General features: G+C 42.6%; 7 protein-coding genes across 14 annotated transcripts; 5 read left to right on the top strand and 2 right to left on the bottom strand.

Annotated features, from left to right (window-relative positions):
- Nucleotides 1-17,432: 17,432 nt before the first annotated feature.
- On the top strand, nt 17,433-23,210 carry gtf2e2 (general transcription factor IIE, polypeptide 2, beta). 2 transcript variants are annotated; one of them, XM_076031110.1, is made up of 8 exons: nt 17,433-17,673; nt 18,054-18,208; nt 20,310-20,392; nt 20,881-20,988; nt 21,129-21,311; nt 21,419-21,512; nt 22,274-22,389; nt 22,523-23,210. In XM_076031110.1, the coding sequence occupies exons 2-8, from the start codon at nt 18,055-18,057 to the stop codon at nt 22,640-22,642; spliced, it is 858 nt and encodes a 285-aa protein (XP_075887225.1). In that variant the 5' UTR covers nt 17,433-17,673; nt 18,054; the 3' UTR covers nt 22,643-23,210. The 2 variants fall into 2 exon arrangements, with proteins under 2 accessions (XP_075887225.1, XP_075887217.1); XM_076031102.1 differs by having other exon boundaries at nt 18,050-18,208.
- Nucleotides 23,211-24,460: 1,250 nt separating this feature from the next.
- LOC142891498 (general transcription factor IIE subunit 2-like) lies at nt 24,461-34,257 on the top strand. The gene is made up of 8 exons (XM_076031089.1): nt 24,461-24,498; nt 25,110-25,270; nt 31,613-31,695; nt 32,268-32,375; nt 32,793-32,975; nt 33,101-33,194; nt 33,337-33,452; nt 33,578-34,257. Coding segments are annotated over exons 1-8 (867 nt in total). The 5' UTR covers nt 24,461-24,496; the 3' UTR covers nt 33,698-34,257.
- smim18 (small integral membrane protein 18) lies at nt 25,814-30,852 on the bottom strand. 2 transcript variants are annotated; one of them, XM_076031139.1, is made up of 3 exons: nt 30,713-30,828; nt 30,433-30,460; nt 25,814-27,782 (listed from the first exon to the last, which is right to left on the bottom strand). In XM_076031139.1, the coding sequence occupies exons 2-3, from the start codon at nt 30,457-30,459 to the stop codon at nt 27,453-27,455; spliced, it is 357 nt and encodes a 118-aa protein (XP_075887254.1). In that variant the 5' UTR covers nt 30,460; nt 30,713-30,828; the 3' UTR covers nt 25,814-27,452. The 2 variants fall into 2 exon arrangements, with proteins under 2 accessions (XP_075887254.1, XP_075887264.1); XM_076031149.1 differs by lacking the exon at nt 30,433-30,460 and having other exon boundaries at nt 30,713-30,852.
- Nucleotides 33,922-36,528, bottom strand: LOC142891516 (dynactin subunit 6-like). The gene is made up of 7 exons (XM_076031124.1): nt 36,366-36,528; nt 36,104-36,168; nt 35,903-36,008; nt 35,735-35,820; nt 35,132-35,179; nt 34,881-35,023; nt 33,922-34,644 (listed from the first exon to the last, which is right to left on the bottom strand). The coding sequence occupies exons 1-7, from the start codon at nt 36,470-36,472 to the stop codon at nt 34,552-34,554; spliced, it is 648 nt and encodes a 215-aa protein (XP_075887239.1). The 5' UTR covers nt 36,473-36,528; the 3' UTR covers nt 33,922-34,551.
- Nucleotides 36,529-37,572: 1,044 nt separating this feature from the next.
- hgsnat (heparan-alpha-glucosaminide N-acetyltransferase) lies at nt 37,573-47,544 on the top strand. Of its 4 annotated transcripts, XM_076031076.1 has the most exons (19): nt 37,574-37,783; nt 38,297-38,325; nt 38,683-38,798; nt 38,875-39,008; nt 40,680-40,798; nt 40,897-40,966; nt 41,079-41,148; nt 41,526-41,629; nt 42,110-42,186; nt 42,268-42,298; nt 42,588-42,748; nt 42,865-42,980; nt 43,068-43,189; nt 44,148-44,274; nt 44,427-44,513; nt 44,614-44,691; nt 44,858-44,928; nt 45,319-45,431; nt 46,188-47,544. In XM_076031076.1, the coding sequence occupies exons 3-19, from the start codon at nt 38,718-38,720 to the stop codon at nt 46,367-46,369; spliced, it is 1,743 nt and encodes a 580-aa protein (XP_075887191.1). In that variant the 5' UTR covers nt 37,574-37,783; nt 38,297-38,325; nt 38,683-38,717; the 3' UTR covers nt 46,370-47,544. The 4 variants fall into 4 exon arrangements, with proteins under 4 accessions (XP_075887171.1, XP_075887191.1, XP_075887163.1 ...); XM_076031056.1 differs by lacking the exons at nt 38,297-38,325; nt 46,188-47,544 and adding an exon at nt 45,912-46,113 and having other exon boundaries at nt 37,573-37,783; XM_076031048.1 differs by lacking the exon at nt 38,297-38,325.
- Nucleotides 47,545-48,325: 781 nt separating this feature from the next.
- rbpja (recombination signal binding protein for immunoglobulin kappa J region a) lies at nt 48,326-55,227 on the top strand. Of its 3 annotated transcripts, none has more exons than XM_076031029.1 (12): nt 48,326-48,421; nt 48,534-48,588; nt 49,234-49,272; nt 49,448-49,543; nt 49,650-49,815; nt 50,227-50,401; nt 50,491-50,628; nt 50,782-50,894; nt 51,042-51,182; nt 52,556-52,711; nt 52,810-52,913; nt 53,936-55,227. In XM_076031029.1, exons 2-12 carry the CDS (start codon nt 48,569-48,571, stop codon nt 54,255-54,257), a joined length of 1,470 nt encoding a protein of 489 aa, XP_075887144.1. In that variant the 5' UTR covers nt 48,326-48,421; nt 48,534-48,568; the 3' UTR covers nt 54,258-55,227. The 3 variants fall into 3 exon arrangements, with proteins under 3 accessions (XP_075887144.1, XP_075887135.1, XP_075887151.1); XM_076031020.1 differs by having other exon boundaries at nt 48,404-48,421; nt 48,538-48,588; XM_076031036.1 differs by lacking the exons at nt 48,326-48,421; nt 48,534-48,588 and adding an exon at nt 48,893-48,948.
- Nucleotides 55,228-56,832: 1,605 nt separating this feature from the next.
- Nucleotides 56,833-68,110, top strand: stim2a (tromal interaction molecule 2a). The gene is made up of 12 exons (XM_076031009.1): nt 56,833-57,415; nt 59,525-59,655; nt 61,471-61,582; nt 61,700-61,811; nt 61,924-62,039; nt 62,731-62,908; nt 63,010-63,187; nt 63,340-63,501; nt 63,709-63,809; nt 64,192-64,445; nt 65,158-65,344; nt 65,491-68,110. The coding sequence occupies exons 1-12, from the start codon at nt 57,298-57,300 to the stop codon at nt 66,932-66,934; spliced, it is 3,093 nt and encodes a 1,030-aa protein (XP_075887124.1). The 5' UTR covers nt 56,833-57,297; the 3' UTR covers nt 66,935-68,110.
- The last annotated feature ends 837 nt before the right edge of the window (nt 68,111-68,947 follow it).

The following is a 68,947-nucleotide window of genomic DNA, read 5'->3' as shown; positions in this document are numbered from 1 at the left end:
GAGGAAATGAGACCGCGCAAGGTGTGTGCGTGCGCGCGCGCGAGGGTGCAAGATGGAGATGGCTGCGTTAAGAGATCTGCGAAGATAGCGAAAGTGAGAGTCATATTAAAAAGCCGGAGTTAAAAGGAGGGAGCGGGTGGAGGCAGGATGGCAGGAGTTGTGAAATTTGACATGTCTGAGACACAGATGCAGCGTTCGGCTCAGCTGGGTGCAGAAATTGCTTTCGGAGCGCATGCGGGTGAAGAAAAATGAAAGTCCCGGCTACATTTAGAACTGTGGCGTGTTCCTGTTTTTCCGTGTGCCTTGCTGACAAATGCAAATTGCTATTTAAACTGATATTAATGGCCTGGATCAGTTACAACTTGGCAGAAATTATTAGAGAAACAAACAAACAAAAAAAACATTGACAGTTTGATGAGCAATAAAATTGGCAAACAAACAAATGATTAACATTTATTTTTAAAAACCATTTAAAGTTCATTGGTTGTTAATGATGAGAATTAAATACAGAGTGAATTCAGTTATGTTTTGTTTGTTTTTGTATTTTTTTTTTGTTGTTGTTATTGTTGCCAAGGACGCCTTAAACAAGACAGAGAAATTAATAAATCCGGAGAGACAGTTTTTTACTCATCATCATTCTTTGACTGCCTCTGTCAACCCTCAGGCACATAACACAAAGCCGTTTCATTATCTTGCTAGGTCTCTTATGTAGGAGCCTTATATCACAATATGCTGTACAGGTATAAACAGGTCAAAATTTCTCATGAAGGGAGCAGTGTTGTGGCTGGTGCCTCTCACCTCACTCCCTCTCACCCTGACTTCCTTATAGTCAAAATAAAGGCTTTTAGAGCCAGTTCACAACAGTAAGCCTGTGATAGAAATTAATTAATTAATTAATAAATCAAATCAAATCAAACAAAGCGTCGTGTTTATCTTGTCCTCATCAAAACAGGAACACCTACACGCTTTTTGATTTAGCTGCATTCGTTCTGCCTGAGATCACTGCAGATGTTGACTAATGTCATTTCTAGTATCTTAGAGGAAATGCATTACTGGATTTCAGTATTGAATTATTCTTTAATTATCATAACACATATGTCTTATGCAATCTACAAATTGTTATTGGTCAGTCAAAGCAGGTGGAGCTTGAGCAGCGTTGCAGGATTCTTTTAGCCTCCAGCAGTGATGAGAGTTCAATGCGAAGTTGGGAAGGCAAATTTCAGTCGTGAAATACTGATGAATAACGCAACTAATTGACACTATTGTGTCAAAATTGCAATAATCACCTTTCATAGCCAATGTTGACAGACTTGCAGAGTGAGTAGTTGCACCAAAACGTTTCCTGAGAGAAGCCGGTCCTGTGAAACCTTTGCCAGGCCTCCTCTCCTCTCTCTTTGCTATTGTTTTCATTCTGTTTTATTATTCATGGGGTAAACACAATGATGAATTAAATATTTATCAAATTGTAAACTAATTAATTTAGCATTTAACCTGATCAACCAAGAGAAAAACACCTACAGGGATTAACTAACATGAGTTCACCTCAAGCCAACTCAAGTCAGTTGTATTTACACAAGCCATAGTTGCACTATATTTCACTTGGGCTTTCTCTTCATCTGAATTATTATTATTATTACTGTCCTTTGGGATAAATTAGATGGCACATTTAGTTCAGTTTGAAAAAGAGAATTCTAAAACTTTGATAACATTTATACATTTAGATTTTCTTGGAGTTAGTTTCCTTGGAGTTGCGATGACACTCTCATCAAAATACAAAGATTTCAAGAATGACAGTGGAATAGAGAAATAAATCCCCAAACTGGAATTTATAGTTCCAACACCTGAAGATATTTATGTAACACTCTGACTTTTACAAGGCTTGTATAGCAATACTAACAAACAAAATGTGTTCTGGAGTGTGCTGCAAAAACATTGACCTTACCTGAGACTCCACCTTGAAAAGGTTGCCTCCAATTATTTTATCCTCTATTGATATCACACATTTGGCCTGAAAGGATAGTACCACATTTTGGCAATGTTGTCTATTGCCATAATCCCTTTAGTCATTTGAGTGGGTAATTATCAGGTCTCTCTCCCTCAGAACTCATTAAATTCACAAACCGACAACTGCAAAGTGCTCTTGTGGACAAGTTGTGACTTGCACATTCACCACTCCATGCAATAATAGTGTATAGTAGTGTAATGTTATGACAAATGAAACAAATACTCAAAACTCCTTGTGTGAGTAAACCAGCGGATGGAGGGACACAGTGACGTCGTTATTTACTTTTTCACTCAAACAAATACGTTTCTGGGTCTTGGTTGGTAAATCATCATCATCATTGCTGTCCTCCACAAACTCAAAGACATCATGAACAGATGTGAGTTTTTTCTCAATAAATGTACTGCACTTTTGAAATCGCTCCGACGTGTATGCATTTGCCTTAAAAACAACAATGTTACATTGTCATTTCATAGTGTGGTGAAAGTGCAGAATACAACTCATTCACATGATGAGAGTGTTTTGGATTTGCTAAACAGTGTATTTGATGAGCTTTGAGTGCGGAGTCTTGTTCCGTTCACCTCCATTTCGTTCACTGAGCAGTTCACAAATATTCCAACCAGCACTGATGATTAAAGGGAATGTGCCTACTCATATGACTTGTGAAGAATTTGCCAAAAAGTTGGAAGTATCCCTTTAAAACTGTTAACAGGCATACTGAATTTCCACTTTCAATTGGCAACTTAAAAAAAAAATCAACTTCCTCCCAGCTGATTTTAAACCGAACGCCTTAAACACAAACCATTAAGTGCACACCCATATGTCTTGTGCCCTTTGGGTGCCATTTGTTGGCCCGAGAGTACTATTTCCACTGGTTAATTATAATTGATTAATGAATTGATATGTTAAAGCACGTTATCGGGGTGATTCATTAAAGTTTCATTTAAACTGTGCAATTAAAAAGCACTTAGTTTAGGGGGAAAGGTACCTTTCCAAGTATTATTTCATTCATTATTCTGTCTATTATCCATGAATAAATAAAGTTTCTGTCCAATTTTTAAAGGTGATCACGGAATATTCGTATTATGAGTCTACAAGTAATGATCAAATGTTGTGTTTTTGTAAAAAAAAAAATATATATATATATATACATTTCATATTTACTATACTAATACTAGCCTTTTAATTTGGCTGTCCATCCGTACCACCTGTTACTGCCCTGCTCACAATAAACACAATCCACAAGGATAGGTGTTAGCTCCACCTCCTACTCACATATGCTGTTGACAGTAATTGGATTGAAGGTAGGTCAGCTCGTGTCCTGCAAATTATTACACTGCAGTTTATTAAATCATTGAACTGCAATTATTATTGAAGTGGAATGTTTGAGACATAAAAGACAGACTGGTCAAAATTCTACTTAACTTGTTTCCTCTATGTAGCTAGAGAATGTGTTTATAACAGTATATGCCTCTAAATGCTCTTAAATGCACATTTTAGCATGTTATAAATCTTCTTTTGTTGTTTGAGGATATAATCAGCTCCATGTAACATGCTTTGGACTTTATTTCCTGGACGAGAGGTGTCCTCTAAATGAAGTTATTTAATGAACCTGTGGTAGGCCAACATGCAGAGCAGAGGAGGAGCTGCCTCCGAAGCGTCCTTTTAAAGGATTTGCGGCTGCATGTGCTTAACTTGCTGGTTAGGCTCCAGTACAGAGGGTTGATGAGAAGTGTGGGAGGCCGGAGGAACTCTGAACAGAGGCAATCATCTCCTCATAAAGGCTATTAAATCTCACCCAAAATGAAAGAGAGCCTGAGCCTCCACATCTGGCCTCCAAGGCTGGAACACCAACTTGAGATAATTGCCCTGGTTATACAACAACATATCATTCTCCAGGTGGCATAAATGTTTGCCGGCCTTAATTTTTTCGCAGCATGAAGATGCTGGTACACACACACACACACACACACACACACACACACACACACACACACACACACACACTGATATGGTACCTTTACCTTTTTTACAAAAGCTCAACATCTTCAAAGGTTTTCCTGGTTTGAATCATGGCAAAAGATGGACCCTGAAACAAAAACTGTAGTTTCTGAACTACATCCACACATTGATTCAGAAAAAATGAATCTCTAGAAAGATAAAATTGGAAGAGAAGTTAATTTACATTTTTTTTTTTCACACATGCCTATTGTAAGCAAAAGCAACAAAAGGTTGTACACATCTTGCACAGAGAAACCCAGATCTTTTTAAAAGCCTCACACCCATGTGCTATATTGATAAAATGTGGAGTTTTTTGGAACAGGTGTGTACACTATTATCTAATTTCCAACTGACAGTGAAGTTTGCATTTTTGTTTAACTAATTAAGCCAAGTCCCCAATAGTCAATTTGTTAGCCCCAGCCATACATGATTAGAATAATAAGTCTAAAGTTCTCTTTTTAAACTTAAAGTAATACCTTTAAGGTGCTAATACATCACCAGCTGTAAAAATGCTTCGTGTTGGCACCACCATTCATTTCCTATGGAAGTGCCTGAGAAATTGGCAACTCATCCCCTGAACTAGCACACTGCTTGAAGCAACAAAATCTTTTTTAAAGGGTACTTTGAGTCTTCCTGCCCATAAACTCCCTCATTTTATTGTCTCAGGAGCAAAAAAGAATGGACTGCCACTACTACTACTGTAATGCACCTGGCTGCTGTGAAATTACATCTAAACAAAGTTGGCAATTAGAGAGAAGGATCTCTCTTTTTTTTAGAAGGTAATGGAAACAGCTGAAAGTAGACTGACAAAGACTCGGCCATTACAAGCATCAGAGGGTCACCATAACATTGCAAAAGTTTTCCATTCCTTTTAAGAGAAAGGTCACAATTGGAAACCCTGCAGCCATTTTAACTTTGTCCTCTCTCGATTTACCTTGAAAGGCTCTGATGCGAATTATTTCAAAGTGGACAAGAGTATGACGCGATAAGCCAGGCAGACCGGGTCAGTAGCTATTATAACCAAGGCAACAGACTGCATGCTTGTAAAGGATGGTAGCCAGTGTCAGCGCTCCTCCAGTAGCAGTTCAGCTTAAAAGAGGAGCAGAGAATAGCACCTTTTCTCTTTTCTTGACTTACTTTGGCAAGAGTTCAGTTCAACACCACAGAGCAACAGGGAGGTGACAGTCAGCGTCTTGCACTAATGGGAACTTTCTTGCTTGTACCAGTCAATTCAACAGAGAAAAATATGGTCGGCCTGCTTAGGACAGACAGTTTGTCCAATTTAAATGCAACTTTTTTTGTGAAAGGGCCTATGCCTTCCCAGACATTTTATATAGTTTCTTTGCTCAGTGTAACGCTTGTGAATTCAATTTTCCACTGAGAGATTAGAAAAAGAGAATGTCAGGTTGGAGAGTGAGAGCAGAACATGCGCTGAGACGAAAATAAGTTCCAACATTTTTAATGCTCCTTTGCCACTTAAATTGTGTTGTTGTGCTCTTCCTGGGGAGGGTAAGTGTAATTTAATGAACTTTACAGGTACAGCGGGTCTTATTTTAATCTGTACATTGTGCACAACAGCTGCATTCGTAGTTGTCTGCAGCATGTAACTTTCTCACAATGCTACTGATCGCTCCATTCCGCCGCAAAGCTACCAAACAAATATCATCATTGACTCTTAGGTGTAGCCTATCTACAAATAAAAGCTAGTATATTGTACAGCATTAAAAATTCCTAGCTGATAATGTTTGTAATTTCACTGATAATCAACATTGCCAATGTCGATATTTAGATTTTATTAATCCCAAAATAAAACTGTTTAAGTCAGCACTTGAAATGGATGAAAAGCAAAGCCCAGACTACATCAGACTACTGGTATTATGTAACAGGGTAAACTAAACCCTCCTACTGTACTTGGTGCATTTCCATGTTTTGTTAAGAACATGATTTATCAAAGTAGTAGCCCTTACTGATGTTGGTTTTTGCAGCTTCTGGAAGCTAGTCTGTAATGGTCGGTCTCTGCGTTCTGCGCACACACCCAACTGTTTGTTTTTAAATTGGATATTAAATTGGTTGTGCTAAACAATTTGAAATGGCATCTTCCTCTAATAACTTTGTTTTTGCAAGTACTGCATATTGCAATTCATGCATCTCCCCTGGACAAAGTGACGCACTCCTAGACTGCAGGCATGACTTCCCATTTACATTTAGCCTATCCTCCCAGAATACTTTGCAGTGTGACTTGACCACTCAGGCAAACTTAAACAGGTAGAGGAAAGATGTGCTGATGTTAAAGAAAAATCATCATTTTTTCACATCAGCTGATTTTGATTACCAGACCAATGCCGATATATACAGGGGGGCGAAAGCAGTAATATCAGCTGATATCATGAACCGAATAAAAACTAAACATTGTTCATGATCTGACACCTAAAATCTAACTGTAGCACGATTTATGATCATTCACAAAAACACGCAACACACAAGAAACAAAAACTTGCTGATTTTTTATTATCTATGTCATTAGGTACATACACGGGAAATAGATAATGACTGCAAAGGGTGAACCATTGTTTCAAATTTCCATTCACTTGGTGGAAAATTGAACAGATAATCCCAAGGTTCTTCTAGCACAAAGTGTCAATCTCATTTTGTGCTACACATCCTTAAATAACCATAGTAAGAGCAATAAGAAAAGCATAAGAATCCAACTTCTTCCACTTTCTAAACGAGATATCAAGCTGATAAAAATGTTAAACCGAAATTGCCTATTAGGCTCCTCTGTTTGCCTCATTACTGGAAATGATAAGGGGGGAAACTATGTGAAGCATTGTATCAGATTGTGCTTTTATTATTCAATTGGCTTTCCATTTTAGTCTGGGAACCACTTTTGAAAGGGGAGGGGATTATGAGAGAGGCTGGGAAAGTAGGCCTAATGTGCCAGCAGTTACCAGGGGAATTCCTGGATAAATGAAGCACACAAACACAGCGGCACAGATATACACAGGCATGCGTGCTTCCCAAAACACAAGGATGCACCCAAGAACGCACACACAAAGACATTCATGTCACATAAATGCATGAGGGGATATGACCGGCTCGAGTCAATATGTTGTCTTATGGACCAACACTCCGAATAGAACTGTATGAATAATCCAGGCATAAATTACCACACATGGTATTTCATTGGCAAGCATTTAAAATCAAGAGGGAGTGTTTCAATATATTTTTCTCTCTGTATCTCTCATTTACATCCACTCTTCTCCAACATGTTTGTGGCTTTCTCAGACCCAGGACAATTCATTTGCACTTGAATCCCTGTCCCCAAGAAGTTATGTTTATAGATTTCCTAATTAAGTTGGTCTGGCAGGCTTTAATCACTTCCTGGACCAGATTCAGAGGCATGGGCACACTTTTTAGTTCTGAAGTGCCACATAGGAGGTTGTTTTGGTCAATGGGCGTACAAACCATCTGCTCCCAGGTTTTGGCAAGACTTGAGTAAAAGATAAAGGCGGAATGAGTTGGATTTGCTAGTTGTTGTTTTTTGAAAACCACATTCAAAATGGTAGCTTAAGTCACTGTGGGCTTGTACTAAAACATGAGAAACATAATCTTTCCCTGACCTTTGGTATTTTCAACTTAATCTTAGCACAGCTGACCGCAATTTCTTGTTTTAAATCAGTAATTGATCTCTTGAAGGGTTTCTTTCTTCTCTAGACACAAATAACCCCTCTTGTACGCCCAATAGTATACTGCAATTGCGATTTTGAAATCCTTGGGTCATTGGGTTACCTTTTCAAGGTTTATACATTTTTAAAGATTCTATATTATGCAAAATTCACTTTATCAATGTTTTCTCACAAAAAAATCTCTTACGCCTGCATTATGAAAGTTTCAGTCTTTTGCTTCGTCCACTTTTCCGCAAGCACTAATAAACAGCACTTTGTGATGTCACGGAGGTCACAGATACTTCCTCCAGGTTAGTGACAACAGCTCCAGCTCCGGCTATGTGACACAACCGTGTTCGTTCCTCTTCCAATCATGTGTCACGTACAACAAAGCATCAGTTTTAGCAGGAGGCTGAAACCAAACATTTTTACTGAAGGTTATTAAAATCCGCCCTGTTCCTGTCACCGCTGCTCCTGCACTCAGGGTCGCGGGGGTGCTGGATTCGGTCCCAGAAGTCTTTGGATGAAGAGGGGGTTCAACATGGACACGTTGCCAGTTCATCGCAGGACAGAGAGTCAAACAACCACCCACACTCACACCTACGGCCAATTTAGAGTTGGCAATGTACATATATGTTTTTGGACTGTAGAAATCCCACACAGTCACAGGGAAAACGTGGAAACTCCACACAGAAAGGCAAAGTGCGGGAATCACTCCCACAATCCTCTTACCGTGAGGTGACAGTGTTAACCACTGCACCACGATGCGATTCAGGCTGTGAATAAAGGGCTACGTGCAGAAGATCCATGTGTCTTTATCGAATTGATCATTCCAGTCTTGTCTACTGGAGTCTGTGACAAAAAAATGGATGCACAATGTAACTGTAGAACTATAGTGTGTGCATTACATAGAAAATTTAAAATAAATGTGAAATCATTTTAAAATCATATAATATCTTCAGTGTAAAACAAGACCAAAACCTTGAAAATGGTTAGTACTCCTGAGATGGTGTTTTGTGCAAACTTACAAACATCCAAAATTGGTCTGATACTGATTACTTGTTCAGATTTAAGACGTGTCTTGGACTCTCGGTTAAACATAGTTTATTATGCACATTACAAGACATCAAAAGGCACTCCAGGAGAAAAAAAGTTCTAAGATGTTTGCTGGATTTTCAAATCTGGTTTGAACTATCCACAAATTGACAGAAGTGTTCTGATCAACAACTTTCTGACTTTAAAGTGTTTTCTGAGGCCTGGTTCTCTTTTTGATGTCCGTCTGTTGACGCACTGCAAATCACGTCCATCAAAGAGCAACACTATCTTCCTTGCTTAAGATGATCGTTTTGGAAATGTTTTGCATTTGTATTGATTTCTGATGGCCCTCCGATGAACTGGCGACTTGTCCAGGGTGTGCACTGCCTTCGCCCCAAGACAGTTGGGATAGGCTCCAACAGGTATAAAAGATGGATGGAAGGATGGTTTCCGATGAGGAGAATGTCACCCCTGCCATTGACACAGCGCCCTCAGATGGCCTGGTGTTGGAGTTGTACAACAGGTTGCCTGCCCAGCCCCCTCACACTAATACATGCATGTCCAGTCCCTCGCTCAGCTAATAGCTCAGCCACTTTGTCTCCTTCTCACCTCCTCTGACGCCGTTGGTCTCTTTGGCAACTCTTTTCACCGCAAACTTTGAGACTAGTTAGCTTGTCCACTCCTTACAGAAATCTTTGAAATCTTGGAGTTGGGAGGGTTTGAAAAAAAAAACAAACTCATCTTTGGAGCTTCAGCCAACTCTGCTTTATCTAGGCACTTGCAGAATTGTAGTCATATTTTATACAAAGATCATGGATCTCAAATAGCACGTCTTTATAGCTGCTTGCTTCACACAGATTTGAAACAACTTGTGCAACTCGTCGCTGTCATATAAATGTGGTAACCCAAAAAAAGGTGGGCTGCCCTCAAAAGTAAAGCTGTCATGGTGGAGTTGCCGTAGTTTACAATTTGTAAGAATTCCAAACCCCATCATTATGGGTTTTTGTCTGTATGAAAAGCAACTTGGTGTATTCATGATTGTCACAGGCTGTTACATAAAGTGCACTTTATCTTTGTTTGTGTAACCCCCTGCCATTAGTACCACCAGAGTCACCCGCAGAGTCTTGACTCTAAAAGCTGTAAATATGCACATTTTTTATTAGGCTCCACTCATGAAATACAGAAGGATTTGATGCATTTAAAATTGTCTTTCATAATGTCTTTGCCACAAATGAAAGCTTGTGAACGCACCTCAGAAACTTCTCATCATGAAACATACAGTTTGATTTGTATTGTGGCTCAGATAGCTCCGGTGTTTTGCAGACAGCGTTCTGAACATTCCGCTTTAGTCTGGGGAAAATGAATCTTGCGCTTTACCTGTCATTTTGGACAGCTAAATTGGTGTTTGTAACACAAACAACTCTCTCTCTCTCTCTTCCGGCTGTAGAGAACGACCAAAATAAAAGAAAGCAGGAGAAAGAGTAAATGAGGCACAAGCAGTGAAAAGAGCAGAAAAGCAATATATCAAAAGCTGCCTGATTGCAGCATAGTTCATTGTGTAGTGTTGTGCACAGTCCCGGCTGGCAAAAAAGGGACACGCCGCTGAAAAAAAAAAGTGCACATGATAAAACAAACATTTGCATCACAAAGCAACGGTTGACACATACGTTTTCTGATTCTCGACGCCAGCGACGGTCAACGCTTCTCCTCCAAACACTGCGCCTCTGCTAATTGTTTGTTTCATACCGAAAGGAATAGATTGGGACCAACTGGTGACAGACTGGAGGCGGACAAAGCTCGGCTGTATCCAGCACCATGAAGCGTTTGTTTTTGTTTTCACCCACATTAGTCACATGGGTAGGGAACAAAACAGAGTGAAAAGATTTGTGAAGGAACGCCTGGTCCGCGATTGTTTATCTCGAGTTTCTCAACAAGATCATTTGTACTGGGGTCGGTAGGCAGCACTAAATAAGCCGCGGCCAACTCTAAACATCACTTTAATATACTTTACAAAATCATCTTTGTAATGTGTTCACTCCTATTGACGAATGAAGGACTATTTAACAAAGTGATTGACTAATATAAGGCTCAGCACCATTGAAAGAATTCTCTCTGTGATTTGCTGATGTTTCGATGTTGATCGTGAACGCATGTGAAAGGATGCAATGAGAGAATAAAGAATGGGATTCTGGGGAGAGCTACACGCTGAGGGCGTGAACGGGCGCCAGCGTGCTTTGATGTGCACACCCGCGGCCATACATCAGTGGAAACGATGTGTTTGGAAGTCTTAATAGCGGATGTTATCTTGATATGCACACACCCACGTAGACACACGCGCCAGGGCCGACATTACGGGCCCGCTCCTCAGGAGTCGGCCCTTCTGTGACATTTGGAAAGGGCAAGTGCAGCATCACTCAAACGGACGGGCGCGCGCGCACGCACACACAGGCGCGTACGCGCGCACACTTTGACCTCCGCACCATCAGGTGTCAGCGTGGGCCTGCACTCCACACAGAAGCCCAATCCGCAGATTAACATCAGAAACCAGGATTAGCTTGCTCCCGCGGGGTTTGGACAGCAAACACTCATTTCAGCTGGCTGTCTCACCGAGCTTTGGTGCAGCCGCACAAACCGCAGAGGCACGGTGTCTCACACACACACACACACACAGACAGACGCACACAGACATACACACACCAACACACATGTGTGCAGTCATGACACAGTCATGAGCTATCGTTTGGCATTTGATGATGAAAGCTGATATCTAAGCAGTGGTTCAGGGGGCCCTTTTCTGTGGATAAACTGAGTTTCAAATAGAGCCGTCCAAACCCCAATGCACACCTGTGCATCTCTGACTTCCAAATTCCACTGCAGTTTTAATTTACTCTGACTACATTTAATAGTAATACAACAGGTTTTAAAAAACAAAACAATAAAATACTCCTCTTCCAGTTTCTCAGGTGCACCTTGCGACTTCTGGTTGCCTCATAAAGTTGCCGCTGAGTATATATATATATATAAAAATATCTGCTTCAAGGTTAGAGTTCATGAGCATTCAGACATGCTGTTCTGCAGACTCTGGTTTTAACCAGTGGTCCTTTCACTTACTGTTGTCTTTCCATCATCTCCAACCAGACTGCCCATTCTGACCTCTAACCCCTGACTTCAACGAGGCATTTCCTTCCACATAGCTGCCGCTCACTGGATTTTTTTTTCTTTCCCTTTTTGCGACCATTCTCTGTATACTCTAGAGATGGCTGTGATTGCCATGCCACATTCAAACCCATTTCAGTCCCCTTTCTTCTCCATTCTAATGAGCGTGAACTTCAGCAAGTCTTCTTCACCACATCTACGATGCCTAAACACATTGAGTTGCTGACATGCAGTTGGTTGATTTGCTGTTTGTATTCACGAGCAATTGAACACTGTGCCTAATGAAGTGACCGGTGAACGGAGCGAATAAAGTAACAAACTAGCTACAGCGGAATTATTAAGAGTTTTTTGTGTGACTTCCTAAAGCCACAGCCACTGTGCAGCGGCGTTTATCGTCGTGTTTCACATGGATCTTAGGCCTCCAGTGGCCTTTTGCTCACATCAAAATATTATTCAGCTGACAGTATTTTTACAGTTTGACAGTATTTGCAAACCAGCATGTCATGTGATGCACATCGATCATTCAGAATTTTCTCAGTTTGCTATTCCAGTGACAACTTCTGTATTTTCTCCAACTTCCCTGGAAGCCACTTTGACATGCTGAAATGCTCGGGGGATGGTGAGAGTGTTTATGGAGCGACTTAGAGGTGATCCCACGCATTAGCGACCCTGAGAGAATGTTCTCCCCTGATAAACGTTCCTCTTTTTTCCCCAAAAATTTATGTCAACACAGAATGTGAGTCAAAGAATGTCCCATTCCCCTGTATTCCACGTCTAACAACACAGTCTGAAGCCTTCGGCCATTTGACTGCGCATCAGATGGAAAACAAAGGCACTGGGTTGGGTTGAAGAGTTTCATTCCCTCCTATAAATATGCCATATTCATGAAAATGTTCCCATTTTTTCAGTGGCATTAAAAGCGCACAGTTCATCATCCAACTTTGGCAAAAGGCATCCGTGGCGCTCAATCTGGGAATTTATTTCCGCAACAAAGTACAGAGGATGTTCAAAAAGCTGCCTCTGCAACAAAACTTTGCCCCATCCTTGAGTGTTTGCGATGCCTTACGTAACGATGGCTCACCAGCCTGCACCTGGCTGCCTGCGGGACTTGTTCAAAATCCTTCAGAGGCCGTCTCTTCCCTCTCTAAATGGACTGATTTAGCCGAGGATTGCCTGCCTTGACCAGAGCACTCCTCACCAGTCAGTCAAATTCAGATCATTGATTTCTCTGACGCAAGGTTTGAGGAGAGGGCACGAAAAGAGAAAAGAAAAGGTGGAGGGGGGGGGGGAACCTTGTCTGAACAGAGCCGCAGACTGCCGACCTGGTCGGAGCGTAACAGCGTGTCAGATCTCCACATCTCCTCTGTTAGACACGCTCTCAGCCGCGATCTCCTCCATTTATCTTTAACTAGGAAATGTGTATGCATCCCTAACGGTTGGCGGAGGGGATGAGCCACAGCTCGCTCTGATAGCGAGGGGTCAATACGGCAGGTTTGGCTGTTTTTATCTTCTCTGTCTGTCTGAGGGGCTGCAGCTCCTGTGGTTCGATGAGTCACCCAGCAGTCTGCGGTGGGCAGCAAGTGTTGCTCTACTGCCATCCTGTGGTTAGTGGAGCTGGAAAAAGTTTTTTGTTTTTTTTGTTTTTTCAGGAAGTTATCTCAGTACAGCAGCAATCACGTATTCCTCTTATGTGCGTCTGTGTGCACTTTACACATGCACTTGATCCTCAGGCTCCCTATCCGGGACCTCAGGGACTCTAACTACACACGCACACATGCACATGCGCACACGTACATACACATACTGCAGTGCCCATATAGTACGTATGTAAACCTAACTGTACAACTAGCTGTATGCTAATTTTTGATTTGTTAAACGAACAAAGCTCACACAAAGTCACCATGGTGAATGCATTTTGTCTCTTTCTATCTGTCTATCTACCCCCCCATGTATCTCTATCCTAATATATAAAATATATCCCCACACAGAATGAACAGTCTGACATTAAATTGTCACACAGACCTGATGTTGCATTGTTTCAGTTTCACACAGGATAAGACCAAGATTGGCCAGCTAACATCTACAGCACTGAGAGTTATAATCAGTCAATCAAAACGCTTTGTTTGTACCAGAAGGGATCAATCATTAGGCACATGGAGTCACATAAACATCCATATACAACACGACGCAACCAAATGTATAGTCAAGTTTGTCTTTTCTTACAGACCCGACAATATATTCTGACCAAGATGTGACAGCCATGTGACCATGACTTTCATGTGATGTGTGTGTGTGTGTGTGTGTGTGTGTGTGTGTGTGTGTGTGTGTGTGTGTGTGTGTGTGCGTGTGTGTGTGTGTGTTTAACCAGACACATTTTCTACACTGAGCATCATGAGGTCCTTCAGAATCTGTAAGCGAAGACTGTAAGTGCTGAGCTGAGAGGCAAGTGCAAAATACACACACACACACACACACACACACACACACACACTCACACACTCACACACACACACTTGCTTATGCTCTTGTAATTGAAAGCTGTCAGTCTGAGATTTTCTCCTGCACGGGGATTTGCTCTGGTTGGTTGCAGCTCCCCTTTGATATTACTCCTCACCTTCAGATTATAGGGGTGGCTCTCTCTCTGTGCGTGTGTGTGTGTGTGTGTGTGTGTGTGTGTGTGTGTGTGTGTGTGTGTGTGTGTGTGACTGCACTAGGGAACACAAACCTTCTCTCATCCCTCTCCTGCACTGAACTCTGCTCGCGGGCTTCCAGTGACAGTGGACGAGACTATCTCACATGACTTTTTTACCAAACACCCCAATGGCAAACTAAAGCTGAAAATGCACAGCCTGGAGTTGACTCTGAATGCATGGGCTGTAGGTTGACCAAATAGCTGGAATGTGTCTGTAGGCTGGTAGGCTGAACAATGATGCGTTCCTTTTTAAGTCTGGCTATCTCCTGATGCCAAACTCCTCTCTGTTTCTCCTCCACTGCCTGTCTGCTATTTCTAAACAGTAAAATTCATTCATTATGGATTATACTCTCAATTAGATTTGCACATATTTAATCATTTATGTGGGCTGACTTCTTTGAATGGCCTGCTGAATCATTAGTTATGAGTTTTGAATATGGTAATTTGTTCTCTGATGCACACGTGCATGGGAGGGTTGAATAAAGTGATGGCTGTTTTCATGTTTTCCCCTGTACCTGCCCATAATAAGGGTGAGATATGTCCCAATCTAGGGCCATGTTGATTTTCTTTTTAATGATTTAAATCTGGGAGACATGGCTGTGCAGTGGTTAACACATGCACATCAATGGTTGTTTGTCTTTCTCTATGGCCCCGCAATAAACTGGCATCTTGTCCAGGGTATAACACCCGCACAGCACCCCCGGCTGAGCCAGACTGCAGTAGGAGCAGTAATAAGATAGATGGATGGGTGATTTAAACCTCAGTTTGGACCAACGGTACTCAACAAAATTAGGCCTTTGCATGATGTTAGTATTTAATTGTTTCTTCTCTTTAAATTGTGTGACCTGTGCTCTGCTGCGTTAAAGACGTTTTCAAATGAAAGAAAGCATAAAAGTTGCGTGACTTCTGTCACTAGTGGGCTGCAGTCTGAGAGGTGGATTGTTGTTACTGGAAATTTTTTCACAAGGCTCAGGCGAATATGTGATTCTGTTACACATTTGCATGTTTTTCACAGTTCAACATTGCCAGGCCACAAAGATGAAGCTGAGGCAAAAATGGTTTATGGTCTTTTGGGTCCGGTCAATGTAGAAACTGCCAGCATAATAGTTGGCAGGTGAAACAAATTAATGCTTAACATTTGTTTGGTCGTATAAAAGCACAGGCAAAAGCAAACTTTATGGGCAACAGTGCATTTTGCACTCCAATTTATGTTTGTCAATCAAGTTGATATACTGTATAACACATTGAGCCTTTAAGTTTCTATATGTAGGAAGGTCTTTCAACACCGTCCTAGCTCGGCATAATTTTCCAAAGAAATTTAGGAAACTTCAATTATGCTCCATCCTGTGCCAACTAATTCAAGCGTGAAAGCCTCTGCATGTGCAGAATTGAGGACTAATTTAGGAAAAAAAAAAATCCCCAACATTGCGCTCTTACAATTTCATCTTAATGTCACGTCTCGTTCTGTGTCTCTGTTGCTCCAGGGTACTGAGTGCTCCATACGCTTTGGTGACCTGGATATTATATACAGCATTACCTCTGTAGTTGCACTGCCATCCATTTTTCTTCTGCAAAGTCCAACTCTATCTGCTCTGGATACTTTTATAGCCGCCAGCTCTGAAATGTGGGCATTGTCATGGTCTAAGTACACTGTTGCCAGTCTCGCACAAACAGCTCAGAATGCAGTAGATTAGATTTACTTTTATACTAGATATAGACCAGCTTAGAATTGTTATAGGAGTCTTGTGTCATGGCCCAACCTGCTTTCCCACTTAACAAATAGAAATAAAATCTGTGATCCTGCATGAATCACATCCAAATTCAGGGAGATCTGGAAACTATTCACCCATAATTGTTTTCCAAAATGCCCCCAAGATCCTACTTCTTATCAGCTGTCAGACAAAAAAAATGGCCCTGTGGAGCGTCTCTGAAAATGGTTGTAATGAAAAAAAAAAAACAACTATTAATGATTTTCTTTATTCTGTGGGGAGAGCAACTTTCACAGCTTTATATTTCCCCTGTAGTTAAACTCTACAATAAAAAAAGGAAAAATGTGTGTTGAACACAGAGGATTATCCCTCCATGTTCATCATTATTTTTTATTTTTTTTATGTTTAACTCATTAAGCCAAGAGAAAAGATAAGTGTCTCCATATTTTGGCTCTGTTGGATTTTTTTCTAAATGAAAGACTTCAAGCTTCTGTCTGAAAAGGATGTGGAATCAGGCTTGTTTTCATCTTTACCTGTTCACAGCTACAAAGGTGCAGAATCTCTTCACGCACACAGTGACAGGTGGGTGCATTTTCATCATTCCAATTTAAAACATCCTGCACACATTCCAGATGCCGTGTGTGTACTTCACACCGTTTTTCTCGTTGTACCCAGGCTCTGTGGAGTTTTTGCTCCCTCTTTTAGAGGGTGCAGTTTGGCGTTTCTTCAATTATATGTATTCCTTAAAATAACCCTTTTTGGCTTCCATTATCGAAACAGACTGCTTTTAAATTCACCGGTACAGAAAATGTACAGTTGTACTTCGCTTGGATAGCCACGCGAGGGTGTGACGCAGAATGCGTTGCGCCGCTTGAATCGACTGAGAGGGACCGAAAATCCACCTTATTTCGTTCCCTGAGGCAGAGCAACTCGGAACGGCACTTGGTTGTTTTCGAAGGGCTTGGGGAATGGTTTGAGATCATATGGACACGAGCGCGTTAACCAAAGTCCTACTTTGCCATTGAACCAGAGGAGCAAAAATGCTTGTGGAATATCTGCATTCCACCACCAACAACCAGTGTGGATACGATGTAGCTGCATATCTTAACCTACAGATGGCGGCAGTATGCATCCGCAGAGCCGTCAAGCCTGGCAACTCGAACAGAAGAAGAAGAACTGACGCTCGCGTTTTGTCGATGACCGAAAACTCGAACAAGAGACGGAAGTACAGCATGAGAGAAAAAGAGAGAATTTACGTGAAGTTTGTTGGCTAACATTGTTTGCCGGACAGCAGTATAGCCGCTGGTCAAAGGGGCTAATTTTTTATTTTTTTATTTTTTGAAGAAACCGCATCCGTGAGAGAATTTTGGACCATCCCGCCTCGTTCTCTGAGAAGAACAACAAACCGCCCAGGTATTGTCGCAGGGATACAGGTCGGCCCCGGCGAGCTAGAGCTAGCCATCGATACTCCATGTAGCAAACTAGCCACGTCCTCTGAAACACTGATCACTAGAACTTTTTTCTCACAATTTAGGCAATTTAAAGTCACCCGTTTAGCAACAACGCGAGACAAACTCACAATGGCAACAGTACTAAAGCTACTAATGTGTGTTTTTAACCCTATGGGCAGACAGAACAGACAACCTGTGTGCTAATTAAACGTTAGCTGTGATGCTGTGCTTGTTCTCCGCTCTTACCATACTATCTACACATTTGCCTTTGACTCTAACACATTGCATGTATTTCTGGGATTTTGGTTCCCCTTGTAGCTGATTTTGTTTCCTTGTAGCCAGGATGGATCCTGCCCTGCTGAGAGAGAGGGAGTTGTTCAAGAAGAGGGCACTGTCCACTCCGGCTGTAGAGAGAAGACCAGCCAGTTCAGAGTCTGGGTCACATAAGAAAAAGAAGCCCAAAACTGACAAGGAGAGCTCCTCAAAACAAGGTGTTGGTAAGTGAAGAACTCGTTTTGTAGTTGACTAAATGTCGTAATGCAAATGGCGCTCGAGTAAAAGCAGTAGTTGCAGTTTAATAAGTCATCATCAGCTCTGGCTAATACAAATTATTTATTTATTTATTTTCCGTACGTTTGTTTTTCAATTATTAGGGCTATGCTAGTAAAGTCACTTCCGTATAATTCAAATTACGGAGATGGCATATCTACACTAGTACAGTACATCCACTGTAGGAAGTGACTCTTGATTGAGTGATCATGTTCGCAATCATCTTCTTCCTCATCCCTGTCATCAGAACCTTAGTTGCCCTACAGCTCCTGAACTACATCCGAACAAAGAAAAGTTAGCTACAAAGCAATACAATTTGCATTGGCTGTCATAACGTTGGAACAATTAAAAATTCTAATTCAGAGTAAAACTAAGCTATGTGGACGAAATTCCAAGTGAGACATCCCCTCTCCAGCAATAGTATGCACTAATATAGACTATATATATGTATGTGTGTGTGTGTGTGTATGTATGTGTGTGTGTGTGTATATACATATATATATATATATATATATATATATATATATATATATATATATATATATATATATATATATATACATATACATATATATATATATATATATATATATATACATATATATATATATTTGGCATTATTAAAAGTATATCTAAGATTGCTAGTTACATGTATGAGTGCCAGGTGTGAAGGGATTTCCTACTACAGGACCTAGGCGTTGGTCAATATTAGATATTACAGTCATATTTTTTTTTCACAATATTGATTATCAAACAGTATCATGGGACTTGTGATTTGAAAAGAAAATGCACACGGGAGTGTCGTGACAGTGGCAAGATTTGCATATGCAAGCAGCTTTTCATTTTTCAGATAGAAAGATAGAATACTTGCTTGCTAATTTGGTAACATTGTGGCTTTAAGCTTGGGGAAAATGCAGAGCCCAAGAATTTATAGATCTCCACAAGATCAGTGTTGGTAAACCAGTCTGCCTCTCTGAGTACTTTTAAGTTGTCTCATTGTCATCCCAGTTCCCTTTTTCTGGTGAGCAGACTTTCCGCAAGGCAGACCGTTGTGTGCCTGGCTCAAGTGAGACGCAGCTTTTGTTCCATTACTACCATTTATTTCCCCAGGTATTTATTTACCTGCTTTCCTGGAAGTGCAGATAGTTTTTCAAACTCTGAAACAAATTCACTGAAGTAGCACTGTCGTCTTAGATGACCTCAGTGTCAGGCTTTGTGCCAATGTGGCCTATGCCAAAAGCAGCCACTTTAAACTCCTAGTAAACCGAGCTGTCTGCATTAACATGGCAACATCGTAAGAGGCGTTTCAGATTGGAGACGGCCTCTCCTTTGGTCGGCATCTACACTCTGGTGATGTGCTAGAAATTTGAAGACTGGCACGCCTGCTCTTTCTCAGGAGGTATCAGTGTTGCCATTTTCCAGACGGCGAGGCGACATTTTCTTAGCCTCGCCTGCACATCGTTTGTCACCAGTTCCTGCACTCCTACTAATGCTGCAGGTGACAGAAGGTCCTGCCCACACCATTAATCATTTCTGTTTCACCGTCTGTTTCCCAACTTTAACTGATGGTCTCGCCCCAGATCACTGACATAGTCTGCACCGGCCCTGCACTAATAGTCATTTTTATCCAATTACTATAGATGCGTATGCTCTCATGCTTCTATAGAGCGCCAGTATTCAAAGTTATTGAAATAATTGACAGTTTTAAGGATAGAAGTCCTTCTTTTGAAACTGTTACCAATAAAAACTAATTGCAATCATTCATCTCTTGTGCTTACTGTCAAATATAATTTAAAAACGTGACTGCAACATTGCTGGTTGACCACTGCCACTGTTATCTGTATAGGAGAAGAGTCAAAGTACCACATTAGGGGAAAGGATGGCAGAAAGCGTGAAGGCTTACATTGTTTTTTAGCATTTATGGGGGTAGAAAATATGTAAAAAAAAAAAAAAAAAAGATCCTTCTTTCTCTAAGATGAGCAACCTGCAGACCTGGGTGTTGTGTTACATTTAGACTGTTAAAACCTCCTTTACTCTTTTTTCCTCCAGAGTCCGGTAATGGCAGCTTCAACATCAAGACGGGCTCTGGGTACAAGTTCGGCTGCTTAGCCAAAATAGTCAATTATATGAAGGTATGTCTCCGCGTGAACACATTCTTGATCTTTCATATTTGTGTATTTATTTATACATCTTCAACTTGTTGAGTCCGAACAAGAAAATTTTTTATGGGAGAAGTGAATTTGTTGTCATTTGAATTGATTTTATTTATTGTGTTGGTTCAGTGGTCACAAGCATTACCAGCTCGCAGGCCTCTTTTCATAAACACTCGTCGCTCTTTGAGAGTGTAGTCTGTCTGTTATGCCGTCCCAGTGAGTCAGTTGTGGCCACATGGCAACACTTGTGGTCCAGACTCAAATAAACTGTCAACCGCCTCATCTGTCACAGTGCAACTGACTCTCATGTTGACATATTTTCTTTCAGTAAATGCACTTGTTTGCCATGTCTGACCGCAAACACACAACCGATGAGGGACTGACAATCGTGTGCACTTCAACCAAGAGCGTGTGTGCGTTCCCCTTTTCTTTTCCGAGCTCTTTGAACTTTGCATCTTCAATTGCAGACGAGGCATCAGAATGGCGACACGCACTTCCTGACCCTGGAGGAGATTCTGGATGAGACCAAACTTCTTGACATCAGCCTGAAACAGAAACAGTGGCTCATGAATGATGTGCGCACAATTAAGTATTAAGTTGTGTCCTGCACCGTTTACTCACAAACGTGTATACATTTAGGAGTTCACTGTACAGCGAAATCCCCTGAAGGTGTCGCGACCACTCTGACTCCGTGCGCTGTCTTTGTCACGCCAAGGCTTTGGTCAACAACCCCAAAATCGATGTGCGCGACGGGACGTACGGCTTCAAGCCCAAGTACAACCTGAAGGACAAGAAAGCTCTGCTGAGACTGCTGAACAAACACGACCAGCTGGGCCTCGGAGGGGTGCTGCTGGACGACGTGGAGGAGGGGCTTCCCAACTCAGCCAAGGCCATCAAGGTCCCGAGCAACAAATACCAGTTTTAGTCAAGCGAACTGAGAATACAGATGAGATAACTTGCCCTCATAGACCGAACATCACGAGTCAAAACATTGTTTGTTTACAGGCTCTGGGGGACCAGATCATCTTCGTGACCAGACCCGACAAGAAGAAGATCCTGTTCTACAACGATAAACATTGTCAATTTAACGTGGATGAAGGTGAGAACTTCAGATGGGTGGATTCGCTCTTGCTGTTAGTTTTGACCTCTCCGTTTGGAAAGACAGAGCTTTCATCAGAAGGACTCCACTCTCCATATCTGGAACACACAAGTGGTTGAAACAGATGTGTAGCAAAATGTTGCGTAGTAAATGTAAAGTTCCAATAATAGAATACGGCACCGAACGGGAACAAGGAAAAACAACATCACATGTACATGAGTCAGTTGAACAGAGCAGATCCAAGGTTGCATAACCGTCCAATCTGAGGGCCTCCGGCAGGGAATTACACATTTTGGGGCCCCACATATACAAGCCGGATTACATACATTTCCAATTCTGCAACAGTTGGAAAGTTCATGCTAAGAGGATCTCGGACTCAGAGGCGGTGGGAAAAGCTAAAAGGAAAGAAATATAACATGTAAGGTAGCACAAACTCAGCAATAAGAAACTCAGTCCTGGCAGCCAGCAGCCAGTGAGGGTCCATGTGAATTGGTTTTTCAGGGGTTCACATCATCTGAAATGAGTTGAAGTTTTGCATGAGCAATTGTTGGAAGTTGGTGAATTCTGCCTTTAGTGGCTCTCGATTTCAGAGGTTTGGAATAACCAGAGTGTTATCCGTGCGTGAATGACCTTTTCTAAGTCTGTGAGAAGAGCCGACGTATCCTCAAATATCAGCTTCAGGAGGTTTCCTTTGAATTTCAGGTTTTTTAAGCATCCACAACCTGCTGTTAGATTGTTGTTTTTTTTAATGCATCTTGCAGAATTCCAGAAATTGTGGAGGAGTGTTCCAGTTGATTCCATTGATGAAGAGAAGATTGATGAGTACCTGAAGAAGCAAGGAATTTCCTCCATGCAAGAAACGGGACCAAAGAAAGTGGTCAGTGTCACCGTCTCTCCAATCTGACGTGTTTATTTGCTCTGAACTTTAAAATGTCAAACATTTCCTCCATGTTTTATATCACTATTCTAATTCTAACTTTTTACCTGACTGCTTTTCTGTGTTTTATCAGTTACCTGTCCAGAAAAGGAAAAAGCAGGCCGGGCAAAGAAAGCGACACTTCAAGGCACACAACAACCACCTGGCGGGCGTCCTGGAGGATTACTCAGATGGCGTTCCTGTGAAGAAGTGAAAGTTCTCTGCGGCTCGCTGTGACGGATGAACAATCTGTAAATACGAAACGGCTGGAGATGCAGAGCGGGATCCTGCTGTGACACAAAGGCTCCTCCCCCACCGCGTGAAACATGTTGGATTGCTATTGAAAGGCTGCCTCGTGCGCGACCCCTTCCTTCTGTTGGGCCGCTCTCAGTGGTCCAGTGTTGAAGAGTGAAAAGCTGCTGAGCTTTATCGATTTGTTGCTGAATTTAATTCTCTGTCATAGACAACTAAAGGAGGTCCGAGCTGAGAACAATGAAGGACGTTGAGAGGCCCTACTCTTCCCGTACCTAAATCAGGGGTTTGAATAGTGTGAAAACCGTTTTCTTTCTTCTAGTTTTCTTTCTTTTATTTTGAGTTTGTACAAAGAGCTGCGTGGAAATGGAATGTCTGAGAAGAAGAAACGGGAACGCAGCGGCATGCCTGAAATGTCTTGGAAAGTCAAAGTACCGCAGTCCTTTCTCTTTCTCTCCACACAACAACCCCAGCGGTTCCACTCACAAGAACAGTTTGAATTTATTTTAATAAACGAGTAAAACATTGAACTTTCTTGTGACTTCATTCGCAAGCTAGCGGCGCACAACAGATTGTTTTTAATTGGTCTCAAACTTGGATCGCTCAGTCTGCTTTCTTTTTAAATTAGAAGCAAAAAGGAGTCAAGTGGTGTGAGCTGCTGAAAGAGGATGATGACAATATGGAGCAAGCGACTGCAAGACTTGCTAAAACAATTCACTCCTCTGCAGCAGTTTAAAAAGAAGTTGGCAACTTGGTTTTGTATTCATCTAGTTTGAGTGTGACGAGAGTTTCTCGAAGCCCTGCAGTGCATTGTGGCTAAACATACTGATGATGGTGCCGTGATGCACGGCTAATGTGGCCTCCTGCCCCAATAAGAAGCCTGTAAAGGCTAAACTGAGTCAAAGATGTGAATTGGTCTGCTTTAACATGATTGGTCTATATCGCATCATCTCATCTTAAATGAAATCTTCTGAAAGGGGTCCGCATATGAAATACTTAGCATTTAGCATTTTTTGTGTTACCAGCATGGCAACTGATACACACAATACTAAACATGACAACTGCTGCATTTCTACGTGGGCTGGCTTTTTCCGTGTTATCCTAGCAACGCCTCTGCAGACATTATTATAAATGAGGGCGAGGCGTCGCTGCATTGGAGCTAGTAGCCATCTGGCCAATCACAAGGGAGTGTGCAGTTCCAAGACAGAGCTTTTTAAGGCCTGTACAGGCAGAATTAGGAGTTTTTCAAATAAACAAACCTTCATTTTTGAAAATAAATCAATGTATTAAATCTACCATAATAGGGTCACTTTGAAGCAGCTGCCCTCAAAACTTAGTTAAGAAGTAACCAGTAGCGATGGCCTTTGGACTTTGAAATGAGGTGGAGTAAGATGTTCCTAAAAAAAACACCTGAGTCCACAGCTGGATTTGTGCAATGAGCAGCTTAGTGACCTGTCACCACAGGGCCAGCCACTGTTATCCTCTGTACTCTGTTGCATTCCTCTGCGGAGAGGACAACGCTCCTGTGCATTAACACAGAGCACTGACTGGTGGTCTGTTTGTTATCCCTGCGTCATTGCTGACTTGCAAGATAAGATGGAAGAAGCTCAGCAGGTGAACGAGGCGTATGATCGAGAGGGAATTAGTGACGAACCGTGCATGCAAACATTTTCCCGGGGAAGTGTCCTTAATGTCTTTTGAGTGAAGACATTAAAGACAGTGTACGGGCTCTGGGCTGACGTTCAGATTTTGAGGGGAACACCGGGCCTCTGCCAATCCACACTGCTGTACGAAAGCTGCTGGTTAAGTCATTATAATGTATGTTTGGCTTCTTTCATTCTGCCCATAATTTGTGCAATGAGGTATTTCAGTAAGAATACTTATTAAAGATATAATTTGCTATTTAGGGACACATTGGACTTTTAATGGAATTCCAATGGACTATTTTGATATAGTCCATGGAAGTATTACAACAGAAACCAATTGGTTTTAAAAAGCTCACAACTTTTACTTTCCTACAGTTGTCAGGATCTCAGATCTTGACCAGGGATGTTTTGTTAAAATATGTGTATTATATTATATTATATCATATTATATTATATTCTAAATATGTATATTATATAATAAGTGTATTATTTTTTAGTATTGTTTCTACTTCATTGATGCAGTAATGTCAGTTAGGCCTCTGTTTTCTGCAGCCTTGTCCTGAACTTATTCAATATGTTGTATAGAATAACTAGGGAAGTGTATGAATCACCTGGATCTAGACCACTGTAGCTTTCATCCCTGTAAAACTGGGCCAACTGTCAACCATGATTTAATCCAGCATTATATCTGGCTGCTGTGCAAGAAATGTCTGTCTTGGTTTGATTTTTATTTTCTTTTTCGCATCTTGTTCTTTCATGGGCATTTTGTGTTCTTGTGGCCAGGATGGATCCGGCCCTACTGAGAGAGGGGGAGCGGTTCAAGAAGAGGGCTCTGTCCACTCCAGCCGTAGAGAAGAGACCAGTGAGTTCAGACTCTGGGACACACAAGAAGAAGCAACCCATAGTTGATGGTGGGAGTTCTTCGGGGTCAAACCTTAGTGCTGGTAAGTGAGGAGATCTAAGGACATGGGGTACAAGCGCAGCTCCAGCCAGTAGCTATATTTTCAAAGTCAAGTCAGTCATTTTTATACATGCATGCAAGATTTCATGTTTTCTTTATGTTGAACTGTGATGCCTGAAGTTACAGACATCGGGCCGTCACTTGGTTTACTGACTACAAAACTGAAGCCTACAACGATGACTAAATTTGCTGGCAGGCCAGGCAGAGTTCACGACTCCACTTTGAATGCAGATGCAGTGTTAGGAAGGCTTGGATTTTAGCCAGGAGATGGGAATATAATGAGGATGTCTGCAGAATGTGTAAGGCCCAAATTGACTATGAAACACAATTATTCCTCAATGCATCCTTGTCACTCAGCAGCCACTGCACATCATTCCAACTAACAAATGTCTTGCAAAGGACAATGTGTGTCTCAAACAGTGTCTCCTCAGTTATTAGTGGTGACTGCAGGACATCTGAAATACATGTCACGGTACAGACAAACTTTGTGATGGCGCCACACAGCAGGATTGTTGTCAGACCAAAGACGAGTTTTCTGGTTTTATATTTGCAACACGAGCATCACTGTTTACAAGTCAACAGAATCCAATACAGGTTCAGATTGCCTTCGCACATGATTGGAGAACTCATCAGAGTTGTGTACAGTAAACAGTAATGTATAATCATGTTATTAGAGGTCTAATTTCTTCCCTATTCAAATGGTGACACTTTCTTTAGCTTTCCTTTCTCTGGCACTTCTTTACAGCATACGGCCATGTTTTTAGTTTGTTACAACTGCAATCTGTTGCAACAAGAAGCTGGACCGTCATATTTTTTTTTCTTTTTTTTGACCATGTATTTTGCGAATCGAGTGCACAGATGATGGAGCAGATAGAGAAGAAAAATGCCACACTTGGCACTAACAGTGACCGCAGTTCAGTCTGATTGAATCAGTGGCCAAATTTATTATTAAATATTGGAAATAAAGCATGAGCATTCATTAAATAATTCAGGTATGATCAACAATGAATCAAACACACATGGGATCGTAGATAAAAGACTGACAGCTGTACTGCCATGTGACATTATCAGCACAAAACCAAAAGTGGCGTCCCTACAGCCTGGAGGCGTCTGAGTTTACACATATGAAATTATTTTTCTGTATTTGTTCTTTTAACAGGGAAAAAAAAAAATCAATATTGTATACAAGATTTTATAGTTTTTTCTTATTTTGCCTAGCAGAACTCTGAAGCCTGATTTGGGCATCATGTGGCACACAAAAAACATATTACATAAGTTTACACATATAAAATTCTTTATTTGTTCTTTTAACAGAAAAAAAACAATTAGCGATCATATTAATAATACATAATTCAGTGACAATTACATAGGCCATTTGTGGTAAGGCATACAGACTCATACACTGTGCTAACTAGGACATGGTAAATCACACCACTGTGCAAGCAACCAAATGCCACTTTTCATGGAACAACACAGGAATCCTTGACATGTTGACAACAATTGTGCACAAGTTACTAAGTAGCAGATAAACACAGACTGAAGCACAGCTGCCCGGCCAGGCCGGGATCGTTTCTATCGTCCTGCAGGGAAGGCGGACGTCCGTTTGTGTTGTTTTCAGTATCCACCATTAATCACCATTTCACTATTTCACCATTCTCAAGTGTGCGCTGTTCACTCGGGTTTATGGAACCAAATATAGTTAATAAAGAATCAAACAGCCACCGCTAATTATACATCAGGCTGTTGTGATGCCTATAGTGTTTTTCAGGCACATTTGGAGCACCGTCTCAAATATTATTTTTGTGACACTGGCAGCACTTGCAGCACTCTCTCTTTTTCAGAGTGCCTTTTTTCATGTAAACATGGCTTTCATGGTGCACCCCACGCAATTAGTGGGCGTGACAGTACATGTGTATGCACTATTTACAAAATTAAAGCAAAAATCTGTTAAAATAGAATGTTGTGGAATGTATTCTACAACCTCTTGTTGTCTGTTCCCAACACATCTTCGAGTAGCGACTTTAATCACGACTGAGCAGCTCCAGAAGATCTTTTTTTGTTTGTTTGTTTCGTGTCGATTCCCGCTGGGTCCGATTGCTGTCTGATTTGCCAAGTTCGACGGGTGAAACCCAAGCCCCTGCCGTCACCTCATTCCTCCGCCGTCCCTATACCACCTCGGTGTGGGACTCGGGTTCCGTGCAAATGCTGGTCATGAGCTTGCCGCAGCTGCTCGGCCCCTCCGTCTGTAGCTGCCGATGCGTCTTGCCCTTGGTGCAGCAACCGCAGTCCAGCAGCTCGTAGAGCACGGCCAGGGCGGTGAGGGACAGGACGGTGAGGATGAAGAGCAGGAGGATGATGAAGCAGGCCACGTTCCAGCCGTCGTGGAACGGGTAGACCTCCTGCACCTGCATGGAGACCCGGGAGAGGGGAATGGCCTCTCCGTGCCAGGGCAGCTCGCTGGGGTGTAGCATGCCAGTGGCGTTGACCATGATTCCCTAGTGTGAAGGAGGAGGAAAGATGGAATTGAATGCCTGGGCAGTGTTGAGAGCTTGAGTTTTAATTTCAGGTGGTCAGGAGGGCGACCATGCAACTGGAGGAAATGAACTCTCCAGGTCAGGCAGCCTGCTGCACCCAGACCACCTGCGTTTTCAGTTTCAAGTCTCCCTAAATGAGCAGCACTCTTGTTTTTGCAGCAAGGTAAACCTGATACGGTTCATTGGCTAAATGGCTTGAAACACACTCTCAGTGTCCTCGCTTCACTCATTCTGGGAGGTAAACTCAGGCCAAGGAATCAGTTTCAATTGACTTGGTTTACCTCTTTTTCTCTTTAATAGTTCAATAGCAGCTCCATGCCAAAAAACGTTAAAAGATGCAAGTTCAGGCACCTTTGGGGTATTTTTTCTTCTTCCTGCCATGCTATATTTACTGCATCTCAGCTGCATCCCGGATCATTTTCTTCTAGTGCCTAATTATTTCAGAGCACAGATATGAAAGATGTGGCCTTGTCCTCCAATAATCGAGAAATCCTCTTTCATTACTACAACTAAACTGTATAACCAACAGGAGTGAAAGACAACAGCTGTAAGAGGCAACGATGAGTCTGCCTATTTTCGTTTTTTTCTATTATGTTATTCAAATATATTTTGTGCTTCAAATTTACATATTGAACTAACAGCCTTTTGTTTCAGATTACTTTCGGTTGAATGTGATTATTTGTTCATTATTTCGGCTGTAATGGACCGTTTGAATTCCAACGCTGGCAGCACTGCGGCTTTAAGAGAGCCAGCAGCCTCGCACGCAGGTGCTTTTTGATTTTTGTGCCACGGACGTGGAAGCAGTGGAGACACACGGTTTCTTACCGTGTCCCGTCCTGTTTTTATCCAACCTGTGTGAACTCTTGAACGAAACTGGAATAAAATAATTTATGTTAAAACGTTTTTACGACTCTGGAGTGGATCCCTGAAGGTAACGGGGCGCGGACACGCGAAAGCCAGCGGTCCCCCTACAACAGCATTACTGTTAAAATTCAGCCTGATTTTGTTCAGGAATTTTAATCAAACATCAGGTTATTATGCCTTATCATTTCCCTCTCCTCCCCTCGTTCTAAAGCAGCTTTCTATTGACATCCACCACCAAGGCGTTCCATTTCTAAATCCTCAAGGAACAGTGATCCCAATGCAAAATACACGCACATGCACACACATACAGACACTTTGTGACTCAGTTTGACGAAGAAAGCTGACCTACATTACTGAAGTGGAGCATAGAAAGAGCCTGAGTGCTTCTCTTCACAGTTGGCTGAACCTGTGGTGTTCTGCTTGTGCATTTCTTTAAGGGGCCAATATAGAAAAAATACCTCACTATTGTTTTCTAACGATTTGTGTCACTGGCCTGTCAGCGATGAGCCGGTCCTTCTTTTTCACTTGCTCCACTTTTAAGGAAGTCTGTGTTAAAACACATCGGTTTAAATAATGGCCCTTTGTGGTGTCACAAGGGGAACATATATCTAAAGCGATTCGCAGATTCACCCTCGTGCAGGTGTTTGTTCCACCATCTGAGACCACTGTGCGGTCACAGTCACTGCGTTTACATGCAGAGCTTATCAAGCTATATCAATCGGAGTTCTCCGATTCCAATCGGAGTTCTCAAACTCCGATCATAATCGGACTAAGGTGTTTACATGCACGTGAGTTCTCCGATCATAATCGGACTAAGGCAATAATTCGAATTTCTCTAGTGCCATGTAAACGCACTGAGTGTTTTGGTGTCCCTCCAAACATGTGTAAGGTACAAAAAACAAAAGGCTAAAAACAAATAGGTTTTGCTCGAATGTGTGTCAACAGCAGGCTCAGTATATAGAGCTTCCATTGGAGAAATATTGAACAGAAGCTACGTGCGACAAAGCCACAAAGTGATCAGCGGGTCGTAACGTGCAACCAGCCTGTGCTGCACACTGAAACAAAATCACACAGTTGCTTCAACGGTGTTCGTCTGGGAGTGATTGTGACCATAATGACTGTTTGGGGTCACACACAGTTGACTCACTCTGTTGGCTGTTAGCTGGCACTCCGTTTATGGCAACAGGCTTTGGCACATCTGTGTGCACTGTACACCAAATTTGTTGCCGTGAGTTGTGATTTGTTGCTGTTACATAAGCCGATCACTTGACTCCCTGTTGCTGCGTCCTCTCAGCGCAGACATGGCTCACAATGACCACCTCACGTTAGGCCATTGTCATGACAACAACATACTCTACTAATTTGTCTACAGTAATACCAACCCCCGCCTCCCGCCCTCCCTCACTCCACCCCCAGGCTCTCTCATCCTCCTTCTGTCAGACTGTTCGCAGACATAAGGACAGATTGGCTCCCTGCGGAGCCCCACCCCAGTCAGGCTCTTTAAAGGTGCTCCTGGCCACGCAAGCTGTGTGTCACCAAACACACAAATACACACACACAGAAAGAGAGAATCTCCTTTAGTATGCACAAATACAAGCGCAGTAAATTCATTCCAAATGCCTCTGGATGGCTCTGCTCGTCGTTGAGGTTTATTACTGATTTTGCTTATCAAGATGCAGTTTGCAGCGAGTCACGCACAGGCAGACAAGATGCTAAAGAAACACAGAAACCCAAAGAGAGCACAGACCTCCGCGTGTGTGATGTCTGCAGCCATGCTAAAAATAGACAGAGATTTTGTTTGTTTGTTTGTGTTGTAGCAGTGTTGGTACCACAATCAGATCTTTGCTGAGTTATCTTTACAGTGCAATCATGCAGCAGTTTTGCCCTGTAGAGTGCATCCTTAATCTCATAAGATGTGCATCCACAGCCCACAGTGAGAGTGGAATGTAGATGTGTGTATGCAGACAGTAATGTGCGTATGCAGAAAATCCTCTGCTGATGCTGTGTGTGAAAATCTGCCGACTCACCTGTGCGTCTGGCTCAGCTGTTCAATGATGCAGGTCAGCAGATGCGCTCTCCCGCTCTTCCTCCTTTCCCCCTTCTTCGTCTTGATGCACTGTCTCCCACTCGCTTCCCTCCCCCGCGTTCCCTCTCCCGACCTGCTTTCCACTCACATGCAGTCTCGCGTCTCACCCTCACACACACACCCCGCGCACTCCTCTCTACCGCCGCCTCCTTGCGGCTCATCACCCCTCTGCACTCAGTGGCACCGGCTGCTCTTCTCCATCACCCGCTCCGCTCTCTTTAAGCCCTGCCTCTGCGCCATTCGTTAGCAGGCCCGTCACAATCGCGGCGTGGCTCCTGGCAACAGAAACATCCCGCCCACACCATGAATCATTCACGACTCTGTGTCTGCTTTCGCCATTGATTGGCAGTCGCTACTGATTCCAGACCTCAGGCACCCAGACTGTTGAGGGGGAGCAGCACTATGGTTCTCCAGCAGAGATCAGGACCAGCCGGCCACACATACTGTACAAACACACACACACACACACACACTTCAGCTACTGACATTTGGCCCATTTTAAACACATGTGCAACATATGGGTTCAGTATTTAACTTTATAGATATTTTTTTCTTAAAATGATGTTGGTCATGAGCTGCATACAAACTGACTTTTCCCTGTACTGCTGCCTATTGAGTCTATCTTTCAAAACATGGCTGATACCTTCTTGTTTGGATGATGTAATTTCACATAATTGTTTTAGCAAAGCTGGTGGATACAAGTATTGATTGAGTGATCGATGATTAATTGATGGATTCCACTCCGGGGGTTCTTCATCTTGCTCTCTGGAGAAACACAGCTCTCCACAGAGCTCTCCACACAGTGTGTGTGTGTGTATAATAAGTCTGTTTTCTTCCACAGAGTCCAGTAACGACAATGTTAATGTCAAGGGGAACTCGGGGTTCAAGTTTGGCCCTTTACCCAAAATTGTGGATTGCATGAAGGTCTGTCAGCGGAGATATTTTGGCCCTCTATTCATTTCCTCTACTTTCCACTCTTACTTTTCTCATGTTTAGATACTATTTCAGTGTCATAGATTCAGTGGAGTTTAACTAAGAATTTAATTTTCTCCCTTCAAATGTGTGTTTTTCTTTCCATGAAGGTATGTGTTCAGATTATTTTTCCACCTGTGTACCAGCATAGAAGCCTCATTTAAATCACAAAAAAGCCTGCGGAAAAGCCTCCAGAAACAGCAATTTTAGCCTTCCTTGTCTTTGGAAGGGAGGAAAAACAAAGCATTAGGGAAGTGGACTCAGGCGGTGGAATAATGGCCTGGCTGGAGATAGGTTGTTTTTTTTCCCCTTTTACCTCAGAGAAGTATCAGTTCCCTTTGTGACATCACAACTTCCTTATTCCAAAAACTCAGTTTTTAAAGGGCAGACTGAGAAAAAAAGGAAAATCATGAGTTTTTCTCATTTTTGGGGGGTGTTCATTGATGTACACAGCTTATTTTTAGAAAGCAAAAATAACGGCAGAATTATGCACAATATGCTAATGATGCTTTTCTTTCTTACAGACAAGGCATCACAATGGCAACACTCACTTCTTGACCCTGGATGAGATTCTAAATGAGACCAATCTTTTAGACCTCAGCATCAAACAGAAACAGTGGCTCATGAATGAGGTGTGCTGAAGTGTAAAATGTATTTTTTCCCCACAAGTTAAATCTCCATCAGCATCATTTGTTAATGTAAGGCTGGGTTTACCTGGTCTTTGGTGAAGTACTGTCACAAAAATCAAATAACTTGTAATTTTCTAATATTGAGTGTTTATTAGCATTTATTTTAATATAAACAGCGAGTTCACTCACATGGGCAAGTTGTACCACCACCACCACCAGTCCAGAACATGGATCTGCTCAGCGCTCTATGACATTTCTGCTGCTCCCAGAAAGATTTGAGGCTTCAGGAAACAAATATTAACCTCAATGTTGTTCACAATCTGATTGTACAGTTATTTATTTAACTTGTGTAACATTTACACCATAAAATCACATAAAGACGAATCAACATCTCTGGACACGCTGTGCTGTCACGCTAAGGCTTTAGTCAACAACCCCAAAATCGAGGTCCGTGACGGGACGTACGGCTTCAAGCCCAAGCACAACCTGAAGGACAAGAAAGCTCTGCTGAGACTGCTGGATAAACACGACCAGCTGGGCCTCGGAGGGGTGCTGCTGGACGACGTGGAGGAGGGGCTACCCAACTCAGCCAAGGCCATCAAGGTCATAAGCAGCAAATCTGAGTTTGTATAAAGTGAAAGGATGAGTGTGCCAATCAGTGTGAGAGCAGAACATTATGCCAGTTGACAGAGGAGATACACTACTGCTCATTAAACATTTGTTCACAGGCTTTGGGGGATCAGATCATCTCTGTGAATATGCCAGACAAGAAAAAGATCCTGTTCTACAATGATAAACGCTTCCAGTTCAGTGTGGATGAAGGTGCCCTTTGCTTTCTTTGTGCAACAGTTCTTTGTTGCATAGGACTACCTACATACTATATACCTAAATAAAAGTTCATGTAGGTTATTTTTTCTAATGTACTGAGTCTGGTGATTGTCATTTGATTTTATTTGAAACACAGCATTCCAGAGACTGTGGCGAAGTGTTCCAGTTGATTCCATGGATGAAGAGAAGATCGAGCAGTACCTCAATAAACAAGGAATTTCCTCGATGCAAAAAGCAGCGCCAAGGAAAGTGGTCAGTGTTCAATTCTTTGTTTTATTGTAGCTTAGACATGTGAAAATATCCTTGCTGTGATTGATTTCACTAATAACCAAGCTGTTTAAAGAATTATACCTAACTTTTACAATGTAATCCTTCAGCTGTGTGTCCCAAAGAGGAAAAAACAGCTTGGGCAGAGAAAGAGACCCTTCAAGGGATACAATAACCACTTGGCGGGTGTCCTGGAGGATTACTCAGATGGTGTTCCTGTGAAGAAGTGAAACACTGCGGCTCGATGTAAAGGATAGAAAAATCAGCAAGTATGACGTGGCTGGAGATGCAGAGCAGGAGCCTGCTCTGGCTCAGACTTGCTGGATTTCCATTGACATTTCAAATGTATTGAAATCCTTCCGGTCGTCATGGCACAGCAAGACAACTTGTATTCATATATGACGAGGTGACAGTAAACTTAATGTGCACTACAGTGACAAATAACCAATGATCAGCCAGTTGAATGCTATTTATTTCAGAATTTAAAAAAAAAAGGAAAAAAAAAAAAAATCTCCAAAGCCATAATTGTAATCAATGACAAATGAGCATTGAAATTCCATCTGTAGGAAGTGTTCTTTCATCACAAATAAATTAAAAATTAATCATATAGTGAATTATATACACTTAGGGGTCATTTAAAGCATTTTATTCTAAGAAAGGAAACATAAGGTTATTTTTTTTTTTATTGTGTGCTTGCATTTACCAAAACATACAGAGCAATTTTTGAAACCAGTGAGAAACATTTCTCATTTGAGTTTAAATTCATTAAATTTTTGTTTGTTTGCACAAACTGAAAGGCAACAACAAGAACAAAAAGGACTTCCTGGATTGATTAAGAGAAGTCGAGTGACATGAGATGAATACAAGAAGTTCATTGGTCATAAAAAAACAGCACAACAGCAGGTTAAAGAAGTGCCTTTTTGCTGAAGTATAAAATACCAGTTAACAAAAACAGCACTAATAAAATACTGCTGAAGCAAGTTACACAATACAATATTAAATACATTCTTACTTTGTTTTTGCCAACACTAATTCAAAAAGAGTTTGCAAGCTATACAGTTTTGAGAAAGTAATTACATAAAATTTAGCTTGCATTGTGGCCTGCTTTCACTGTTTTCTTCAAATGATGGTAGTTAGGCAAGATCTTCATCAGAAAGTCCAACTGAAGAGTTTGGGGCTGTGGAGACAACAAAATAAAAACAGTGAAGTGATGACTGCAAAAGCACCATATCTATTCATAAAAAAAGCATTTGAAGCACAGTTAGAAAGTGATTTTTAGAACAGAAATAGTTAAGGCAGACAAGGTGCAGTGTGTGGATGTGGCCAGAGATATCACCAGGTACAAACCTACAACAACAGATTTGTTTAAATAGACAAATTAAGAAAACAAAAATAAAGAATTGTATTGCTCACCTGGGGCCTCTCTGTCTGAACCCGCCTCATACACCCTGAGCCATAGATGACCGTGTTCTCTGGGATGACCTCACAGGTGTTGACCTGACAAAAAGCTCCAATGATACAGCCACTGGTGAGGATCACATTCCTACCAACGTCAGCTGCACACATAAGACACACACAAGAAAAAAAAAAAATCACCAAAAATGAAACCGTTTATCAGGTACATGCTTATCTTTTGACAGTTTTTCGTTAACTGCGTTACACACCTTTTGATTCTATCACATTGTTGTCCCCGATTTTTAGAGCTTGAGATACTGTGAGTGAAAAGCTAAGGCCATGTTTAGTAGTAACTATTGAGCAAGTAAATTACTAAGCAATGCCACTGATGGACTGGTAATTTCACACTGGTGGTCCAATCAAAATGGATAATATGTCTGTCAAAGTATACAATATAGCTTGTGTGTCATGACAGAAAACGTACCTATGTGTTGTCCAAGTATTATGACTTTAGACGACTGTTTATGTGTTCTCATTGTAATGCACTGTGGCAGAGTAGTGCTGTTTTCATGTTGTGGTAGAGTCTTCTTCTTCTGGTTGTAAAAATCAAAAAATCTTCTTCTTCTTCGCCATGTACCGAACAGAATCTGCCCTTAGCTGCTGGGGCTCATATACTACTGGACTGTCACTTTGAGTACTGATGTTAATCCCGTTTACAGCTGTTAAGTCAATGATTTCATTCTGGACTCCCAATTTTCTGCTTTGCTCTTCGTCAGTGAGATTCAGTGATTTAAAGGGGTTCCATAACTTGGGCTTGGATAGGTGTAAAATCAATCATATTCAGATGTGGGCAGACATTTCAGAAAGGATACCACAGCCAACTTCAAATACATTATTCATGCCAATTGTCATCGTCTTTGGTTCCACTTCTGTCTCTGGCGTGATGTTCTCGGGATATCTGTGAGATAGTTCAGAACACACTGTCAGTATCTGGATGAAGGGGATAATACGTGCTAAAGTATCATGAAGACTCAACTGACCCATTAATAATGAGAGCCTGCTCCTCGATCAAGTTGCCTTCCCCAATGACTATGGGTCCTGCCTCTGCAATGATGCGAGCCTTCGGGTGGACTACAGTCCTGGGACCTGGGACGACAATATCTCGTGCTGTAACGCTTAAAATCCTTCTGCTGGTCGATTCCAAATTTCATCCACATATTACTCGAAGACATGGAGCTTACCTATGGTGACGTCGCCCCTTATTTCACTCTCAACACAAACCACGGCTCCGGCAGCTATTTTCACGCTGAAACAAAGTACAGCACAAGAAGAGATGACTGAAAATGTTAGCTCACACAGCTAGCGGCGGAATGTACACACCCATCTCAAAAAGTAACGTTGAACAACTAACCAACAAGCTGTAAATGTTTGCCAGACATTAGTGTTATTTCAAGACTTTCGGTTCTATTTTAGAATATGTTAAGGCAATTAATGAAACGTTACCTCTTCTGGATATTTTGTTTATCTGCCATTGCGATGACGAAAATGGGAGGCGGCGTTGAATAACTCGATGCTCGATTTACTTTCCTGCGACCGTTGCTGTGGCGCATGCGTCAAAGGGACTTTCAAAACCTGGGCAGCGTGACAGCAGTCGTAGAGTGTCAGTCAGACCCCCCGCTGCTTACAGCCAGAATCCAAAATGTAGCTAATGGAAGTCATGATGAGGCTGCCTGAAAATGGATACGTTATATGCTACTTTAAAGCGCACTGTTTCCACCAACGACTTTAAAGCGCACTGTTTCCAAGCCAAGTGCTCCAGTGTTTACAATTTCAGTCTGCTTTGATGAGTCCTGTGACCCCATAAACACTTTATTATAGTTACTACCTACTACGTTTATGGACGGGAGCCAATATATATATATATTGTTTTAAATGTACTGGTATCTCGTATAACTTATTGTTTCGTTATCTAATCTAACAAATGTCATTTTCTTTTGTAAACAAATCCAATCAACACTTTAATCACATGAATAAAGGTTTTTAATAGAATGATTCGATTGTGACGATTGCGCCCTGCTTAATGGGATCTTCCTGATTTCAGCCTACAAGACCTGACTTGCGTTTGAGAATTGAGCACTTTTAAACACAACTCCTGAATTATAACCTAAGGGTTACCTGCCCGCATTTAGGGACAGACGGACCTCCAGGCTGGTAAGTAGCAGGTACGTTTTATATAGCACCTTTTTACAAATCTAAAATCACAAAGTGATTCAGAGACTTTAGATTTAGAGTAGTGTCAAACACTGACAATAATATACAAGCAACCACCATAATGCAACATCATCAACATTGTGTTAACTAAATTACAGTATCCTTAGCATAAACGCTTAGAAGTCCCACAAACCAGGACAATGATTAATGACTTTATAATGTTTAACTGGCACAGTTGGGCAAACTGGATAGAAATGTATGTCTCCCTAGTATGTCCTTAATGTTTACAAAGCAATGTGTCCGTCAGTGGAGTTTAAAATGCAATGAAATCAGTTGGGGGTAAAACTGGGAGAAAGAAATCACGAAATGCTCTGCAACTTGTGAATTTTACGTTTTGACTTGGTACACAACAGTTTTTCACACGAAGCCTCTTGGGATAGTAGGGGTCAATAAACTGCCTAGCGCCTGTTTTTAACTTTGGCCCTTAGCGCTTCCCATACACTGTCAAAACAAGGAACGACTCGAATTTGGCATGACAAGAAGAACGGCACGAAGGAAAAGGGGGGAGAGAATCTCAGAAGTCTCAAATGTAACTTGGAACTCCAGGCCGAAAGAGATGTCACAATCTCGGGAGTCTCTCGTGTTTTCCCTCGCCACTCTTGTTGTGGTCGTAGCCGTTTACGTCGCGCCGCTGACAGCGCTATCCACATGTAAGTAGTACGCAAGGACGCGAAAAGAAAAAGTCTCCAGCGTGCTAATGCATCCTAGCCACCTTACTAGCGCTGCAATGGCGCTCCAGTTTGCATCCTTCACACACCTTCACATCACTTTCGCTTGTCTACTGACTGACACAGCACTTTGAAACACATTGTAACGTAACGCAAACGTTGCTTCTAATTCGAACGGTATACTTATCAAGTAAACCGAATCGGGGCAAACTGCTGATGTGGTGGCGGCAGCAGTAACAGGAACAGGGAGTGTACGATCAGAGGAACATCCACAAACGTTTGAACTTCCCTCCTGGTGCTAGGTTACGGCTTAATTTTAGCATGTGACCGCGGCTCAGCAGCCATGACTTCAGCCCTCTCACATGCTGTCCTCCTGGCAAGCTGGGACGTCAGGCTGCTGCCGAATTGCTGCAGCTGGATGGTCGAATTGTCTATTCTTTGCTACGTGGCCGTAGTGCCCAGTGAACTATGGAGTACCCGTTCTCTTGTCTTCAGTGATATCAGTGGACCACAGCAGGCTTGAGGTAAAGTTTAATAAAGTGAATCTTTGCGGTAGGGTTTCTCTCGCTCACGATGATGTGGCTGTTTACATAATAAGCTGTACGAAAGGACGGCGCTTAATTATCAGAAGTTCATGAATTATAAAGCTGTAGGGTGTCACAATTCATTTGGCTGTTTTTAAAGAAAGGCTTAATTCTCAGAAGTTCAGTAATTATACTAGTGTAGGTGTCACAATTCATTTGGCTATTTTTAATGAGGTCGATCAAACACAGTTGGGTGTGGTCAAGTTTATACTCTGGGCTGAAAGATTCTCTATGCATTTTTCTTGTCTTGCAAATTGATTGGCTCATCTCGCCGGCTGTGATTTCTTCTGTTCCCAGCGGATCTCCCTCTACGCAAGCACAGAGCCCTAAAGATGGACGAGGCTCGACTGACCATCAACAATGAGCTTAGCACAGACGTGGTGGTGTCTTGGGTGTCAGAGCGCTGCTACCAGGTCGGCCCTCTCTCGTCCTCCTTCAGGCGGGTCAGCTTGTTCCACTGATCTTCTGATGTGTTTCCTTGTGTTGCAGTGTTCGTACCAGCAGCTGGGAGTGGTACGCGCAGCCCCCAGTCCAGGCCAGCCAGGCTCGGTGGATTTTGCGGTGAACACGCAGCATGAGATTACTCTGCAGCTCAACAGCTCCTTGGCCACGGCGTTCTGCACGTAAGATAGTAAATATGGACCTCTCACATATGCCAGAATACATTATACATAAGAATTTAAAGATGTGTTAAACAAAATTTGGTCAACGTCAATTCTCATAGTAATGTTGCCAATTTATAAATACATAGGATTAAAGAATAGATTGCAAATATTTCAGAGTTGACACATTTCAGAAGATCTTGAAAATGATTGCTTTCTTTATCATCAGGGACATACAAATCAGAGCATGAAAACTTTTTTGTTCACCCCAATGTCATGTGACTTTTGTTGTACCCATTTGAACGTCTTATCAAAATTCTAGCACATTTAAACGTATGCATTCATTTAATATACACAGAATACTGATTGCTTGCACTTGCAAAGTCAAAAACACAAATCTATGCAGGATTATCTGGTCCTCATTTTATTGATTACCTTGACAGCTTTGGAGATAAAATATGTCATCTAGATATATCTATGATTTTTGGTAATATGTAGTATTATAGGGAGAGGGCAAAAATCCATTCGCTTTTTATATTTTAAGAACTTGTCACTGATACTGTTAAACTGTTCTCAACTTCCATAAAAGTGTCTGAAGCCTGTTCCTCCTTTCTAATTTCAAATCAGACCACACAACCACACAAAAAACATACATTGTGTTGCATGAAGATCATATGACAGTTTCCTGAAGTTCAAAGCGAGCATCAGAATTGGAGAGAAAGAGGAATTGAAGTGACTTTGAATGGAGCCTCATTGTTGTTGACAGGCTGGTCTGAGTGTCTCACAAACTGCTGATTGTCGTGGATTTTTTTTATTTTTTATCTTGCATTAGACCTGTATAACCGTGCCTTCTATACAACCTTTGCTTCTTCTGCTGAACCTCAGGGACACCTGTTTCTGCTTAATGAGTACTCTTTGCTGCACTGTCAGTAAGGAGGCTCCTTGCCTCCATTCAGAGCCTATCACCACCACCTGACACTGACCTTGATATCTTAGGGAGGATCTCTGGCTGCACTTGGAGCCCAGAAAACCCAAACGGTTTCTCACAAGAACATCACATATGCGTCATGCAACCTTGTATGAAACTGTACATGTTCCTTGCTGCGAGCTACTCTGACCAGACAGCTCTTCTTGTTAGATTAGCTTCCTCTGCAGAATAAAACGGCACAAAGGCAACTCTCCTCAGCTGATCCAAAGGAAATTCCCACAACGTTACTGGGATTTCCACAACAACATAACCATCTCTAGGGTTTTTACAGAGGGTGGTCCCAGAAGACAAAAAAAATATCCAGGAAGCCAGGGGTCAAAGGGGAATGAGTGGACTCATTTAAGCTACTCAAATAACCGCTGGTTGCAAACCAAGTGTGTCAGCAACATTTCTACATGGATGTCTGCACACATGTACGCTTTGCCTCCTGTTTACATGGTGCTAGCAAGGTGTACAGAATAAAGTGGCCAGTGGGCGTGTGAACCAAGGAATCTGAAAATGCCACTGCGACATTTGCGCATTGATCACGTTGATCATCAATCAAACCACATCAGTTCGTTAAACATGTGATATGAATTGTAAAGATGAACTAAGCTGCTAAATTCAGTATTTATCAGTCTGCGCACACAGAGTTTCAGAAATGTGTCAGTGACACACACACGTGGCTCTTTTGATGTTTCATGGCTTGTTTGAATCGATTTCAGGCTTGCATTCCACTTTGGGGAGCACGGGATCTACGATCTCTGGCTGAAAAACCCAACCAACTCTTCCGTGGTCAACTGTTCTCTCATGACCCTTGCGGATCCTGTCAACAGCTACATACGTGAGCTTTCAAAGTTAAAAAATAAAATAAAATAAAATAAAAAACCCTATATATCCTGTTTTAGCTGTATTTATATACTGTGCCTTTTCTCCATACAGCCATCCTCATAGCTTTTCTAATCTTCACTGGACTGGCTCTGCTGTTCACCATCGGAAAGACACTTTTAAGGTACGGAAGCACCATTTGTTTTTACGCATTCATCAAGTTTTAGAAACTAATATGTCCCATATTCTTTACATGCCAGAAATGCTTCATGACTGTTTTATTTCTTCCTGTCCAGGCTTGAAGTTGTGAAGGCCTTACTTTTTCGAATAGGTGGCGCTATGGAGACAGAGCGACTCATCAACTCTGTGAGTGTTTCATGGACGATAGAGATGGGTTTGTCCAGCTGCACCTCGCAAAGCAGAAAAAGCAGAAGTTGCGCTTTAGCTACAGTGAAACAAGGAAGCAAAGTGTCGTTTTAGTTGCCATGGCTGAATAATTGTTTTTACGGGGCTTTGAATTATTTTCAGAAAATCACGAAGCTGTACTTTGTCATACAACCGTTGGATGTCATCTGAGTTACAGTTAAAGCCTGTGCAGTCACCTGCCTTGCAGGGTTAGAAAGAGTTGGTTTAAGGAACAAATTTAATTTAGTTTTCCACTCTGGTCCCATTGCTTTGTAACTCTGTGTGCTCAAGTGTCAGCTTCTCCAGTGAAGCAGTGCCGATGTCTTTTTGTTATGAAGGAGCTGGGCTCCCCGGGCATGACCACTGCACCAGTCACTGACAACATCCTCCCACCACCCCCCACGAGCAGCAAGAGGCTGCAATCCCTGGATACATTTAGAGGGTAAGAACTCACCCTTACACCACCTCGCCACCACACTACTACACACTTCATGATGCTCATTATAATCATCAATCCACAGAATGAAAGTCTTCCATGCTCTCTGTCATTCTGACCAGTTTCCTCGACTCAATGGCATTTAATGCACTAATGGTTTAGAAAACCTTGCTTTTCTGTCAATGTCACTGTCTTTTGCACATCTGCTTTGGTTGTTTGTTGTACATATATTGATTTGAGTGTTTTTGTAACTGCTGTATAGTGTATATTTAGTACTGTTCTTTTAAGCGCTGCAACAGTGTAGTTTCCCAATTTGGGATCAATAAAGCACATCTATCTATCTATCTATCTATCTATCTATCTAAGTTCTCAAAAAATTGTCACATATTTATTGAAATCTGTATCTAATATCTCATAAATATTTATGTTGGTCTATCACATTTGAATGCCTTTCAGTAACCTTGAATTTCCTGTATTTGCTGTCAGTATCTCTCTTGTCATCATGGTGTTTGTGAACTACGGAGGTGGGCGCTACTGGTTTTTCAAGCATGAGAGCTGGAATGGTGAGCCTCATTTACTTTCAACCATACAGTGAGTCAGAGGTGTCACTGATACCTCTTAACCTCTATTTCTTCTCCTCTCAGGCCTTACTGTTGCAGATTTGGTCTTCCCCTGGTGAGCCCAATTGCATATTTTGGTATCAGTTTGGTATATAGTGAGTAAGAGTTAACACACAGTAAGCTCTGTTTTTAATTTGAAAAAAAAGCTTCATTGATCTGTAAACTTGGCCATTGTAATCTCATCCTGCCAATATATTGAGCTTCTCTACAGCAGAATTCTTAAAATTGAACCAATATGGTCTCATTCATTCCTCAGCACTTTCAATTAATCTATAGTCACAAACATGTATCTGCATCCCCATTTCAGTTATCCCTTTGTGACTTTTTGCTTTCTTTTATGTTAGGTTTGTGTTTATAATGGGGACGTCCATCGCCCTGTCCATCAACTCGCTGCTCCGCGCCGGCTCCACCCGCCTGTCGCTGCTGTGGAAAGCTGTGCAGAGAAGCCTTCAGCTGTTCCTCATCGGTCTCATCGTCATCAACCCAAGCTACTGCCACGGTCCATGTGAGTGCAGACGGCCCTCTTTCACGATTGTATATCAAACCCGGAGAGCGTTTGTGGGTCAGTTCATCCCAGTGTGTGGCCCTGTGTGCTAACCACCTGCCTGACATGTTGCACAGTATCTTGGGACAACCTCCGCATCCCGGGTGTGCTGCAGCGCCTGGCCTGGTCCTACCTGGTTGTAGCGTGCCTGGACCTGTTGGTGGCGAGAGGTCACCTCGATGTCTATACCCCGGTCAGCCAACCATTTGATCTTTAACCTTTTTACTATTATCTAATAACGTCACCTCAGTGCTCTGACATGTGAATCTGATGTTTTCAGGAGGTTTGGTGGTCGAAAGGTGTTGACGTCTTGATGTACTGGCCCGCCTGGCTCTGCGTGCTCGTCCTAGAAATTGTCTGGCTCTGCCTCACTTTCCTCCTTCCCGTACCAGACTGCCCAACGTGAGTCAAACGGGACACATTTGTTCACACTACATTTGTGTTTGCGCATTTTAAACGTCTACGTTTTCAAGGGATTCGTCCATAAGATATTGCACACGTCTTAAGAGTGCTGGTGCATACATATTCCTGTTTAGTATCTGTATAGCTAAAATGTATCAATAAAATATTATAAGCTGAGATGAAACAACTAAAACCAATAGTGTCAATGATGAGGACGGAAGTTAATATTTAAGGAAGGCATTTAAATCTATACATAGAACACATTTTGTCTCATGTTGCGCATTCTAAACAAATACAGAGTGTATCTTCAGAATCTGCTGCTGCTCTTGCTTTTAGTGCAATGTGATACAGGCCGAGCTAAAATGCATTTAAAATGAAAGACATTGTAAGACTGACCTGAAAGTACATTTCAAACTCTGGAAATTCAACCAGATCTTGCTTGGCAACAGATTTATTCACAGATTGAGAGAAGTGATTGGTTATCTTTACTCCCAGGCGTTTTCGTCAGCCTGTCAAGCTACGCCTCACAATCGCATCATTGCAAAATGTGACCTAAATGTCAGCGATAACATCCAAACCACAATGTCTACCAAGTAAACTCTCTGAGCTAGGTTTGCTTTCAGATTGGAATGATGATTGGAATGATTAGATCACTGGGTATCTGAGAGTGCACATCTTCATTTTTACCTAGTTTTTACTTCTTCGTTTTTTGTTTTTTTTAATGTGGAACGTGGTTTATATTTAAAAGTCAAACTCATTTTTGCAATATGTTGTGTGTGTTGACAGCAGTTAGTTGCTAAATTCTGATGCAGAATTGATGTAAATGCACGCAGCAATTGTTTGTCTGAGTGAAAGGCCAAAAAGGGGGTAATAAATAAAATTAGTCTTTCACTTTATCATTTGTTAACTTTTTATTCCACTTTTATGAGTGACTGTTGTCTCCCTGTTTTCTGGACAGTGGCTATCTGGGACCCGGTGGGATTGGGGACATGGGCCTGTATCCGAACTGCACCGGCGGAGCAGCTGCTTACATTGACCGATGGCTGCTTGGAGAAAACCACATCTACCAGCATCCTTCGTTTCGGGTTTGTCTCCTGTTAGGACATCTTATCCATACTATGAGCTGTTGGCATGATTTCTATACTTTTGCATGTCTGAGCCCCAGCTATCCAAATTTTTTAGGTGCTGTAAAGGTCAACTATCCATATTAACACACGTTTACTTCTATTCAATTTAGGTCATTTATGCAACTCATGTGCCGTATGACCCAGAAGGAGTTCTCGGCAGCATCAACTCCATCCTCATGGCTTTTCTAGGACTACAGGTTTGTAACGTCTGTTTGACGGCTTTATTTGTTTGGTTTTTCTCTCTTTTGTCGCTTGCATCAGAATTGCTGATATTAAATAAAACATTATTGTCACCAGGCTGGAAAAATAATACTACACTACAGAGACCTTCCTAGGAGTATCATGTCAAGGTTTTTAATTTGGGGCCTCATTTTGGTAAGTACACTGACTTCCATATCTAACCGTTCTGCAGCATGTTCTCTTGATTTATTGGTTTGATGAATCACTTGTTAAACCAGATCTATATTCAAATCTTTGGCAGTTTTTTTTCTTCTTTGCACATTTAGGAAATGTTTTTCTTAAAGTTTCCTTTAATCTGCAGGGTGTCATCTCAGCTACCCTGACCAAGTGCTCAGCAAACCAGGGCTTCATTCCTGTCAACAAGAACTTGTGGTAGGTTTCCTTTTTTTTGCATTCTGAGATTTAAATGCCTGGACCTACATTTTTTTTCCAGTACTTTGCCTGATGAAAACTTACTCCTACGAAGAGCACCGGGGAATACAAGGGATACCAGCTACGCTCCAGCTTCCCTTTGTCTTGCTTTGTGATGATCAATTTCTTTTGGTATTTTGACCTAATGTTTGAGAAGCTGCAGCCTTGACTATTTTAACTGTAGCCAACCAACTGTGTTTACCTTGTTCTATGCGTTTTCTCCTCACTAGTCATCCAACACTGTGGCTCATAAACTGTAATCTCTAAACGCTTTGTGACATTTATAGTTTGTCCCATGATGGATGTACTGCTCAGGGTTAATGTGTATATGAACTCCGTTTTCCCTCTCAGGTCTTTGTCCTATGTGACGACTTTGGCCAGCTTTGCCTATGTGCTCTTAGCTGTGATTTATTACATTGTGGATGTGAAGAAGTGGTGGTCCGGAGCACCTTTCTACTATCCTGGTAAGCCAAGAATCATTAATTGCTCATATTAACAATTGTTTTTTGTTTTTTTTTAAAGTTTAATGTACTCAGTAATTCTTACTTTCTCAGGCAGGTTCCGTCAGTGGTTAGCACTGGTACTTTACAACATGAAGGCTGTCGGTTCAATCCCCAAGCCATGCTCATTAGGTTAATTGGCAACATTGTAACCCCACTCTCACAACAACACACTTGCGATAGACTCCAGCTCCTCCATGACCCTGAGCACAGGAGCAGCCATGGAGGAACCTAGATATTCATTCAGACAAACACAAAGGCCATGCGTAACCCTCCACCTGCGATAAAAGTTGTGAATTGTCTGTAACTTTCTTCATGACAGTGCTAACCACTGTGCCACCGTTCTGCCTTGATGACGTGCTTGATGGTTAAAATTGGCCTGCAAACATGAAATGTGACATAATTTGATCTTTTCTATTCTCTTGTCATTATTTTATTTGTTAGCCCAAAGACTGACTGCATGAAAGTAAATAGGAAAACAAAAGTAAAGATGTAATAACCCAGGCACTGATCATGCACAGACACAAGAGGGCATCATAGTGGAGACAGTTATTATAATGCAGCCAGTTGTAAAGGCTGTGCAAAATGTTTATAGTTTGTGGTGGGGAATTTTAAAATCACCCTCCAGATGAGTGCTTGATTACCCACAGGAAGTTGTTGTTGTCGTTGTTGTTGATCCAAGCTGTTCCTCTCTTCCTTGTGTGTGTGATCCTACTGCAGGTATGAACTCTATTCTTGTGTACGTTGGTCACGAAGTGTTTGCACAGTACTTTCCCTTCCGCTGGAGGATGGCAGACAGCCAATCCCACACCGAGCACCTGACCCAGAACCTTTTGGCCACCTCTATTTGGGTTTTCATCTCTTACCTGCTGTTCAGAAAGAAAATCTTCTGGAAGATTTAGAAGACGAGGGCAGACAAGAATGCCAGAGGACATTGTTTATATCGTCGGTGCTGGAGGCAAAGCTGAAAACACTTTGAAGGCTGCAGCCAGGGGACGCATATCACACCTCATGTGATTCTCCAGAGGTTACACTTTTTACTTTACCCTTTATGAAAGACTTTCAGATCTAAAGTCAGCTGGCTCCTGGCCAGAATCAAGATTTTCTCAGAAAGAATGTGTTTAAGATCAGTTTCAGAACAATGAGCTCTGATATCATTTTAATTGCTCCACCAAATGCGGTTTCAACTCTAATATTGTACCACTGATTTAAAAGTGCAGCTGGCAATCCCAGTTGCTTTCCATGTCGCTCTCTCTTGCAATAGTTTGAATACTTTTAAGTGTTCAATTGTTTGTTGTTCCCATTTCAAAGTGGGAGGTAAAAGGGACACTGGAGGAAGGGGAAAAGGCAATATAGAGGTTTCAAGTGAAAATTAAACCTCAGAGATGTTTTGTTGCTCAGTGGCTTTTGTCAACTTCGCTGTCTTTCTATTTTCAGTTGACTGAAGTTTACTGTCTTATCCGATTTGTTTCCAAAACCACGTCCCCTTTTCCACATTCAATCTGTGACGCAACAAATTATGCTGCATGTTCCCAGCTGCTGAGGAGAAGTGAAAGCGGACCCCCAAGAGCTGTGCACTTGTATCAGTGAGGCCCTCCAGCAGCAGGACTGCAGTGTTATTTAACCACACATCCCAATTTCATTCATTCCAAATGATTTCCCTCCTCTTGCCAATTTTTGGTCAAATACATACTTGTCTTTGTTACAGGAAACATTTTGACTGATCAGTGCTGTGAAACACTAGTTTCAGTATGATGTTTTAAAAATACTTTTTTGGCCATGTCTTACATTTATCAGTGGACTGAGTTGCTATTTTCTCTGCGATATGCACCCTCCCCTCCACAATGTACAGGCCATGCATTAAATTATTTAAAATTCCCCATCTGTTAATCTGCAAATTATCTAAATGCTGAGAGGTTAGGATTTACATGACTGTTTTTCTAGTACTGTCTAACGGATGATTTTGATACTTTTTATAATCTCTCGCGCTCTCACACATTTCTATATATGAACACTTCATTTACATCTTTATGTATTAAATGAAAAAAAAACAAACTAATAAATTTCTTCCACTGTGCTTCTGTTGTTGCTCTAGTTATTTCAGACGCCCTGTTGCTTTTTCTGAGAATATTACAGTCTATAACAGGCATGGGAAAACTACAGCCCGGGTGCCAGATGCAGCCCATTAAGCTTTATATTCGCTGAATGTGAGAAAATTATATTTAGAGTAAGTAAGTTTAAGAGTCATTTCAATAAAGAGCTAAATACTGTGGGGCTTCAAAGACAGATATGTTGTTATAACACTTTAGTTCATTTTCAATTGACATTAGAGCACATGTTTTGAACATATCCAGTGAGGCGGGTCATCAAAACACTCCATCCATCTGCTCCTGGTGCTGCCCGGCCCCTCTGTCAAATTTTCGAACCCATTGTGGCCCACCAGTCAGAAACAATCATACTTCACCAAAGAACACATATTTCGGGAGTTGAAAGCCTTGCGTTGACAACTTTCTTCAACACCAGGCTCTCTGCTCTCTCTCTCTCTCTGGGCCGCCCGTCTATACCTCCACCGGGCCGAGAGGTGCGGCGTGCTTGTCGTGCTTTATTGCTTAACAAGGCGTGGGAATCCAGCGCGGTGCTGGGGTGGGTGCCTTGAGAGCGGGGAGGCTGGAGGCGGGGGTGGGGGAGGGGGAGGCAGATTGCGAGCGGTAATCTCGCGAGAACACGGCCCCGTCGCCGTTCATGTCTACGGTGAGAGTTTTTCCGTTCGCGCGTGGCTTTACAACTTTCCCACGCCTGTTGCTTCGGCGTCTGCCCTCTTGCCCGTCGCTCCTCCCACCCCGCTTCTTCTCACCCTTGTCTTCCTCGTTCACACCCCCCACCCTCGCCCCTCCATCCCTCCGTTCCCGTTCCCCCGCTCCCCCAGCCCAGCCCAGACCGACAGCGTCCCGGCGGTGAGAGGCTGAGAGGCAGGCAGGCAGGCAGGCAGGGAGGGAGGGGGTCGTATATGGGAGGGATCTCGCGATTGTTGAACTTTTTTTTCTCCCCCCTTTCCTTTCTGCCTAGTCAGGGGGGGCGGCAGTGGGGGGCGTATTTGGAAGATGGCGCCCGTTGTTACGGGGTAAGTGTTGAAACCCACTAGATAATAACTGTGAGAAAGTTTCGTCATGATCCCTGCACCTCGCCGCTGCCCGCTTGTCTCGACTCGACTCGTTATTTTTTTGTTATTTGAAATATAATTGTACCTGTGGCTCAGTGCGGTGTTTTAGTTCCTACGTTATGTTGTCTTTGTCTCGAAGTGTTTCAGAAACTTTTTTTTTGACACTCAGCGTTTGCTGTGCTGGGTTGTGTGAGTGTTCTGAAGTGTTGAATTCTGTTCCAGCAAAGCCGCAGAAACGTACGTGATTTACTGCCGCACCACATTCCTGACAAGTACCCACTGTACTTGTTTTTCAATAGCATTGACAGTTATTGCTGATACGTTTGTCCTTTAGCAGCATCCTAGTTTCCCCTTCAAACTAATAGCTCGTTAATTCTAACATATATGTACACTGCTAAGTATGTGTGACTGATGAACGTTGTTCAAAGGCAAAGTTGCTTCGTACTTTTTTTTCTCTTTCTTTTCTTTGAGTGTGTTTAACCTGTAATTCAAAGGACAGGACACTGACAATTTCAGCCTCCCGTGTCTTGTCACTTGAGGTGTGACCACATCGCTTGAAATTGTGTGTGTAAACACCCAGCATCCTGAACTTTCTTGTTTGTACAGGAAGTTCGGTGAGCGACATCAGCCGCAGCGTTTGACAAGGTGAGGGAAAATAAACAACTTTCTCATCTGTTGAGCCAGTATCAGTGCTGTGAATCTGTGTTTCAAACCAGACAAACACATTCTAACAGCCGCATTTACAAATAGGCTGGATGTTGAAACAATTAATGTGGCTGTCAGTGCGTTGGGTTACATAACATATGTCCTGCTATTCCAGGGAGGCGATGAGGAATTACTTGAAGGGAAAAGATGACCAAACAGTCCTCATCCTGCACGCAAAAGTTGCACAAAAATCTTATGGCAATGAGAAAAGGTTTGCACGCTTCAAATTTAAATGTGCATTTTAATGGAAAAACAAAACAAAACCAGGTGCTCGAATACCGCATGGCTCTTTCTAATACTTCCCTGGTGCCATTTAGGTTTTTTTGCCCCCCGCCGTGTGTGTATCTGTTGGGCAGCGGCTGGCAAAAGAAGCTTGAGAACATGGAGAAGGACGGCTGCACGGAGCAGGAGGCCCAGCCGTGTGCCTTTATCGGAATTGGCAACAGTGAGCAGGAGATGCAGCAGCTGAATCTGGAGGGAAAGGTGAGTTTTCCTCCAGTTGTCAGATTAGCCATAGGTTGTGACAAGCACGAGTCATTCTGTGCAAGTCTGAATGGGCATGAAAGCAATATGAATGAATACCTAAACCCTTAACTGTTTCACAGTACATTGTAATACTCTCATTCATTTTGTGATCAAGAAATAGCGTCACATTTTGTTATGTCGGGGTGTTATCAATGATATATGCACAGTATACAGTATATATAGCCATTGCTCTCTTTTCTAATCAAATTAATTCATAATAAAAAGTTGTTTTTATTTCTTTGAGGTCCGCTACTGTGAAATTCTGTCACGTTCTACCAGTTTTCTTAGTGTGCCAGTGCCACTTTCACTTGTTCCCACATGATGAAGGGAAGTCCACGCTGAAGTGAAAGTCTCTCTCCTGCTCTCCAGCACTTCTGCACAGCCAAGACGCTGTATATCAGCGACTCGGATAAACGCAAACACTTCATGCTGTCGGTGAAGATGCTGTACGGGAACAGCGCCAACATTGGGCTGTTTCTCAGCAAAAGGATCAAGGTCATCTCCAAACCCTCCAAGAAGAAACAGTCTCTAAAAAATGCAGACTGTGAGTTGCCCGATGTGTCAAACCCACACTTGAACACCAGCTTACGGGAATCCCGTGTGACCCTCGCATTTCTCTCTCCCATTCTCCAGTGTGTATAGCTTCAGGGACCAAGGTAGCCTTGTTTAACCGCCTGCGTTCCCAAACAGTGAGCACCAGGTATCTTCACGTGGAGGGGGGGAACTTCCTGGCCAGCTCCCAGCAGTGGGGGGCCTTCTACATCCACCTTTGTGAGTTTGAAGAGACCTTTGTCTGTGTTTCTTCCCTCACCTCCTCCCCCTTTTACAGTCTTATTCTTGTCTTTCTCTCTTTTCCTCATGGTCTGTTTTTATGAAGGTAAATTACACTGTGTTGCATGCTGATTGTGTCCTATGTTAATCTAGTGGATGATGATGAATCTGAGGGAGAGGAGTTTGCTGTAAGAGACGGCTATATTCACTATGGCCAGACAGTTAAACTAGTCTGTTCTGTTACTGGCATGGCCCTGCCCAGACTGGTAAGCTCATGTCTTTATTCCCATTTATTCCGATCACGACCACTCTGATGTGTTTTTCGCTGTAGAGATACAGCAGGATTTGCTCTTCATTTGTTCATTTGTCACAATTTTGTGTGACGTCACACAAATGTTTATTTGACGTCTCAGGTCATTCGCAAAGTGGACAAGCAGGCTGCGCTGCTGGACGCAGACGACCCAGTGTCACAGCTTCACAAGTGCTGCTTCTATTTAAAAGACACTGACAGAATGTATCTGTGCCTGTCACAGGAGAGGATCATCCAGTTCCAGGTATGCAGTCACACAGGCGCACACTTTAGTCACATTTCGCTTTCTGACTTATTTAGTATTATTCATTTTGTTTTAAATATATATGTATATGTATTTTTCTTTTTCTTTAGATTTTTGGGAGATTCTGAAGTTGTTCTCTTTAGAATATAGAACAGAATAGAATAGAATGCCTTTATTTATCCCACATTGCGCAAAGATTTACACAATTATAGCACCATGTAGTGCAATAGAGAAGAAAAAAATAATGCCATGAAGTAAACTGACGTGTCCAGGGTGTGCTCTGTCTTGGCCCTATGACAGCTGAGATAGGCTCCAGCAGACCCCGTGACCCTGAGCTCAGGAGGAAGCGGGTATTGAAAATGGATGGATGGATGGATGGAAATAAAATAAACTATAGAGTCAGGAAGAAAGGAAGGAAAGTCAACTGTTTACATGTATATGGACAATTCGACTTTACGTTCAGATTCTGTTTATCGGAATCAGGAACAGTCGTAATCCCGTTCCGAGCTTAAATTATTCATGTCACAGATGCTCCCACTCAAAAAAAATTATATAGATTTGAACATTTGGAAGTTAATAGGTCTTTGTGGATAAAACAAAACATAAAAATAATCATAATATAAACAAAATAAATTTGTTTTCCTGACAGAATTAGTGCACAAGCCAAACTGTGGGCATTAGAATCTGTTGTTGAATAAAACTTGATTGCTGTTTTTAATAGAAAGAAATATAGAGCTACATTTAGTGGTGTGGTAATTTTTTTTTTTTTTTTTTTATTATTGCAACTGACAACACATCACACTGCAGAGGCTAACCTCCTTCATAAATTTACTCGGTTTTACAACAGGTATAAATCGAAGCTGCAGATTGTTTTATTAAACCTGCGGTGGTTATTGATTCCCCCTCTGCTCCAGACTCAATATGATGTTGGTGTTGAATGTTTTAGCCCAAGCATCTTCGGAATAATCGCCAAGCTTTTAAATGTTTAAATTAAAGTTATTGCATCGGGCGCTTTTGCGGCCCAGACCAGTTACTACTCAGTTTAGGAGTGATAGAATATTACCTTCCAGAAAAGATATAGCAGGAGATAGGAAACTTGGAGCTGGCCTACAACATGTAAAAGTTATGGATCCTCTGCGATACATCCGCCCATGGCATCTTTATCACAGCTGTGAAACGGCAGCCTGAGGACAGCATAATAAGCTGCGGGCTGAGCGCAGGGCCTTGCAGTAGGTGTGGGTTATGAAGTGAGTACAGTTGGAAGGGAGAGGAGAGTCTCATCCTTGTCCTCGTCCTTGGAGCGCTGCCACCGCACCCCGGAATGTCTCTCTCACGGCTGTTACGACGTGGCGTCGTTATTGTTTTCTCTCCAGGCTCCTCCATGCTCCAAAGAAGCCAACAAGGAGATTATTAATGATGGGGCCTCCTGGACGATCATCAGCACCGATAAGGCGGAATACACTTTCTACGAGGGGATGGGCCCTGTGTCGACGCCGGTCACTCCCGTTCCCACTGTGGAGAGTCTGCAGGTGCACAGCCTCCTATTTCACAAACTTCTTCTTCTTCTTTTTTTTTGTTCCACCCACCACTTTCAGTCGTGCTCAGCTGAAGACAACTGTGTTTCTAGTTAAACGGTGGAGGCGATGTGGCAATGTTGGAGCTGACGGGGCAGAACTTTACCCCCAACCTCAGGGTGTGGTTTGGCGACGTGGAGGCTGATACGATGTACAGGTGATTTTTTATTTTTATTTTATTTCTTTCTTTCTTATTTTACTGATTTTCTATTGCAAAAGATTCTTTCCTAGGCATTCTGGCTGACTCTCCTTCGACTTGGTTTGACTTTAATTTACATGAGTTGACAACACAGGAGGACTGACCTGCTCAGGCACCAATACGTTGATTGGGCCGTTCACACCTGTCCTACTCTGCTGAGCCCGCCCCTTGTTCTGCTCCTGTGTCAACTCTCATCAGAGTGACATGGACGAGTTGCCAAGACAATATGAGGCTGAAAAATAAGCGCTGAGGCCACAATTGTCAGAAGCTGGAGCAGCTGAGCGGACATTGAGGATGCTTGTTGTTTGTTCTCTGTGTTTTATCTTTGCCGCGTATCCCTTGTGTGTGTGCGTGTGCGCTTACGCGCGCAGTTCCTCTGTACCAGGCCTGCACGGTATAACAATATGCAACAAATGCAATATTTTACATTCGATGCATCATCAAGAAAGGTCTGTCTTGGCTGAATGGGGCCAACAGCTGTGTTACGACACCCTGGACATGTTACCAGTTTATAGCAGGGCCACGTAAAGAAATAAACTCCCGTTGGCTCCTAAAGCCAATTTAGAGTTCCCAGGTCGCGTCCCGTGCACGTCTTTGGACTGTGGGAGGAAGCTGCAGCACCCAGAGAGAAAGAACTCACGCAGGCATAGGGAGAACATGCACAGAAAGGCCCCAGACCAGGTGATCCAACTAACCATGGTCTCACCACTGTGTCGCCCCCTAAAAGAAAGCATTAAGAATGTTTGTATACACTCACCGGTCACTTCATTAGGTGCACCTTTTCAAGCGCAGTGTGTATCTCAGCAGTGTTCATTACAAAGTGCAGCCCTGCTATGCGACGATGCATTTGTGTGCTTTGACGCTTTGAAACCACAGGGGTGTGACACATGCAGTTGGACTGCAAGACGGGAAGATGCGTCGCGCTTCAAAATTGCAAAATGTCAGAGCTCTCTGTCCTTCTCCCCCTGTCCACTGCTCAGGTGTGGAGAGAGCGTCCTCTGCGTGGTGCCGGACATTTCGGCCTTCAGGGAAGGCTGGCGCTGGGTGAGGCAGCCCGTGCAGGTCCCGGTGACGCTGGTTCGGAACGACGGAATCATCTACTCCACGGCGCTCACCTTCACCTACACCCCGGAGCCGGGGCCCCGCCTGCACTGCACCGCCGCAGGGGCCATCCTGCGCTCGCACAGCACCACCTCGTCCTCGCCCGCGTCCTCGTCCTCGCCCTCGTCGTCGCTCGGGGGGCTGGCCGACGGTCAGGGGATGTACGGCGGCGCCGACTCGGGAATGCCCGCGCTGTCCTAGCTGGTCTGAGTCCCGTGAGTCCGCGGCGGTGATTCCGCTGCGCGCTGCGGCTCACTCGGCGGGGGAGACTGTTTTGCATGCGCTCGGGCCCCCGCGAGACATTACTCATGCATCACAGGCCGCAGCAAACTCGCGACCGTCAGGAGCACTTAAGAACCAAGGTTGAAGTCAGACCTCGGGCAAGACTGAAATGTCTCCGGAGCTCCCTCTTCTGGGCGCCGGCGGACACGACACGACGGACGGGATCTTGAGGTGCAAGACTTTTTATACTGAAAAACTGTTTCACAACACATGAAATGTAATATACTGTTGTGTTTTGTATGGCTCTGATGATGTCGATGAGGTCATGTTTTTCCCAAGTGTTTGCCGATTTGTGCGCGCATATGGGGAACGCTGTTTTTGAAGACCAAGGTATTAATACATGTATTTTTTTTTTTTTTTGACATGGTACAATTTTAAGGTTTTGTGTATGGTTTAGCTCACTTCTCCAACAGTATCTGCCACTTTCTAATAATGTTGGTTGACCTCACTGGAATGGGCACATGTATAAAATACTGTCTCTTGCCATTTAATCAGTATTTTGCAGCGCATGTATTCTTGGAGACCAGGCATGTGTTTCCAATCTGTGTGCTACTGCCGCTGCTGCACATTAACCTGATCACTCCCTCGCTCACCGGGGACGCTGTGCGTGCACAGATATTCTGTCTGTTTCACTGCAGCTGTCAGGAAAAAAAATTCAAAGTTTATTCCCCATCCCCATCCCCCCCACTTTTTTTTTTTTTTTTTTTTTACAGCAAAGCCAATAGTGCCTTCAGTAAATGAGTGCTGGTGAATGTGTGCACAGGGCAGGTGATGATGATTAGTTGCAATGTTTCAACTGCGAGCTCGTTTTCAACCTGCAGGAGATGCCTTGTTCTCGCTTGCTAAAGTAACTCTAATAAACCATCGTGCTGCGTTGCCTTGGATACTACTATCAAGTCGGTCTGACTTCCTTAAAAATATCTGAAAGGCTCTTTCACAATGTTCTGCATACTGAGTACCTGAACGGTGATTTATTTTTTTCAATCTTGGTCTTGATGAATATCTAAAAGGATGTCCTGCTTGTTCTGCTCGACCTAGATTAGAATAAGAATACTTTTATTTATCCCTCATTTACATAATAATTACAGCAGCATTTACAGTACAGGAGAAAAAAAAAGGATAACAATTTTTTAAAAGAGGAAAAAAGGCCCAGTCTTTGACATTTAGTAACTTCTAATGGCCAGACAGCACATGTCAACAGTGTTCATCCTTTTTCTCTGATGTCCCATTTGATTTGAGATGCTCCTGTACAAGCTGTCACAAAACCAGCAGCTGTACCAGGTTATTGTGTGTAGCTATCTTGAAGTGGAAATGGGTTGTCGGTTGTCTCAAATATAATCATGAAATGTGTATGGAAAAATCTTTTCTGTTTCAAAAGGTGTGGCTGTCTCAGACGGACACAAACAACAAGTACAAAAGACGTTTTGTTTTTTGTTTAAATTCAATGAATGTACTTAACCTGTCAGGGGGCATTGTATTCTGCCCTGCGTGTAACAGTGCAGGGACAGAAGGGAGCTTTTGGGTTGTGCTCACTAAAACAAATTGCAGTTGAAGACTTGAGTAATTCTTAATGCAGTTTATCACAAATACACTGATTGTCCTAAAAAGTTTTTTTTTCCTGGACTTGAACAAGTGGATGGATATAAATATAAATATGTGTTATTTATATTAAGCTCAGCCTTTTTTTAATTCATTTTTTTTCAAGCATACCTGTGAATTTGATCCATTCTAGAACCATACATCAATTTAACTGTTACACACCGCAGCCATTGTGGAATGCACACGGGAGTGAATCCTCAACCACGAGGACCTTCTTGGACTCTCGCCTCTCAAGCATGCCCCAGAGGTCAGAGGTCAAACGCAAGCCACTATTTTTACCCTCGAGACTGCTGGGTTGAAACCCGACTCTTTGTTACTGTTAAGAGGGCGCCCGTCTTATTTGTCAGTGCGTTTGGAAAAGAAAAAAAGAAAAATTCAACCCACCCAGCCCCCCTGCCCCGTTACCCCCTCCCCCACACTTAGATATAATTAGACCTCGGCATTAACAGGTGGGCAAACATTCACTGAGTCTCCGCAGAGCCCCGAGGAGATGCAGTCGCGGGACCCAGACACCAGGGTGAAATATGGCGGGATCTATTCCCGGCAGGATCGTCGAACGACCCCCCCCCCCCCCCCCCCCCCATTTGGAGCGCCGCGACATTTTAATTGGCCTGGGAGAAGTTGCACAATCTAAAAAAGAAAACCCATCTGCAGAATTACCACTCCGTCTCAGAAGACGCCTGAAACCTTTCCCTGAGAAAACTTATCGGGGTCACCGACTGACTGACTGACTGACTTTTGGGCAACTCGCCCGCCGGCTTCGGGGCGTGGCTCGGCAACCTTAGAACGTGTTGTGGGGCCCCCCGGCAGGCAGGGAGGGGGCGCCAGAGGGAGACAGGCCAGTAAATAGGTACGTCACGTCTTTACGTCTTTGTTGGGACACCGGGCGGAAACGATAAGGTGGCTTTCGAAGAGAACGGAGGAGCAAAGCAGCTGGAGAGCAGCTCTGTCTTTCAACAACTGACGTAAACATGTGGCTTTTATCTTTTGACACACTTTTGCGTCAGCCTTCTTTGATATCAGGTTCAAGAACGTTCTGCTGATACTTTTTCTTTTGACATTTTTATGTTTACTGAAATTCCCCACGAAGTTTTTTTGGAGCGCTCTTACGCACAGATCGCCCCTGCGCGCGTCCCGGTGCCGGTGTTTACAAGTGCTTTTTCCTCCGAATTGCACAACAATTCCCCCCTCTTCAGAGAATCATCAGTATCACATCTCGCTGCCGGGCTGTAACCCGGAATAGCAACACGGATCGGTTGACACATTTAGCCCACTGACGGCGGTGACTGCCTTGAAACTGGCCTCGGCGCCGCTCTTTTCAAGACTTTTCCCCTCCAGGACCTCCAGGACTGTCCCCGAAATGCTGCCTCTGTCGACCCTGCTGCTCCTCGTCCTCTTCCCGGCCACGCTCATCGTGGCCGCGCAAGGTGCCGGGGACCTCCCAGGCTTCCTCTTCCCCGCGGTGTTCGACCCCACAGGTGAGGGCTCTGCTGCAAGGAGCTGCAAGTGTAAATCCAGCAACGCCCATTAGCTTGCATGACTAACTGCGCAGATGTCCTTCTGTGTTTGAGTCTGGTTTACTCGAGTGTTTTGTGGTCAACTTGTGGTCAAATCATTTCACAGCGTGAAAAGGATGACTAGTTATTTTAGTTATGTATTGTTAGTTGATTGTATAATGGAGAGATTCGCATCTGGCACAATGTGAGAATTCCAGGCCAGTTGTTTTATGCTCCGTATGTGCCTAAAAGAGGTTTGGCTCACCTATTAAAAGGGTCACACACTCTGGTCAAATGTCTCCCTCACACACACACACACACACACACACACACACACACACACACACACACACACACACACACGCACACACACACGGATCACAAAGTCCATTGATATTTGATAGTGCATCCAGCTGAGAACTGTCATCAGTGTATATACACATTCGGTCATCTGAAGCTCCGACTCTCTGAAGTTAGCAGAGGATGACTAAGATCACAAGCATTTCATAGTAAGGTTAAAAGATTAATCTGTCAATTATCTTTGCCCTTCAATAATCATGTATCCCAAGATTAACTAATCCTTCAGCCATTTCTTCGCACCACGTCGCGACGCTTCACTATAGCCGCTTGCTGAAATGAGGCCCGCAGCACGTCTTACGGCATGCTTCACCGGTGTCACGTTGCCTTTTATTGGTGGTAAAGCACTTTCAGTAGGGAAGATTTGTGTCCCTGAAAATACAGAAATGGGGCAAATCTTTCCTCTCCATAGCTTATTTTTCTCTCCTTTGTACGTCTTAAGAAGGTGGGCTACTTTGACTGAGCGTTGTTTTCATGGTGAGGTTTACTCACAGACTCGAGGCCGCTGTTCCTTTCATTTCCTTGGAGCAGCAAACCACTGAGTCACGGAGACAAAAATGGGCACTGACTCAGTGGGACAGATGACGGGAAAGCTGTTTGTTATCTTTTCATGCATTCGTGTTCCAGTATTAGGCTTAAGCCCTAAACACTGTGAGTAAGTTAAAGCCTATTAACAACAGCTGTTTTGCCCACGGTGGCCGACTTTCCACGGCCCACACTCCTATTAGACTAAGTATGTTTGCACACTTTATTGGGGATTGAACCACTAAACCGGTGTAAGCTGCTAGATTTACTTTGTCTTATTTGAAAATGCTTCTTTTCTCTTATGACGGTAAAGCATCCCTCATGAAATTAATACTTCGATGTATCTGATAGGTTTGAATTTGCATCAGAACTGGCCAGTCCAAAGATGGTTGGAACTATAAAACCTCATGATCTGCTCGTACAATGAAACCATTACAGCACTCATAAGCAACTTGACTGGCAATTTGTACCACTTCACCACATCCTTTTTCTTTTCTTTTTTAAACATTTTATAAGATCTTAACCTTCACTAATCATACTCCTCATCTTAGTTCTTGATTATCATTATTTATTTTTCAAGATTGCAAAGATTGAATTCTTCAACCATGGTGGTATTCAGGACACAAATAAGCAAAAACAAAAAAAATTACTTAAAAAGAAAACTAATTATGATAATGATATTATTGGATTAATAGCACTGTGTCCAAACTGATAACTAAACATCTTACCCTGAATGTATTTTAGAAATGAAGCCATGAGGCCAGAAGGTTTGGACATGTAGAGACTAGGCACGGTGAATATATTAGTAGACAGGTGCTGAGGGTGGAACTGCAAAGCAGGCGGCCCAGAGGAAAAACAGAGAGGTCCTTTATGGACGCAGTGGAAGAGAACGTGCAATTTGTTGGTGTGAGAAAAGAGGATGCAGGGAACAGGGTTGGATGACGGCAGATGATTGGCTGCAGCCACCCCTGAAAAATCATGGAGAATAAGAAGGGTATTTTGCTAAATTATTTATATGCATTTGCTGGTTTATATATACAGTCTCAGAATAACAAACATATATACACATACATACAAAATTAACCTGATCTCCATAGTGGTACAATGGCTGTGGAACTGAAAGTACTTGATTGTTTAGAATAGCTGCATGGATATCAATATAATTATGTTCACTGAAATAAGTCATTGAGATAATGTTGACCCTCACAGACCCCTGCATGGTGGTGTTGCCACCGTGTATGAGCGATGCAGACCGCTACAGCCTGGAGGCCCTGAGAAGTATCCACCAGATGATGGATGATGACCAAGATGGCGGGATTGAGGTGGAGGAGAGTGTGGAGGTACAGAACCTGCCCTTTAAAATGTTTGTTTCATGATATTTTGCGATAAACCCTTGCAATTTTGTTGTCTAATTTTGTACATGGGCAGGCACACGCTTCAGTAAACTAATACAACAACAACAGGTGCCTTGGCTGCTGTTCCGGTTAAATGCTACTTTAAGGATAGCAACAGTATTCATTTGAGTTTGGATCAGTGACAAAACTGGTTTGCGCTTGAAGTGTACCGCATCAGTGGCCTGATTTGATTCGTGCTTTGATTCACACTTTATCATTTAAAGTTATTTGTCCAAAGCACTATTAATGATAATAAAAATTAATTCAAGTCAAATAATTGTTTAAAACCCCAAATATTCCAAAAAGTGTCATGGAAAAACAATCTGTTGCATTGTTTTACAGCTGTCATTAATGCATCCAAGCATTTATTTTCCAATATGTTATTATGAGGTCCTGAAACCTGACAATGTTTTGGCACAACTGATCCATGTTAACAAATAATCTCTGCTTTTGGTTTTGAATTAGTGCATACATGCATGCTTGAGATTTTGTGGATCCCTTTGCACGTGTTTGCAGTCTCCAGTGTTGCATTTCGGCACAAGTCACATCAAGACACCGCGTGTGTTTTGTCCAAGATGTGCATGTGCCCCTCGTTGTATATGACATTGGTAATAAATCTGCTACTCTCGAGTGCGCTGGGTCTTGCAGAATACTGCCTGGGGATACAGTATCGGGGGGCTCGGGTTGCGGTTGCCACAAAATTCCTGTTGCCATCATATGAAGCTACAGTTTACAGCCAAGGACACATTCCAAGACAGCAGTAGCTCATGCACACGCACACTGCACCACTTTGCTTCTGCATGCTCGCTATATAAGAAACAGTCAGACCCTACATTTTTCAACATGAAACACCAACCTTTAGTTTCAGACAATTTAAGATAATGCTCAATTCATAAATCAGCTTTATTTATATGCCATGTTTAAAAATCCACACGGATAGCCAAAGTGCTGTACACTGATACATAAAAATACATTTCAATTTAAGTTAAAAACACAAAACATATAAAACAAAAAAAAATGAAGAAAAAAAAACAGGCTCACAAAGTGTATTTGGAAGGTGCCAAACAAGGTGAAAAAAAAAGAGATTTGAAATCAAGAAGCGAGGAGGCCTTGTGCAAAGGCAACTCATCAAGAGTTTGGTAGCAGTGGTAGAAAACGCCTAAGGAAAATAAGAGGGCCAAGGATTGAACCTTGAGTCACTCCCTACCCTCATCTCAATGCGTAGTGCCAAACACCCACTTTACAAACAAGAATAATGTTGAGGGATGATTAAAATATATAATGCTGCAAGTGCGTGCGTGTGAACAAACTGGAAATGCTAGCGTTAGCTAAAATCATGCAGGATTTAACCTTTAATCCAAAGGGTCGCCTTTTGTTAGCAGAACTCTGTTACTCTGTTGTGTTTCCAAGGTGACGACTATCAGCGACTTACTTGCCTCCCTGCCTGCCTACTTTTTGTTTTAATTTTATTTATACAAGGTCAGTTAAAATAAAATTAAACCCCTTGTGTATTTTAGCGGAGTTCCGTATCTGAAACAGGTTATCATGAGGTGACCTCTGGGGGTGTTGTCACATGGGTGTGACATGACAAAGGGTTGATTTCCAGAACTGTCTGTTTCAACACCTTCTGTTTAACACCTTCTTTTTAAAAAGTGTAGCCAGAACTTCTCGCATTTTTGGGAGTTGACTGCATAAAAAAGAAACATTCATAACACAGGACCTTTAATGGTTTTGTTTACAATGTCGACTCTGTAATTGCAGTTTATCATTGAAGACATGAAGCAGCAGCAGACCAACAAACACAGCAACCTGCACAGGGAAGACCAGCACATCACGATCGAAGAGCTCTGGAGGGGCTGGAAGTCCTCTGAGGGTGAGCGCGAGCCTGCACGTGCAAAGCCTTCATGTAGTGTCAGGCGGCTTGCCTGACACTATTTCGGGTCACCTCAAGATATTTTGACACGCGTTTTTCCCCTGCCTTGCTTCTCAGTACACAACTGGACTCAAGACGCGGTGCTCCGCTGGCTAAAGGAGTTTGTTGAGCTACCACAGTATGAGAAAAACTTTAAGGAGTTCAAAGTCAATGGCAACACGCTTCCCAGGTGAGTTTGTCCCCACGATGAAGACGCAGACTGAGGTTTATGTAAGCAGTGAGACAGTTGCTCTCAAAGGTCAGACTGGAGCACTGAAGCGCTGTTGACATTTTGTGTGCAGGATTGCAGCTAATGAGCCTTCCTTCCTGAGTGCCCATCTGAGGATCCAGGACCAGAGGGACAAGCAGAAGCTCAGCATCAAAGCTCTGGACGTTGTTCTGTTTGGGCCACCTACACGTAAGTTCAAGTCCAAGGGTCCCCTTTTCTTATATCAAATAAACTTAAAGGTTAAGTGTGTAATATTTGGAGATTTGGAGAAGAAACAGCGACATCAAGTGGTTGCATTTTAGATTGCAGCGCTCTTACACTCCCAGTTCCTCTCCCGAGCTTGCCAGTAACTACGGTGGCCTGCACACAACAACCTGGGTACCCGGTTCACCTTCAATTTCAGTGGTTTATTTAAATATGCGAGCAGTCATCCTAAATATGAAACGTGCTGTCAGGCTAGATTGTCCAAACCAGGCTTCCTTAGAAATATGGTGGTGCAAGATGGCAGCTAACTGAGGGCAAGGCCCTTGAACTATGTATATTCTTATATGTAAATAAGAGTTGTTTATGGGTAGGAAAACCAAATGACTTTTATTGCACTGCAATTATACACTTATTATTCATGTATTTATGGGCAATTTATAAAGCTTTTACCAATATAAAAATCACAAATGAGGCTAAATTTTTCACACTGGACCTTTAACTTGCATATGCCGATCAACTCCTGAAGCCTTGATAGAGCTTTTCTAAAAAAAAAAAAATGTTTAGCTTAAGCTTTAATCAAGTTACTCATTCACTAATGCTAACTGCTAATTCACTAACGTGACACATTCAATAAACACTGCCCGTAAATAAACGTACCCCTCTGCTCTTTGTCAAGGTCCCCCTCATAACTACATGAAAGACCTGCTCCTGATTGTATCAGTGGTGATGGGGGTTGGGGGCTGCTGGTTCGCTCAGGCCCAGAACAAAGCCAGCAAAGTCCACATTTCCAAAATGATGAAAGACCTGGAAAGCCTGCAGAGGGCTGAGCAGAGCCTCATCGAGCTGCAGGAACAGTTGAGTGTGCAGCGGAGTCAGCGGCCGTCGCTTCACGCATATTGTTTAAGCTGACCTTGTTTCGTGGGATTGAACTTGAAAGGCAAATGCTTCCCCCCAGACTGGAGCGAGCCCAGGAGGAGAAACGCAACGTTGCAGAAGAGAAGCAGAATCTAGAGGAGAAGATGAGAGACGAGATCATGGGGGCACAGGAGGAGGCCAACCGCCTTCACGAGCTCAGGCAGGGAGCCGTCAGCGAGCTCAGCCGCCTCAGATATGCAGAGGAAGAGTTGGAGCAGGTAGTCGATGCAGCCTGAAGTTGTTACTCTGCAAATTCACCAGCTGCTGATTACATTTCCAACCGTTTGCAGAGCCTAGGAAGCGGAATTAGTTGTGCTCAAACTTTTGAGAATTTGTACTTGCTAAATTGGAACTTGCAAACCCGCCTCAGGTCCTTGGAGCGCTGAAGCAGGCAGAGAAGGACATGCACGCGAGCTGGACGGCCTCCGAGGCCCTGCAGCAGTGGCTGCAGCTGACACATGAGGTTGAGGTCCAGTACTACAACGTCAAGAAGCAAAGCGCCGTGCTGCAGCTCGCCTGTGCCAAGGAAGAGGTAACTGAAATAAGAGAGAAAGAAAGAAAGATAAACATACAAAAAATTATAGTGAAAAGGGAAAAAGTGAGTGTACATTTCCAGTACAGTAGTGTTTGTGGGTAGATGACCAAGTGAATGCAAAGAAATATACATAAACACATATAAATTATTATTGAATTTCAGTTGACTGAATTGACGACAGCAAGTTGCTGTACTAACTTGCAGGCAGAGAGAATTAAGAAGAAGAGAAGTTCTGTGCTGGGGACGCTACATGTTGCTCACAGCTCTTCACTGGATCAAGTCGACCACAAGATCCTGGAAGCAAAGTGAGTCATGGAAATGGTCATACATTTTTTTTTTTCCTTGGAATAATTTAAAAGGTGATATTTTCGAGATTTATTTTAAATCAAATCAGTCAGCGATAGTTCAGAGGGCCATCTGTCAATTCAATGGCAAGCAGAGCTTTACAGTCATCTCTTCAGTCATTATATTAACATTTAGTCCAATTCAAAAAAGGCTGATTGGAAAAAAATATAAGTTATTGACGTTTTTTTATTTCCCCCATGTTCAGCTTAGGAATCATAGCGGCATGTGCCAAAGCTCACCACCAGGGGGTCGCAGAGAATTCTTTTCTTTTACAGTCCACAGTCGACAAAACTGGCCATTACATTTTTGTTTGACCTCGTACTTTGTTTTGATGTCTCAAAGGAACGCCTTGTCTGAAGTGACAGCCTGTCTACGGGAACGCCTCCATCGGTGGCAGAAGATCGAACATATTTGTGGATTCCCTATTATTAGAAATCCTGGCCTCGTAAAGCTCACTGCTCAGCTCTACGTAGAGTCAGCGTCCCTCAACCTGCCCCGAATGCCTCAGGCACCCTGGTCATGTCACAGCTCTCTCCATAGTTCCCTGGAGGACCTGCTGGAAGAGTCTGCTTCGCCCATGTTGCAGAAGATGACAGGTAAAGGGGTTTTCACTCTGCACTCAAACCCCACATGGTGTCCCTTATGAGTTTTGCACATCTTCCAGCCACCCCAGACGGAACATTTTATAATCTTTTGGATTTATATTAATCTCTTCAAGAGCCTGTAGAATGAGGTTAGAAAGCAGAGACACCAACCTTCTGTCTGACCGGTCAGGTTCCTTAGTTTAGGAAGGCTGTTAAATTTGAAGGTTGGCGCAAAGGTTGACATTAACTGGACATTACTGTCCAGTCACCATAGAAACGTGGCCTCAAGAAGCCACAGTGAGCATCACAGTGCAGTTATCAAGCCTGTAAAATTGTCAATGAAATTGTGTTAGTTAGCTTACATTTAGCATATATGTTTCGCAAGCTTAAAAGCTAAGTGTATTCACTGGGAAAATCAATCATCGCCTTCATTCCCACACATTCTTGGTAATTACCAGATACAGTACATTTCCATTACTTTCAATGGAAAGTTTCCAACTTTGCAAATGGTTGATATTCAGTTCAGTCAAACTAAACCCATCTTCTGAGTCAATGATGTTCCTGAGCTGACCAGCATTTTAATGTCTTGCTCCACTGCCAGCTAGGCAGCTGTAAGCTACTGGTTTACATCGTTATATCTTTCCATCTTCAGTATTCTTGGTTTTGTCTGGTCTCTAATTGATGTGTCTCCATCACCTGGTTGAACTTTGACTCCTACTGCCAGTTCCACAGATCAAGCGCTCTCCTCAGACGAAGGGATCCACCATATGTCGGTCTCGTCGCTCCGGCGTCATCTGCCCACCACCAGCTGGCTTGATCTCTTCAGATCCTGACCTTCTTCTCCCAATCCGAGCCCCGTTCCCTTGCTTTGATGACGAGGAGGGACGTTTCCTGAAAACCATCAAGAAACAGTATGCTCTGCCCTCAGTTTACTAATCCGTTTGTTTTATCCATAAACCACCCATGGCAAAATGTTTCAGCAGTTTTCCTTCTAGATGCAAATGCTGTTTTTCTCTTTCCTTCTCCCAAATTTTTCCTCTCTTTTTTTTCCTGACAGGGACTCTGAAGAGTTTTCAGACCCCGAGTACATTACATCACCTTCTTTAAGCAAACTTTTCCCTTGCCCTGCTGCTGACGCTTCCTCTCCAAATCTGTTTGATGACGACACCGAGCTGCTTTCGGACAGATCCATCGCCAAGCCTTTGAGGAAAGAAGTGGAAGCTGTTCGTGAATCTCCAGTTCGCAAAATTTCGGTGCAGGAGCTGGAAGCTTCGGTTGATGCCTCCTGCAGGAAGATGGCAAAAGACAAAGTGTTGGATGCCTCGTTTGAAACGCCTTCTTTAAAGGCGGCAAAGGAGGGTTGCCTTTTGGAAAATTCATCAAGGAAGATCTCCAGAGACAGATGCGATATTCCTCTGAACGTGGCAGTGAGGAAGGGGATCTCTGATGAGTTGGATGAAGACTTTCTGGTCACAAAGGTTGAAAGAGATGCAGTGGGGGATTTCGTGGATATCGCCACACGGAATATGTACCGAGAGAAAAGTGATTTACCCAGAGATTTAAGAAAGATGTTTTGGAATGAATTAGAAGCCTTAACGGATGCAGCACCGAGGAAGATATCTACTGACGTGATGGGGATTTCAATGGACAGTGGCTCAAGAAAGTACAAACGAGAGGATGCTGACCGACCTTTTGAAACGCTACCCAGAAGGCCCAAAAGAGATTCCGTGGGAATGTCTCTCGACACTAGTTACAGAAAGATTTCAAGAAGTAAAGGAGAGTGTCCGCCTGATGCCCCTGTGAGGGCGTTGACTTTAGACAAGAAGTCGGAGGCCGCCAAAATCCTGAGGAAGATATCCAGAGATGAGCTGGAGTACCATCCAGACTCCGCCTCTATCAGGTTGCTACCCAGAGACAACCCTCTCGCCTCTTATTCTGAAGACAGGCAAGAGCTCGGTTCAGAGGCAACAATTAACAAGAAAAAACTGGAAGAAGAACTTCAGATGTCCATGGGTTCTGTCAGGAGAGGAGCTCCGAGGCTGGTGAGAGACGACAGCAACAGTTCCATGGAGAGCCACGTGGAAAGAATGCCCTCAGACAAAGACGATTTGTCGCTGGTGAAACAGGATTCTGGAGCGTCGGACCACTCTGGACAGCACGACCTCATGGTGACCTCCCAGGCGTTGGGGAAGTGCTCCTCAGAACTTTACATTGTCGGAGTGCCCAGCCAGCTGGTGTACGACGGAATCCTGGAGAAATCCTACAGCCCCGTGGCCATGGCTGCTGCCGGCCTCTCCGCTTCGACAGCCAGTCTGGCTCGGTGCAGGCTGCAAGCGGAGGAGGAGCCCCCGCTGCCTCCCCCGAGGGTCATCCTGCAGTCTCCCTCCGATGGCCCGAAGGATAAGGAAAAGAGCAAAAAGTCTTTAAAGCTTAAAAATCTCTTCAAAAAGAAAAACGAGGCGAATCCAGAGAAGCTTCAGAGCGGCCTTCAGAAACTCTGACTAGCCTTGACTTTTTCTTAATGATCTTTTTTTGTCGTCATTTTTTCTTAACCCAAAAATTTGGGATTTAACCTCATCGTAGGTTTTGTATGATATTAGGTGAAAGGGAACATGTTTTGAGTCTTCCCTGTAGCTGAATGTTGTCAGTTCAGTCCAGTCAATTAGATGGTTTCTTTCTGTGAACCTTTTTTAAAAAACTGCCTCATTGAAATAAGTCAGTTTCTTAATACCCTTTGTATCACAGAACAACTTTTGTACTTCTAAAGTGTAGTTTTCTCAAAATTGAACTTGCATTCAATTTATTATCACCCCCTTGTTGATAGGTGCTCCAGTGACATTTGTGAATTTACATAAGCATCCTGGAGTTTCAAGGATGGAGGAAATTCCTATTTCCAGTGAAGAAACAACAGTGAAAATATGTCTTTGTGCTGCTTGTGTGACGAGTGATGCAGCTGATGTGGTTCAAACGACAATTTTCTATGCTAAACTTTATTGTTTTTGTGAAGATGTTAGCAGATTATTGTTGAGAGTTTGGTTAAAGTTAACCAGCTTACATCTCCCTGACAATTTCATGACAGCATACGAGCAGTACAGGTGACATGTGGTGTTTTTTCCTGTCATTTTTCAATTGTTATATATTGAAAATTTTAGTATTTTTTATATGTATTCATATGGGAGGAGGTTTGTATCAGTGGGTCTGGAAGGATTCACAAGCCTTTTTTTTAATCCGTCAAAGATTACACTAGTATTTTGAACATATACCATTAATTTAAGGGTTTTCACTTTGCTTTGATAAAATGAATGTATTTTTTAGGCAAACAAATAACCCACACATTCAGAAAATTAGGAAAAGAAAGAGTGAACTTAATGTAGAAATATTGGTGCATCTATTTTGCTTTAATCTGCAAATGAGCATTTTGCTTTCCAGTTGTTTTTTCTTTGAAATGTGCAGGCGTTTATTGTCCAGGTGAAAGCAGTATTTAGAATATGTTTCTTGTTTACGGGCATACAGCTAGTATCTTAAGTAGTTACTTTGAATTGAAAATAGTGCAGAAATGAAAGTAAGAAGTTGTTTTTTTAATCCCCCCAACACATAATAAATGATGGCGCTTTAAATGAATTCAAAACTGGTTTATTCAGAACAAAGTAACATCAGTCAGAAATAAATACCCATGTTTAATTTAAATTGGAACAATGTTTTTGTACTTTATTGCCAATTAGGCAACAAAATGCTTTTATTATAAAACAATTTGTCATATTGGTTTTTAATTGATATTATACACGTCAACTCAATGTTTTTTTTAAGACATAGTAGCTTGCACGTGATTTAAACACGGCTTATTGAAAAATGCTCTTTATGCCATGGATGTATTTTTTTTATTAACTGTGTAAGGTTCAGTGTATAATGGCAAAGGGGACCTTGCATCGGACACACACACACACACACACACACACACACACACACACACACACACACACACACACACACACACACACACCAACACACAAATAGTACGGGTCTGTTTACCAAGACACAGATTCCGTGTCAGTCCCTGAACACTATACACTGACCCTCCTAATGGATTGTATGAATACAGTGTTTCCTCTTGCTTTGCCAGGGACAAATACTGAATTTGAATATGAATGTAAGATTTAAATTGCTGCATATTTATTTATTGAAACCTCTGGCAGAGGAAATAAATGTTGTTTAAATTAAAGCAGAGCCTACAGCCCAGTGTCAGTACACTTGTATTTTCAAGAATCAATGATGGTCTCAGCCTTGAACTGGAAACATTAATATTCTGCAGATAATCCACCTTGGTTGATTGACTCAAACCACGTGCACTTTGAATAATGCAGCTACTATTTACATGGGGATTTCATCTCAGTTCAGTCGATTGTTATCTCAGATGAGGAACTTGATCTGCTGCTGCTGAAAAAAAAAAAAAAAAAATCAAAGCACAGAAACAACAGAATAATCTTTCATGCACACCAAAGTCACTGAAATACAAA

Source organism: Nelusetta ayraudi, unplaced genomic scaffold (assembly GCF_046127955.1).
Source record: "Nelusetta ayraudi isolate G7.1 ecotype Tasmania unplaced genomic scaffold, CSIRO-AGI_Nayr_v1 ptg000004l, whole genome shotgun sequence".
NCBI lineage: Eukaryota > Metazoa > Chordata > Actinopteri > Tetraodontiformes > Monacanthidae > Nelusetta > Nelusetta ayraudi.
Note: the sequence above shows the minus strand (reverse complement) of the source record. Positions and strands in the feature narration are given on the sequence as shown.

Coding starts and splice junctions, on each gene's coding strand:
- gtf2e2 (XM_076031110.1), top strand. CDS start 18,055: ATGGATCCTGCCCTGCTGAGAGAGAGGGAGTTGTTCAAGAAGAGGGCA. Junction 21,312..21,418: donor ACTCAGCCAAGGCCATCAAG/GTCCCGAGCAAC, acceptor GTTTGTTTACAG/GCTCTGGGGGACCAGATCAT. Junction 22,390..22,522: donor AAACGGGACCAAAGAAAGTG/GTCAGTGTCACC, acceptor GTGTTTTATCAG/TTACCTGTCCAGAAAAGGAA.
- LOC142891498 (XM_076031089.1), top strand. Junction 32,376..32,792: donor AACAGTGGCTCATGAATGAG/GTGTGCTGAAGT, acceptor TGTCACGCTAAG/GCTTTAGTCAACAACCCCAA. Junction 32,976..33,100: donor ACTCAGCCAAGGCCATCAAG/GTCATAAGCAGC, acceptor ATTTGTTCACAG/GCTTTGGGGGATCAGATCAT.
- smim18 (XM_076031139.1), bottom strand. CDS start 30,459: ATGGCTGCAGACATCACACACGCGGAG. Junction 27,783..30,432: donor CAGACATCACACACGCGGAG/GTCTGTGCTCTC, acceptor CCTTCACACTAG/GGAATCATGGTCAACGCCAC.
- LOC142891516 (XM_076031124.1), bottom strand. CDS start 36,472: ATGCGCCACAGCAACGGTCGCAGGAAAGTAAATCGAGCATCGAGTTAT. Junction 35,180..35,734: donor TGTATTTGAAGTTGGCTGTG/GTATCCTTTCTG, acceptor TTTCACTCACAG/TATCTCAAGCTCTAAAAATC. Junction 34,645..34,880: donor TTCAGACAGAGAGGCCCCAG/GTGAGCAATACA, acceptor TTGTCTCCACAG/CCCCAAACTCTTCAGTTGGA.
- hgsnat (XM_076031048.1), top strand. CDS start 37,606: ATGACAAGAAGAACGGCACGAAGGAAAAGGGGGGAGAGAATCTCAGAA. Junction 38,799..38,874: donor TGTCAGAGCGCTGCTACCAG/GTCGGCCCTCTC, acceptor CTTGTGTTGCAG/TGTTCGTACCAGCAGCTGGG. Junction 44,514..44,613: donor TGGCTTTTCTAGGACTACAG/GTTTGTAACGTC, acceptor TATTGTCACCAG/GCTGGAAAAATAATACTACA.
- rbpja (XM_076031029.1), top strand. CDS start 48,569: ATGGCGCCCGTTGTTACGGG. Junction 50,629..50,781: donor GGCCTTCTACATCCACCTTT/GTGAGTTTGAAG, acceptor ATGTTAATCTAG/TGGATGATGATGAATCTGAG. Junction 52,712..52,809: donor CCACTGTGGAGAGTCTGCAG/GTGCACAGCCTC, acceptor CTGTGTTTCTAG/TTAAACGGTGGAGGCGATGT.
- stim2a (XM_076031009.1), top strand. CDS start 57,298: ATGCTGCCTCTGTCGACCCTGCTGCTCCTCGTCCTCTTCCCGGCCACG. Junction 57,416..59,524: donor CGCGGTGTTCGACCCCACAG/GTGAGGGCTCTG, acceptor TGACCCTCACAG/ACCCCTGCATGGTGGTGTTG. Junction 64,446..65,157: donor CATGTTGCAGAAGATGACAG/GTAAAGGGGTTT, acceptor TCCTACTGCCAG/TTCCACAGATCAAGCGCTCT.